The sequence below is a fragment of the Muntiacus reevesi genome, chromosome X (genome assembly GCF_963930625.1).
Source record: "Muntiacus reevesi chromosome X, mMunRee1.1, whole genome shotgun sequence".
In the NCBI taxonomy this organism is placed as follows: Eukaryota; Metazoa; Chordata; class Mammalia; order Artiodactyla; family Cervidae; genus Muntiacus; species Muntiacus reevesi.
Genome location: NC_089271.1, coordinates 27,134,826 through 27,206,914, shown reverse-complemented (window position 1 = coordinate 27,206,914; position 72,089 = coordinate 27,134,826).

The window sequence follows — 72,089 nt, the reverse complement described above, 5'->3', positions numbered from 1 at the left end:
GTGGTGATTTTCATGATAGTTTAATATTGGTGATTTGTGCCTATAAATAAGCAAATTCTTTCTCCCTCAGCACTTCTCTGCTTTTATATTTTCATGATGGAACATAGTATCACTACTCAGGGAAGTTGAAATTCAAATGTCATTCAATATTAATATATGCCACTCAATTCAGAGTCTTACAAATTCAAATTATTTGAAAATAAGAAATTCTTGAACATACCATAGTTTGCTAGTATATTCATGATACTAATACAATCAATTATTATTCACTGCTTATTATCAGAAAGCCAATATAGCTATTCAAAAGTACAAATTCAATAACTGAGATCTTATTTATTTCACTACATATCATATATTGAAATATTAAAAATTCTTACATATGCTGGTGTCTGACTCTTTGCGACCCAGGCCCCTCTGTCCATGGGATTCTCCAGGCAAGAATATGTTGGTATATGCTTTCAAATGAAATGGTACCACAATAACAACCTAGCCTCTTGAGTGTAACAAATAAAATGTTGCTCTTCAACAGTAAAAGGAAAAGCAAATGACGTAGGTAATTTTGAAGTTTGGGGAAATACACCTGTCATCATCACAAGAAATATAGCATATTCGGAAATTTACAGAGATATTCAAGTGTAAGGGGCGGTTAATTTCCTCAACTTTCTATTAATACTGCAAGCATCATGATGATTAACACGTGTCAAAGATCTTCAGAGAGAACTCTGCCAGCTCCCACACTCTTGTGCCATTCTTTATCAAAGGCAATGCCTAATGATCATGCCCAGCTTCCAGCAGCATGAAACTCAAAGTGAAAGTTGCTCAGTCGTATCTGACTCTTTGCGACCCCATGGACTATACAGTCCATGGAATTCCCCAGGCCAGAACACTGGAGTGGGTAGCCTTTCCCTTCTCCAGGGGATCTTTCCAACCCAGGGATCGAACCCAGGTCTCCCACATTGCAAGCGGATTACCAGCTGAGCCACAAGGGAAGCCCAAGAATACTGGAGTGGGTAGCCTATCCCTTCTCCAGCAGCATAGGAACACTCATACCACCTGGCAGAAACTTCATTTCTAATAAGCATAATACAAAAAACATTTAAAAGAACTATCCTGACAAATGTCAAATTCTCATTGGCCTCACAAAAGATTTTTAGAACTATTAAGGAGCTGGGTTCAGGCAGATACTATGTTATTTGCTTCCAAGAGTTTTACAAGCCTGCTAAAGGCTAGAGTTCTACAGTTGGGTAGTTGGAAAAGTCACATTCTAATGTTACTTTCAGAAGAAGTTTATAGAAGCTACTCACTTCTTATAGAAGCATAGACATCTTCATACCCTTCCTAATATTTGGCAGAGTGCTTCTTAGTCAATTTGGGTGTGATTAATGAGTACATAAAGATGTATTGCTTAGTATTTCAAGAATAATTTAGAGTCTGTGTCAGAAGATGTTTGCTAAGACCAGAAAAAAAGTCTCCCAGTGAAAAATTCAGGAGTCATTCATTTAGGCACAGTTTTCTGGCAACTAAATCCTTCATCACATGTTCTAGATCAGTGCATCCCTGGACTCTGTAACTTTTTAAAAAGATCATGCTAATGGATTACTGAGTATTTTCTTTGCACAAAACAAGGAGGTGGGACTTAGATATAAATTTGGGCATGATATGTTTTCTGTCCCCTAGAGAGGATAGGATACTACACAAGTATAAAACACAAAGCGATGGAAGGTAATTTAGACTACTTTCACAGCATGCTGATAGTCCAGATGACGAAACCGAGGGTCACAGGATATTTTTAATGGAATTCATTTAAGAAGCAATATGAACCTAAATTGAGGTGCAAGTGAAATGAAGCAAGCAGAGATTTGAATAGTTTTGCAGATAATGAGTTTGAAATGCAAGAGAATAACCTTCATGGATTCAGTCATGCTTCTGGAGGAAGCATTAAAAAAAAAAGAGGCAAAGGGTGCCCCTAACACTGAAAAATCAAATGTAGCTGAGAACCCATTGTAGAAACCTAAGTGGAAGGAGTCAGAATGATGGCTCCTAAAGTTGCCTACATCCTAATTCTAGGAATCTGTGAAAATTTACCTTCTATGGCATAAAGCGCTTTGCATGTGTGGTTAAGGATCTTGAAATAGCAAGGTTATTCTCAATTAGTCTGGTAGGTTCAGTGTGGTCAGAAGTGCCTTTATAAGAAGGAACCAAGAGGGTCAAAATCAGAAAAAGGAGATGTGATGACAGGAGCAAAGGTTGGAATGATGCAGTTTGAAGATGGAGGAAGGCTCCACAAGGGAAGCTATACAGGAAGTCTTAGATGCTGGAAAATGCAAGGAAATAGACTCTTCATTTAAAGTTTCCAGAATGGACACAGCTCTATTTACACCTTGATTTTAGCCTATAAGATCTAAGTTAGACTTCCTACCTCCAAAGAAAAAGATACTAAATTGGTGGTTTTTGAAGCCATAAAGTTCGTGATAATTTGTTACATCACCAATGGGGGGAAATAATATATTAAGACCCATACTTAGAGGGTGGAAGGAGGAATTAGAGCCATAGCTAGAAAAAAAGAATCTACCTAAAAAAATCAGAAGGCAAGGTAGAGGTGGCAGTATCATAGTAGGCACCACAACCAGGAAGCTGGTTAAGTTGGAATGAGAGTGAGATCAAGGAGAATGAAATCTGAGGAAGCTGATAAATCCAAGGACTTTAACAGGTCATTGGTAATCTTTGAGCAAACAATTAAAGAAGGTACATTCAACATCTGGTAAATTTTTTGTCATTACTTTTTAATAAATTAAATAAATGAGAGAATATCATGGAGTCATCCTAGAAAGCAGCCAGTGATGTCCAAATGAATCTAGGGCTCCTGAAATACAACTACTGGGGAAGAAGAGGGACACAGTATTGGAAGACAGGGCAAATTTCAAGAGGCTTTATGAGGTGAACTGAAGAAAATAAAGTAAAAGAATGAATCTCTTTAAGGGAGTTCTGGATCACTCTTTCCTGCACGAGCTATGAACTGCTGGGAAAGTCCCTAGTTAAAGGGACATTTGGGGACACCTGAGTGTATGCTTAAATTGGCTGTAAGCCAAAGATGCAGAGTCAAAAAAAAGTAGCAGGGATTGGTGGAAGTAGCACTAGACCCCAATGCTGGGCCCTGACGATTTCTCTTGCCAGCTGACTATGACTTTGGTCAAACCCCTGCCATCCCCTGGTGGTATTTCCCCTCCCAGAACAAGACGCAACTGAACAAGACAATCTCAAAAGTCCTTTCAGTGCTCACTTCTTTTAACATTAGTGAGAAGTTTCATCCCATCTCTTCCCCCTAACCATCCCCTGCAGGTCTTCCCCTTCCTAAATTAATAAAAATTTCCCTGGCAACACCTTCTCTTCTAATAAAAGCAGAAAACTTGACCTAAGAGGGAAGGTGGGAAGAAGTATTTAGAGATGAGAATGCTATATGAAAGGAATTGCATTAGCTACAACAGGAATGTGTTAGGAACAAAGAGGGTTGGGTTGTTTTCTTTGCATCACATAATGGTATAAGATAGCGGTTGGCAACTTTTTGCTATGGAGTGCCTGACAGCAAATATTTTAGGATTTGTGGGCCACATAAAGTCTGTGCCACATATTCTTTTCTTTTTTTCTACAACCCTTTAGAAAATGTAAAAAGCATTCTCAGTCCATGGGCTGCACAAAAACGGACAGGCTACAGTTTGCTAGCCCCTAGTCTGAGAGGTCATTATCAATGTGTACACAGAGAATGAACACAAAATAAAGGCAGTTAAGGAAAACATAGCCATGGTCCTGTGACACTGAAGATGAATCTTTCTTGGGGAGTGCTTTGGTGTGCATGATGGGAAGCTGTTGAAAGGAACTCTTCTGGTGCACATTTTGGTATCTTCCAAGCGAATCCTGTATCATCCCAAAATGAATGAAATGCAAGGAGAGAAGGGGAAAACAGGGAAAAGGGCCAATGCAATCACAGAAGAATAAAGCTGGAGACCTAATGCTATCAAAACCTCTGGCTCAGAATATGAACCGTGCTTCAAGCTTACCCTGTGCCTATTGGTTAAATAATAAGCCTATTCGTTTCTGTCATAATTTAAGCCAGTTTGATTTGGATTTTGTTTCTTTTGATCAAAAGCATGTTAAATGATACAATCTGAAAGAGATGCCTCCTTGCATCACTAAACCTCAGCCAATTTCTGCCCCCCACCCTGGGCACATGTCATCTTCAGATGCACAACCCATCAATTACCCTATCCTGAGGCCTCAGAAAGCCAGGGGTATGGTGAGGCTTAGAGATAAAGCAGGGCTGGGGAATATCTTGGCAACACTGCTTGCAAAGGAGAAAAGAGTTTCTTTTTGCCTAGGCAAAATGTCTCCAGTCTAAAAGATCCATATTACAATATACTGCTTTATCACACACGTCGAGATTTCTGTGTACATTGATAATTCTATCTTTGAGAAACCTAAAAATCTTCGCAATTTTAGAGAATGGTATTGGAACTACAAGTTAAGCAGTAGCTGAATAATGGCCCTTCCAATGTGTCCACATCCTAATACCCAGAACCTATGAATGTTACAATGAGCTGCTATTCTGTTTTTAAAAAATCCAAAATGTTAGGGGGAAAAAAATTCACAAACAATATGAATACAATAGAATTTCTCTACTTTTCATAAGTATACCTGCATATGCATTAATCACATCTAAGTTACAGTATAGCTAACCTTTCCAATTTAGATAGTTTTTAACTGGGTTAAAATATCTCAGGTTAGTCCCAAGTTGGTTTTTTACATTTAAAAGAAGACAGGACAGGTGCCTTAGCCATATTTCTTTTTTAATCCTTCACTAAACAATTTTCTCTGCTTGACAGCTTTAAGTGGCATCGTTTGCGCTGGATTATATGTTGCCTATCGTCAGCTCAGCATCATCATGGCGCCTTTGTAGTCTCCACTGTTTGACAAGGGGAAACCTATAGGCAAATTTTCTAGAATCCTTTTCCCTCTATGTCTCAGAGTTGTTTCAGCCAATTAGAGGCACTTCCACTTGATTTGGGGGCTGAAGAGAGCGACAGGCCATTAGTCTCCGCAGTAGTTGCCGCAAAATCCCATGGCAGGTACGCAGCTGCAGTGGCTCCTGGGTGAATTCACCCTGTGAATCACCTGCTTAGGTGCACAGATAATCAGCGATGACTTCCCTCCCATCCAACGTTCTGACTTCATGAACTTCAATAGTAGTCTTCCTGACCTCTCTGTCTTCAATCCTCCCTATGGTTGCACAATCCTCTAATTCCCTGACTTGAATCTCTTCCAACCTGCAAAACCTGGAGTGGTTCCTGCTTTCCTGATGAAACCCTGAATAATACACACATTTACTGCTTCTATTAACCCTGTAAGATCATGTTTCGTTGCTATTTGAATAACAAAGTAGCTGGATCAAGCCATGAGTGGTGTAACCCAGCACTGCATTAATACTGAGGTAAGGGGAACTCAGAGAAAGCAGCAGTCAATTTTAATCCGGGCTCTGCAACCAATTAGCAACATACCATTAGGGACATCACTTCATGACCACAGGCATCAGTTTCCTCAATTGTAGGGAAGGGGCAGGCATGGATTATCTTAAGGATCATTTGAAGTTCAAATACAGCTGCTGCTGCTAGTAAGTCACTTCAGTCGTGTCCGACTCTATGCGACCCCATGGACTGCAGCCCACCAGGCTCCTCCGTCCATGGGATTTTCCAGGCAAGAGTACTGGAGTGGGGTGCCATTGCCTTCTCCATCAAATACAGCAGGTCCCCTGTATTCATGGCTTTGGTATCCCGTGGATGCCAATCCACACACAGCCGGCTGAAACCACAGATGCCAAACCCAAGGATTCAGAGGGCTGACTGTATCTGGACTTCATAACAATATGTACCTGGCTTGAATTTTACTTCAGTTTAATCCTCAGATTGGGGCTTCCCCGATGACTCAAGTGGTATAAAGAGTCTACCTGCAATGCAGGAGACACAGGAGACACGGGTTCAATCCCTGGGTTGGGAAGATCCCCTGGAGAAGGAAGTGGCCACCCATTCCAGTATTCTTGCCTGGAGAATCCCATGGACAGAAGAGTCTGGCGGGCTACAGTTCATGGGGTTGCAAAGAGTCAGACGTGGCTGAGCACACACGTATGTACGCATTATCCTAAGATTGTTGTATTTGTTTTAACCAGTTTGCTTACACAGTCTTAGGAAAATTTCGATACATGTACAGCATATTCTATAGATATTTTTAGTTGTCATAAATATTTATGACAATTTTTTCAGTAAAGGAAGAAAATATTAATCAGCAAGAAGAAATAAATTCATTTTCTCAAAATCATATGTTATGTGTAACACACAAACACACACACAGGAAGCATTTTTAATTACTTGATATATCAAGATTCTCCACTCCCAAAGATCTTTGGATTAAAATATCCTAAGATGCACATGTTTACTTTCTCAGCCAGATCTGTATTTCTTTAAAGGAATAATTAATTATTTTTATAGTATAATATCAGAGCAGTTTTAAGATGAATACATCCAAATCTATTTCCTTTGGAACACTGACGTACAGCTCACAGACAGGCACAGGAATGGTGTGCAGTTTGATTTCACAGCTTTTGCAGAGCTCCTGGAGCTTTGGGGTAAATATCTTGGAGCCAGGTGAATACAACCACAAGTGCTCAGAAGCTAGAGGTTATGCTCATGGCATCAGTCAAACGCTAAGTCAGAAGAAATTTCATCTTATTTCGCTCAGGAACTTAAATGTAAATCTTTTAATTACTTAAAAATTCCATGAGACTTTTGAAAGTTAACTTATTTGACATGCAAAACTTGTAAGAATCAAGTTATAAATCATTACCCCTACATCATATGACAGTGAACCTCAACTCGGGCTCAAAAATTCTCAGGCCTTAACCACGTTTCAGAGTCCAAGATGAAAGTGCATTTGATGTATCTGTGACCATACATTATCATAGAAAATACAACTACCGTAATAAACAAAATAAAATTCTTGTCCTTGACTACTCATTGGTGAAATGATGATGTTCTTGACTACTAATTTGGCTAAATTATTTTAGAGAAATATGCCAAATCTTACTGCTAGTTTTATGACATAGAAAACTTATTTAGCATTAACCAATGTCTTTTTATGCCTATAATTTGGTTATGCTACAAATTACAAACTTACCCCTTTAATTTTGTAACCTTTGTTTGCCAAATAATATTAAGCAAACTTCTTTAAAATGGAGATTTTTAAGGCTCCTGTCCAAAAACAAGTCTTCTGAAAAAGACAATCCCCCTTGTCCTGAAAGTTTTATAAACCCCAAATTATGCCTTCAAAACAAGTAGAAACTTTTCGTTCACAAACCTTTCCCATTTTTGATAAGTCAACCTCCCCTCACAAAACCCGATTTTAAGCTTACTGGCATGACTAAGCCATGCCTCTGGCATCATGATTGATCCTCCTACCATTTGATTTGTAATTTAGGCGTCAGCAGTTGAAATCATGATCAAAAGTGAAAAGGTGCCTAGAGCTTTCAGGCAGTCATGATAATTATGTACATTACTAAACTGCTCAATCATATCTAGACCAACAATCCTGTCACCATTTACAAGTCCAATGATTTTAAAACTCTCCCCAATGAAAGAGAAAATTGCTTGCCAGTAAATAACACGTCCATCATTCAGTTATATGTCAGTTCAACATTACAAAAAGGTCATCTTCTAGAGGAGGCTTAGCAGAAACCTCTCTGGTGAAGATTAATTATTTAGCTACCTGCCTAAATCCTAAGATAAAGTGACTAGTAATGTGCACTTGGGAAAAAAGTCACAACACTGACAAGGATATTTAAAACAGTACCAAAAATGCACCCCAAACCTTTTCCATTTTGTGTATTCTGGTTTAAGACCATGTATCTCCTGTTTCACAGTAAACTAAATGTTTACATATCTTTCTTTATCCTGTGCTTGGTGTGACTGGTACAACTGGTTTAGAGAGGCCTCTAAGCACATTACATCTGTGGATTCTGCTAATAGTCTCCTATTTGTGTTGTTCTAGGAGATTATGACAACAAGTTGTTCTCCTAGCTTGGTGACTTCTAAACATTCTCCTCCAATCCATCATTCTGAAAGGTCTGCCTGATATGTGGGTGACCCACAGCAAATAAACTGATATTGGGAGTTCATGGCTACTGACTCATAGGTTACAGTGTATGAAATCCAGTATTTACGGTCTTGGAAGTGACAGACTGGGAGAATATAAGGTCATAAGACAAACTCAATTTTTTTCTTTCTTACATAATCGTTATTTATAATACAGTTATAGAAATATCACTGAGTATATAAAAAGAATGGTGATTTATTTATCATAATTCCAGATAAGAGTTTTTCTTAACATTTTATTTTGTATTGAGATACAGCTGATGAACAAATGTTGTAGTAGTTTCAAGTGAACAGCGAAGGGACTCAGACATACATATACATGTCTATGTTCTTCTACAAACTCCCCTCCCCTCCAGGCTGCTAACACTGAGCAGAATTCCCTGTGCTATCCAGTAGGTCCTTGCTGGTTATCCATTTTAAATGATAAGAGCTTTTAAATTTCATGAGCTATCTGATCAAATTCCATATATGTGTAATTGAATAAATTATAATTTATTATCTGTATTATCTTAGGTTTAGATAATTAACACTTTACACTTGGCTTTATAATTAGTGTTATTGTTAATAATATAATGACTGAGATTTATTGAGTACTGGGTATGCATCAGATACTGTGCTAAACACTTTACTAGTATTATCAGTAAAACTATGAGAGATGTATTATTATTGTTCTTACTTGACTGGAAGGATTGATGCTGAAGCTGAAATTCCAATACTTTGGCCACCTGATGCGGAGAATTGCCTCCTTGGAAAAGACCCTGATACTGAGAAAGATTAAAGGCGGGAGGAGAAGGGGATGACAGAGGATGAGATGGTTGGATGGCATCACTGACTCAGTGGACGTGAGTCTGAGTAAACTCCAGGAGTTGGTGATGGACAGGGAGGCCTGGTGTGCTGCGGTCCATGGGGTCACAAAGAGTCAGACATGACTGAGTGACTGAACTGAACTACTTGACATATAAGAGAACTATGAACTCTAAAGTGTCTAAATAAATTTTCCAAAGCCTCACAACTACTAGAGGAATAGAGCTTCAAATTTAGATTTTCTTTTGAATTTAGGCTAGGCTAATTTTGGAAAAGATGACATTTGTTCTTAAGCTCACTAGGTTTTTCTTCTTTGTTTTTCATCCTCCTTCAGCCCAACCCTCAACCTCTCAACTTGCATAATAATATTTCTCCATTCAGCACTCACATTCTCTTCTTTCCTTCTTATCAAAAGTTCTCCAAACAGAAAACATCACTCTTCCATCAAGTATCTGCATGTTAGAGGTGGAGATGTGGGTAACTGTTTGGCCTGAAGAGTAAAGATGTAATATTAGAACTCCAGTCATTGGTAATGCTTAAAAGTGAGAACGACTTTCCTGGAGTTCATCAGATATCAAGTATCCCGTGACTTGAGCAGAAGCCAAACCTAATGTCATGTACCATAATACTAATTCTTTGACAAAATTCTTGAGAAAGTCATTTCCAGTATCAGGAAAAAAAATAGAGGAAGAGATAGCAAAAGATGGGGGTCCAAGGAGAGGAAACTATAGCTGTCTGACCTTGGATTCCCATCTACTTCATTGGAAGTTAACTCCACAGAATGAAACTTGAACTCACAGAGATGATACCTTTGAATGTTAGTTGGAAAATTATTATTCTGTTAATTTCAGGAACTTAGTTAAAACTTGATCTTATGGGGGAGAAGTCAGGGGAGTTATTATTTAATGGTTATAGTATTTCTCTTTGGGATGATGAAAAAGCTCTGGTAATAGATAGTGGTGATGGTTACATAGCATTGTGAATGTGATTAATGCTGCTGAATTGTATAATTTAAAATAATGAATTTTTTATTTAAAAAAAAAACTTGATCTTAAAAGACATGAGATTGGGCAAGGCAGGATGGTGGTTGGCAAGCACATCTGTGGTTTACAGATAAAAGAATGGAAGTGAAGTCCTAAGAGAAAATCCTTCCAATGCATCCTGGAGGTTAGACCAAACTTTCAGATATGGGCTATTTGCTGAGATGCAGACTACTGCACGAGCTGAGAGATGCATTCAGTCACTGATGTTGTCCAAGAGGACACAGAATCATGGCTAAAGATAATGGTGCATGAATCATCTTTCAGAGGGCTGAGGGGTAGACAGCAGGACACATGCAAAAGTCTGCTGCCGAGATAAATGATCCAGCACACAAATAAGACAATAGAAATAAAGCAGTTCTAGACTAGGGTCTGGCAACTGAGCCCACAGATCTGAGAAGTAGCTGATTTCAATAACCATTGCCTGGTGGAGGATATCTATCATTTCAAGGATGGAATTGTATAACTTCTTTATTGGCTTTGGGTCACTTTTGTGATCTGAGTGAAACAGCATTTGGTGACAGTTTTACCCATCCCCACTTCCCCTGTGGCTCAGCTGGTAACGGATCTGCCTGCAATGTGGGAGACCTGGGTTCCATCCCTGGGTTGGGAAGATCCCCTGGAGAAGGGAAAGGCAACCCACTCCAGTATTCTGGCCTGGAGAATTCCATGGACTGTATAGTCCATGGGGTCGCAAAGAGTTGGACACGACTGAGCAACTTTCACTTTCACTTACCCATCCCCACAAAGGATATAGGCATCTATAGTAACTAGTTATTTCAGCTGACAACCAGTACCTAAGCTGTGCAATGAAATATCTCAACTAAAGGGAAAAAATAAAGCACAGTAAACTGGAGACAGGGTTTCAAATAGATTGGAAACACCACAGTCAAGGGTGGGAGTTGGGGCCGTGGGTGGGAAGTTAGGACACTAGAGAAACACTTGAAAAAATCACGTCCAGAACAGGCCCACTTAAAGAATAAGAGTTAATGAAAAGATTATACTGGGCTTCCCTGGTGACTCAGATGGTAAAGAATCTGCCTGCAATGCAAGAGACCCAAGTTCAATCCCTGGGTCAGGAATATCCCCTGAGGAAGGGAATGGCTACCACTCCAGTATTCTTGCCTGGAGAGTTCCATGGAAAGAAGAGCCTGGCGTGCTACAGTCATGGGGTGGCAAAGAGTTGGACACAACTGAGTCAGACATGATAAGATTATACAGAGTCAGACAGCAGACACGATGAGGTTATATAATGTTCTCCCTCTCGCATTCCACACCAACAAGTCATCAGGGTTGAATCTAACAACAATAGACAACAAATGAAAGAGTTGCAAGACATAGACTCTTCCTGAAGAGTAATACTTAGGGAAAATTAACAGCAAGAGACAGGAGGGAAAAAAAGGAGAGTAGATGAATTTGGAGCCACTGGCATCTATAGCTACAGTTAATAGCAGCTACTACCCAGATTAACATAACTCGTCATACTAAAAGGCCTATTTATCTTAGTTCCTAGTACCTGATACGGCGTGTCTAGCTTTCATCAAAAATTTACAAGGTCCCCAATTATTTTTATTAGTTGGAGGCTAATTACAATATTGTAGTGGTTTTTGCCATACATTGACATGAATCAGCCATGGATTTACATGTGTTCCCCATCCTGAACCCCCTCCCACCTCCCACCCCATCCCATCCCTCTGGGTCATCCCAGTACACCAGCCCTGAGCACTTGTCTCATGCATCTAACCTGGACTGGCGATCTGTTTCACACTTGATAACACACATGTTTTGATGCTGTTCTCTCAGATCATCCCACCCTCACCTTCTCCCATAGACCCCAAAAGTCTGTTCTATACATCTGTGTCTCTTTTTCTGTCTTGCATATAGGGTTATCATTACCATCTTTCTAAATTCCATATATATGCGTTAGTATACTGCATTGGTGTTTATCTTTCTGGCTTACTTCACTCTGTATAATGGGCTCCAGTTTCATCCATCTCATTAGAACTGATTCAAATGTATTCTTTTTAATGGCTGAGTCATATTCCATGGTGTATATGTACCACAGCTTTCTTATCCATTCGTTTGCTGATGGGCATCTAGGTTGTTTCCATGTCTTGTCTATTATAAACAGTGCTGCGATGAACATTGGGGTGCACGTGTCTCTTTCAGATCTGGTTTCCTTGGTGTGTAGGCCCAGGAGTGGGACTGCTGGGTCATATGGCAGTTCTATGTTCAGTTTTTTAAGGAATCTCCACATTGTTCTCCATAATGGCTGTACTAGTTTGCATTCCCACCAACAGTGTAAGAGGCTTCCCTTTTCTCCACACCCTCTCCAGCATTTATTGCTTGTAGACTTTTGGATAGCAGCCATCCTGACTGGCGTGTAATGGTACTTCATTGTGGTTTTGATTTGCATTTCTCTGATAATGAGTGATGTTGAACATCTATTCATGTGTTTGTTAGCCATCTGTATGTCTTCTTTGGAGAAATGTCTGTTTAGATCTTTGACCCATTTTTTGATTGGGTCATTTATTTTTCTGGAATTGAGCTATAGGAGTTGCTTGTATATTTTTGAGATTAATCCTTTGTCTATTTTTTCATTTGCTATTATTTTCTCCCATTCTGAAGGCTGTCTTTTCACATTGCTTATAGTTTCCTTTGTTGTGCAAAAGCTTTTAAGTTTAATTAGGTCCCATTTGTTTATTTTTGCTTTTATTTCCAATATTCTGGGAGGTGGGTCATAGAGGATCTTGTTGTGGTTTATGTCAGAGAGTGTTTTGCCTGTGTTTTATATTTATTTTATTATTTTATTAATTTATTTATTTTATATATATATATTTATATACAGAAAAAAAAAACATTATTCATGAAAATACCCTATGACTCAGTAAAAACAACCAGAGTAAATGTCATTTGAACCATGACCTATTCCCTCCCTCCTATATGTCACCTTTGTTAGCTGCCACTATTTCTCAATCCTTCCAAGATGAAGAGTCCAAACTGCTTGTTAGTGCAACTGAGAAGTTCCGGGAAACCTTCCTTCACTTATCTGCCTCCCCTTGCTGGACAAAAGTTCTATGCCAAGTGCAAGAGATAAAGAATATTGCCGTCCTGATCAGACTTGCCCCAGCTCATTCCCCACACTGGAAGAGGCCAAACAAGAGGATCAGAAATTACTTCTCTGCCCTGCATTTGGAAAGAAAGTTGGGTTTTTACTTTATTTTGTAAAATTTTATTGTATTAATTTCAGGTAATGCAGACTTCTAAATGTAGAAAAATATGAGTAATATACAGTTGCACTCTTTAATGATAAAGGGGTCAATCTCTCAAGAAGGCATTACAATCCCAAACACATCTGAACCTTAAAAATGAAGCATCGAAATACATAAGTGAAAAACTGACAAGGAGAGGTATTTAGGATGGGGGGACACATCTACACCTGTGGCTGATTCATGTCAATGTATGGCAAAAACTGCCACAATATTCTAAAGTAATTAGCCTCCAATTAAAATAAATAATGGAGAAGGCAATGGCACCCCACTCCAGTACTCTTGCCTGGAGAATCCTATGGACAGAGGAGCCTGGTAGGCTGCAGTCTATGAGGTCGCTAAGAGTCGGACACGACTGAGCGACTTCCCTTTCACTTTCACTTTCATGCATTGGAGAAGGAAATGGCAACCCACTCCAGTGTTCTTGCCTGGAGAATCCCAGGGACTGGAGAGCCTGGTGGGCTGCCGTCTGTGGGGTCGCACAGAGTCAGACACGACTGATGCAACTTAGCAGCAGCAGCAGCAAAATAAATAAATTTTTAAAAACTGACAAAACTAAAAGAAAAAATAAATAAATCCACTATTATATTTGGAGACTTCTATGCCTCTTATGTCAGTAATTACTAGATCAAGGAAGCAAAAAACCAATAAAGATATATATATGACTTGAATCACACAATCGTTTGCTCTCACTGGCATCAGAGAATGTCAAAAACAGCAGAATACGCATTTGTCTCAAGCTCACATGGAACATTACCAAGGAAGACCACATTCTGATGGTAGACCACACCCTAACAAATGTAAAAGAATAGAAACCTGCAACGTATTACCTCAGGCCATAATGGAATTAAACTAGAATTCAACAACAGAAAGATAGCTGGAAAACACCTCCAAATAGTTTGAAATTAGATACCACACTTATAAATAACCCATGATCAAAGAAAAAGTTTAAAGAAAAACTCTACAATATTTTGAACGAAATAAAGATGAAATTATAACTAAAACTTGTGGGATGATTCAATGAAAGCAGTGCTTAGAGAGAAATTAAGAGCATTGAGATGCATGAAAATAAAGATCTAAAATCAGTTAAAATGAACTTGGCTTTTTTAATGAAATATACAATGAAGAAAAATGCCATTGTCAAGTTCATTGATATTTATTGGACATCTTTCATATGCCAGGTGCTGGGAATATAAGGAACGAACCAGAATGGAAAATCCCTGCTGTAATCTAGCTGACATTCTAATGGGGACAGTGCAAAGCTAAACAAGTACATAAGTAAAGAAAACACATTCAGGGTAATGTAAAGAATTATCCTAACAGGGTAATGTGACAAATGCTGGGGGGAAAGGAAACACTTCGCTGCTTGTCTGGGATAACTGTATCTGAGGATATGACATTCAACAGAGACTTTCACGACAGTGTCATGACACTCTCTCTATATATATATAATATTAGCCTTAAGCCTTTCTTTTAAACTGCTGAGTTGTTTTTCAACCTTTGGGAATATGTTTGTCTTTCATTTTTTTCACATTCCATGTTATGAATATACACACACACACACATATACTTATTGAGGTTTATATATATTTAACTATATTTGATTATAGGCAAATTCTAAAAGCAGTCAGTTCTGTAATTATCTAAGCAAATCAAGATATGTATGCAATTAAAGAATGGATAAGAGCTCGACAAAAAAGAGAAAATATTAGTATCAGAAAGAGATATTTTAACAACTTGAAAATTGACATTTTTCTTACAATAAACAATAAACAGACATGTTGCAGATCTTTTCTATTCAAGAGAACGAAATGGTAAGGATCCAAAAATATGTGGTTAAGTTTTCCCAAAACTAATCTTTTGCAAAACCCAGAGGGTTGACACTTCAAAATTATTTATCAGAGAATGATGCCATGGCAAATAAATATAATTGACTTAAAAAGCAAGGTTAATCTGGGTGTTTTATGATTTCTGAAATTCAATTGGGTGCTTGTTTAAACAATCTGTACATCACAGGTTGTTTCATTTTATGTGGACAAAACTAGTAAAAACTAAATAGCTGAGCACACAAGATTTTCTTTATTTATGATTTTTTCTACAAAAGCTATACCATTGCTGAACTATGTAATTCAAATATGCCACTTAGATAACAATTACTGTTTTCCCAGGCATCCTATAGAAGGGGTAATGCACAAGGACTTTTCTGTAACCCAAGGTTGTCACTTCTCTTTATACCACACAGAATTCTCCTAAACAGTTTCTGTAAAGAGAACCACACTCTCTCTGATGGCCAAACCTAGCAGGTCACACAATCAGCTGAACAACTTTAAGTAAATTATTTTGCCTCACATGAGGGAGTTATAGCAGATGACCTCTGACATTCTGGGATTCAAAGTTATTTTGTTCAACACTGTTATTTAGAGAATACTTAGTATGCTTCTGATCCTCTTTCAGCTGTGGTCATCTTAAACCTTGTGTATCTCAGACCCTGCTTTCACAGTGAGATGTCTGATATCCACTGCATTTGATTCACAGCTGGGTCTGAATATATTCTTAATCAGTGTATTTATCTAAAGCTTAATCTATTTGTTTCTAATTTTTGAATCCAGTTCAATTTATTTTTTCATTCACCTCCTCAAGGAACCACGCCTTGTCTTTGCTTCTCTAGTCTGTCATTTATATGATCAGGTAGGTCTACCTGGACTGCTAATTTCTAGCCTGCAACTTCCCAAAGCCCCCTACATCCCAACTTTAACAATCATTAGATTGACACGAGTGGCAGCAAGCTGCACAAAATGAACAGAATTTTGACCATCATTATCACATACTTTGTATTTCCTTCCCAGGATAATTAATGCTTTACAACTTGTCAAAGGTGCATATTATTAATTACAATAGGCCACAACTTTTCTATGAGTTCCATTATAATATTACCAGCTTTATTATTCATCAGTACATTCCATATTCTGGTCTTATTTTATATGCACCTTGAGATTAAAATGTATTTGCATAAGACTTACTGAATTAAATTGACAGAAGGTTATCAGCCTTTTAAGTTGAAATAATTCAACCAGGTTAAACCTCTGCTATAGTTTAAAATTACAATGTCTAAGTGTGGAACACATGGTTGGCTATTATTTAAGCTCCAAATCTAAATAAAACAAGTCTATTTGAGCTTGAGGAAATTGTCATTTGTGCTTTATTATCTATACTTATGATGAAGGCTGGTGATTAATTTCATAGTCTGAACATTTCCAACTTATGAGATTTAACCAACTGATAGAAAAAAGGGTAGTCTCTTTTTTTTCCAAATGGCCATCTGTACCTATCAGAAATTTCATATCTAATTTCATTAGATGCAGGTGGCAGAAATAATTAACACAGCTCTTCATTACATAATAGATCTAATAGGACAGTGGGCATGAGGAATATGGGTTTGTGAAATAAATTTCAATCAATCTGATGTTAACTGGTTTCTTTTTCCTAAAATAGTTTGAACTCCATGCTTCTGTTTTTCCTTCTGGCCTACATACTCACCTTGAGATATCTAATATTGCATATTGACCTCCACAGACATGTTACACAGAGTATAGGACTTGAAGTTTGTTGCAGTGGAGAATCAATATTGCAAAGAAGACCTCGAGGCTGGTTCCCCCAGCCTCTGCCTTGTCACCATTCTCTACTTTTCTCTCACATTCATTCACTGCTTTCATTACTTTTGATAATAGTTGTATATATGTCCCAATCAAATGGTCATCAATTCATCTCTACCGTCGTCTTACTTCACATCTCAGCTCTACTCAATATATTTGATTTCTTCTTATTTAATCACTCTGGGCTTCCATGCAATCACTCACCCCCTATCTAACTTTTTGCATCTCAGTCCCTTTGTCAGCTCCTAAAATGCTGAAACAACCCAGGTCCCCATCCCACGATCTCTATTTTTATGACCTCTATTTTTTATATCTACTTATACTCAGCTTGAGTGATCTCATCTAGGCAAACGATTTTAAATACCATTCACATGCCATTGACTCCTTCCACTTGACCTACCCACTGATCAGCCAGCAGACTCCTTGAAAAATCCATCTCAATTTTAAATGAGCATCTTAAATTCACCATGTCTAAAACTGTAATCTCTCTATCCCCTAATTGGCCCCATCTCTGTAAAGCCTCACAATGAAACCAGTTGTCCCCCAAATTTAGAAGGCATTCAGCCATGGTTCCATTGTAGTTGCTGTTGTTCAATCACTAAGTCATGTCTGACTCTTTGCAATCCCATGGACTATAGCATGCCAAGCTCCCCTGTCCTTTACTATCTCCTGAAATTTGCTCAAATTCATGTCTATCAAGTTGGTGATGGCTATCTAACCATCTCCTCCTTTGGCAGCAGTGGATGAAATGTGTGTGTGTGTGTGTATACACCTTATACATTCCTCATGCCCCACATCTAGTCCATCATCGAGTCCTGTTTGATTTCATTTCCAAACTGTCATCCAAACCAACCTAACTCTTTCTCTTTCATTTACCAGCCTAGACCTAGCAATGGTCCTCTCTTGCTAGAAAGACTTCAATAGCCTCTTATGCCACGGCTAAAGTAATCTTTTAAAAATATGAATCAGATCTTATCATTCTCCCATTTACTAGACTCCAGTGGCTTCACATCACACTGAAAATAAAATGCGAATTCCAAATCATGACCTACGCTAATTCTCCAACATTTCCTTTCACTTCACCCCCTCATTTTTGCTCTATAGCCTTTGAAAACTGTTTGACTCATTGTATAAACCTTGGTTACCACCTGTCAGCCACAATGACCTTTGTCTATTTCTTATATACATGTCCTGCTCACTCCTGCTGCATGTCTCTGGTATTCACTATTCCTTCAGCCTGCAATAAGCTTGTCCAAGATTCGTATGTAACAGGCTCTTTATTTGTTATCAAGTCTCAACTCAAACAGTATCTCCTCAAAGAGACTTCTGACTATCTGAAGTAGCTAGTTTTGTCAACCACTATCACACTACCACGTTTATTTTATTCACAGCATGAAGTATTATAAAATTACTTTATTTAAGTCCGCTAAATTGGACTCTCCATAAGAAAAGCAACTAACATTTCACCCCCAGTGCCTTCAACAGTAGCCAACACATACCAGACAACTCAAGCATTACATGTGAATTTGGTATAAGGTGAAAAAAATTACCAGATATTCTACTTTTTGAAGAAAAACAACTTTGTCATATATTTCAATAACCTCTGGCATGTTCTGCAAGACACACAACCCAAACAATCTCTATAAAAGCAAATAGCTAGGAGACTTTCCTTAAGAAAAGTTTGTACAACCTGATAGAAAATATATTGATTCTTTTCATTTGCATGCCTCAAAATATTTTCTTCAAAACAAATACTTCTTTTGAATTGTTACCTCTATGATGACTTAGCAAGCTTTTCAAGAGCAAAACACTACCAAGTAAAATCATTCTACCCATTGATTCCTTAATGCTGAGAAAAAGCAACAATAATGAAGAGACTAACATCCTTCTCCATCCACAAAGAGTCATTGCACAAGAGGGCTTCCTTGGTGGCTCAGATGGTAAACAATCTGCCTGCAATGCAAGAGACCTGGGTTCAATCCCCGGGTCGGGAAGATCCCATGGCGAAGGGAATAGCTACCGACTCCAGTGTTCTTGCCTGGAGAATTCCATGGACAGAGGAGCCTGGAGGGCTACAGTTCATGAGGTAGCAAAGTGTCAGACATGATTGAACAACTAACACCTTCACTTCACTTTCACTATTAATATAACCTCTTTTTGGTTACAAAGTGGGACAGAAATTTAAAACACTTCATATTTATATGCTTCTAATGAATATCAAACTTTCTGAGAAACTGTTTTACTTTTTCTTAATAAAAGTACATAGCTTACTTAATATCCATTCCAATTTTAGTATATTATTAAATGTGTAACTATATAATCACATAAATAATATTTAAACTATCTTTATTAAAATAATAGAATATGCATTTATATTCATATACAGAGGAAAACAGATTCTTATTAACACTATATATATTAATGCAAGCTCACTTTTGTTTTTTGTGTTTGTAATTCCCAGCAATATAGGCATCTAAATTAAATACAATCATGAATTTGAATATAAGTTTTAATAATTTGTCATTGAACAGTAACTTAGAGATGGTATGGCAACATCATGTGGCAACATGAACTAAACATTCTCTTTTTTAAATAATCTCAAATAGCATCTAGATATTTTCCTTAAATCAGAACAACTACTTATAACACCATTCTTCCTAGTCTTGAACTTTGTCTCAAGATTTCTTCACAACAGAAACATGTTTAAGCCATGTTCCACTAACATTTTCCATCCTCTTCTTCACGATCCCTACCTCATTCTACTGTGAGGAAAAATTATTTGATTTTATGACCAAATTGTGTAATGGAAAGTCTAGTACTAGGCACAAGAGAAAGGAGTGGTTGGAAGACATGTGTCTACTCTATCATCATCAGTTACTCGATACTCTGTCTCAGAAACTCTCCCTACCCTGTTCTCTGAGCTGCCTCTTCCTTGGGACTGCCCTCCTTCCTTTCACCTAATGGTGAGTTTTCCTCTGAAATTGTCAAGCATCACTAGATTTGTAGGAGAGACAATCTGAGGGTACTTTCTGGAAAAACTTCCAATTACGTCTAAGGAAGTGTCGATATGATTCTGGTTTTTATCATTTATTAAACTTATATTATAAACCATAAATCAAATTCACAATGATAAGAGAATGAATGGCATGCATCTATAAAGTTTAAGTATTCTTCCTCAATTATACAAAGCCTGACTTCTTCCAGTTAGGATGTTATGACATCTGCATAATTTTCCCAGTTTCAGAGAAGTCTATTTTTTAAGTCATGAAGGAACAGATTTGGAGAAACATAAACAACATAAAACTAAAACCAATAACGTAATCAAAAATTAAAATAACCACACAGATAAAATTCATTATATGCAAGTTTCTATGTGAGGCATCAATTCAGCCAAGCATATGTTCTTGTCTAATTCAGAATATGTCAACAAGGTAATCACTCAAGTGGTGATCATAGGAAAGAAAATGTGATAAATACGATTCTGTACCTGCCAGATGTGATTCAGAACACAAACATTAAACTGGAACAGAGTGCAGTATCACATGCGGGTAAAGCACAAGGGCTACAAGGTCATTAATAGTTTACTAATCCCATATTAAGTCAACAGAATGGATGCAGATTTAGGAGCAATCTACAGAAGTTGAGAAGGGTTTCCATATGAACCCAAAGCCTGAACCTTACCACTAAAGAGTAGCTAAGTTAAACTTGAAAAAAGTTCCTCTTAAAAATACTATATACTGAAAGAAAGGATGGACTCTCAAAAAATTAAAAAACAAGCAAGCCAAAGAGCCAAAGAAGCAAAATGGTTGTTGTATCAACCCCATGCATGCTATGGAATGAGACCCTCTTCAATTAGCTTCTGGAGACTGTCTCATCTCAGACAATTAGAGCTAGTTGCACAAAAATTGTCTCATTCAGAACATGCGTTGAGAGGGCTTACAAGATCCCAATGGAGCTTCCAAACTTGTTTTGTTTTCCTAATTGAAAACTTAGAAGGTAATAACCTCCTCTCAATTCAGAGAAAGCTGGAAACCCTAGGATACAAAGCAGTTTCCAAAGAAATTTAAAATAAAATCGTGTATCATTAAAAATTGAACAAAACAAACCAAGCATGTCTCCCAAAGAAGCAAAAACACGCCTTTGAAACAAACAGTAAGTCACCACTGTTCATTGCAGAGCAGCATGTCAGTTTCAGAGTCGCAGAATGAATGTGCAAGTTGCCAAATTGAACTAATTCATGTTCTGAATTAAAATAAAACACCCTCAATGTCGTAGGCCACTTCTGTGGCCCAGCATTTCTAGGGTTTGCTTTGATCTGTCGTGGGACACATGGAGGCATCGAACAGCTGCTTTGGCCTCGCTCTGCTCCTGGCAGCCACCTTTCCACACAGGATTCCTTTCTTGCATCTAGTCCTCCTTGATGGAATGACCTACATATCCGCACATGTGGCCACAACTCCAAGGATAAGAAGGAGGAAAAAGCTGCACCCTTTTCATTACAAGGAAGTAACTGAAAAGCTGCTCTTTCGAGCAAAAGAAATACCACCTTGAGATCCACTTCCCTAGGTAGCCTCAATGCTTCTGGCTTCAGCTATTACAATTCCGGGAGGGAAGCATATGTGATAACCATGAATAGCCAGGTCATCCTAACAGCGAAAGAAAAAAAAAACATAAGTCTTCTTTTCTGGAGAAGTGTGAACTCTGATTTCATAGGTTAAATTCATTCAGATGCTCATGTAACAACTGGTCACAGAATGCCATGAGCAAGGACCTGGGTAAGGGCTTGTAAAAGTTATGAAGTTGAATGATATAGATATCATCCTTCAAGGAACTTCCCATATTGGAGAAAAGTTACAGCATGCACATACACCAGCATGGGAAAATAGACTGCTGTGATGAGATTCCATCTATGTGCTTAAATCCAGCAATCAGATACAAATATGTATTGAGCACTAATTTTGCAATGACTCTTTAAGCACAGTAATTCTAAAAGACATATACATAAACATGTATAAGATATTCTTGCACTCAATGAGCTTATACTATTTAGTTGGGTAAATAAAACACAGATGTTGAAAAGCATGGCAATCACATATCCTGATCATTTTTGAATCCTCAGCACCTGGCACATAGTGGTTCTTTGATAAATTATGTGTTTTGTGAATGAATAGGTAACTGTGTGTATATTTGCACATATACATGTGTGCAAGTCAGTATATGTGTATATGCATGTAGGTATGCCTATGTCAGATGTTATACTGTATTTTAAAAGAAGCCTGACACCTTTAAAAATGCCCCTCCTTTGCATTCATTTGAGGTATTTCAGTGAAAATGGGCAATGGAAGACTCACTGATACAATTCTCCACTTGAAACACACATGATAGAATAACGTTGAAAGAACTGTAAAGAGAGAATAGTGACTTTAGAAAGATGCTCTCTACTTGAGAGATCTACTACAAGAGAGGGGTTTAGCTCCAAAATGGGGTTTTTGTGTCAAATGTGGAGTGAGCCAGTCTGAAGCCCAAACACAAAAGGTACATCCTATTGAAAACTTGTGTATTTGTCCGGTAAGAATACAGATTAGAAATACAAAATAAGCTATTAATTCTCAACAGAATTTTAAACCTAATAAAAAACAACTGGAATCACCTTCCACCTCTCCTTTTCTCCACTGTATAATCAGCCATTGGTTTTTATTAATTCTGTATCAGCAATCAAACCCATCTTTTCCTTCCTATTCCTAATGTTATCACCTCAATTCATGACTTTCTCACCTGGACTATTGGCCCCATTTTCCCACTTTCTGGTCTCAGAGCTCTTTCTGGTCAGGCCAATCCTGTTATACACCTATTTAAATTTCTTTGGTAGTTCCCAATTTCCTATAAGAAAATATTCACATTTCTTGTCATGCCATTCAAAAACATTTGTGGTATGGCTTTATCTTTCTCCACCTCTCCTGAAATGCTCTCTCCTTCCTTCACCCATACTGTGCCCAAATGTACATGTATTCCAACCATAGTAAACTCTTTCACGTAAAAACTACTCTAGTGTACTTCTGTGACAGAGAAAATAATGGTCCCCAAAGTTTGCCACGTCCTAATTCTTGGAACCTGTGAATGCGTTAGCTTATATGTCAAAAGGGACTTTGCAGATGTGATTAAGGAACTTGATGTGAAGACTCTTTTTTTTTTTTTACTAACCAAATAGGCCCTAAATGTAATCACAAAGAGACAAAGAAGAGAGTCAGAACTAGAGGAGATATGACAACAGAAGTAGAGGTCAGAGAGAGAGTTTAGAAGATGCTATGCCATGGGACTTGAGATCTAGAAGGAGCCACAAGTCAAGGAATGCTGAGAGCATCCAGAAGCTTGAGAAGGCAAGGAGGGAGCGTGTACCCTGGAGCTTCCAGCAGGAATGCAGCCTTGCTGGTCACCCTGATTGATTTTAGGATTTCTGCCCTCCAGGATTGTAAGATAATAGATTTGTTTTGTTTCAAGCCACTAAGTTTGTGGTAATTTTTACAACATACGGAACTAATGCACTATACTTGTATGTCTCATATCACTTATTTTTTACAAGATCTTTAACAATAGAGATGGAAAAGGGTTCTTGTTTTTTAATCCCTTGAAGAATTTAAATTGTTTATAGTATGCTTTGTTTGAAAACTATTTGCTAAGTATAAAAGAGTAACTATAACTGAGTAGTGAATATGAAAGGACAATGCCTATAGCACTACCAAAGTTATGTTACATGGATTTTATAATGTGAAAAAGCATTCAGCTACAAAAATAAGCACTCCATATACTTCCAAAACCATAATCATCAAAGTTATGGGGAAATTGTATCACAATTTTCAGAATACAATTCATGAATGTGGAAAACAAAGTGACCAAGCCTAACAAAGATAAAACATTCTTTTACTATAACTTCCTATAATTTTGTTTTCTAAATAAGGAATCCAAAAGTCAAATTCTACAGTTATCTAAACATTTTAACTTTGTTCATACCCAGGCACACCTGATGTCACTCAATGTTATTTAGCACACAGTAGGAACTCAATGAATGTTTGTTAACAACTGTATGAAGAACCTATTTCTCTGTCCTTTGGGAAGATGAAGGGGCTTCAGCATTAGGTCAGAAATGCATAAAATCCTAAAAGAAACTAATAAGCAAATATAGCTGTGCATGTTATATATAAATATTCATAACTGAAAACAGAGATTCTTTTCAAAGTTTTTTAGTATGTTAGTACTTGTGTATGTGTTTGGAAATATATTTATAAAAGCCAAAGTTCTTTGGAAATTTTTAAAAATACAAAACATTGCCAACCAAGAAAGTCCTTTCAAATTGAACCCCATTCTTTCGGGATATGCAGGGAAGAGCCATTGTTTTTTCAAGTTAACTTTGCCTCATGACTAGTGCCTTATTTTAGCTTGACCATTCTTTGACCCCTCTACCTCCTATTCCAGGTCCAGTCCCCTAGACCAGCAGGAAAATCTAAGTAGCTTATTGTACATTCATCCTTCCATGTTCTTCACTTTCATACTTCTACCAGCAGCTATTATTTAGTGAATAAATGAAAAAAATCTTTATTGACTTGTCTTCTTTTTGATACTTGAATCATTATAATAACAAGACCTTAATGACAGCAACATATTTTTTAATAATTAAAAAAATACTTTATAATATGAATGTTTTTGTCTACATACTTTGAACAGTGCTAATGGACAGCTACAAACTGACATGATGATTGCATTATTAAAAATAAAATTTTTGGTCTCCTTAAAAAATCTCAGTGAAAATTTCTATGTAAAAAATCTCCCCCAAAGAACAGAAATCTATACATTTTTTAGAATGTAAGGCAATCAATTGAAGACAATAAATGTTTGGGAAATATTATGGTCAATTAAAATAATTTCTGAGCAATAATTCACTAAAAGTTTTCTTCCCATGTTTATTTTCTGTATTTTTTTTTTCTGTGATTTATTACTGAATTTTCACCAACTCTGAAAAACCACCAGATGGCATCGGAGAGTCCAATTACTTTATAGGACACCTTTGTAGGAAAAACTGGAAGAATCTTCAAGCTGAAGTTGTCCTTTTTTTTTCCTAATATGAAAATATATTGAGGAAAAACATATTAATTTATTAGAATATTAAGCCCTTTCTTATCATTGATAAAATTTTATCATTTATGACATATTTTTCTCATATCCGGTATACAAAGTAACTGGAACAGGCTTTTAGAAATAAAAGTAAAATGCCAATGATAGAACATAACTGAAATCAAGGCAGCAATACAAATTGGAAAATAGTTTAAGGACAGACTGAAGCGACTTAGCAGCAGCAGTAAAATATAATTGAGTATTGAATAGTGTTTAGGATACCTGCAAGAGCCTTACACATACTTTTTCAAGAAATCTTTATATACAACCCTCAGAGATTTTAAGTTTTACCAAAGTTATTCACTATCATTGCCTTAAGGCAACATTTTCCATGCAAGGCAGCACTCTAGATGTCTTAAGAGACTACAGTTCTACAAAAGGAAATTTGCCGTAAATAAGCAAAAATAAGCTAAAACATAGCTTAGTATTTTGAACTGCCAAACCTAATTTCACTTAGACACATCACCACCTGCAAGGAAAAGTACCTTATTTTTTACTTGAGCTTTCTAACTATATAGAATGTGCTTTTTAATAAGACAAACAAAAATCATAATTTTTCCCTAACTGAAAGTCTGTTTTAAACTGATAATACACTCTGCTCTGCAGCCTTAGGGAAAGTGTGTAGGATCAAGTTAAATGCAGCCTCCTCCCATGGGCCTCAAAACACTCTGACTACAAACTCTGCCCATCTAAATTTGTTTGATCAATGTGCAAAAATGTAAAATATGTTACAGAAAAAATATGTTACAAAAAAATATGTTACCGTTTTATGTACTGAGTATTCCTTCAAACTGTTCAGTAAGTGCTTGTGAAAGGAACAAAATAACAAACTTCTATTTCCACTGATGATGTTGCAGTTCAGAACTTTTACACCATGAAAAAGGAAGCTGAGGTCCTGTAAGGTTCAAGGACTTGTCCTCCATCAATCAAGGCTTACTAGCGGTTGGATTGAAATTCAAGTTTAGGTTGCAACTCTATAGGCTTCATAATATTCACCAGACCAACCTAAACCACTTTTATAAAAATAACTCAAAGTATGTGTTTTCTTAGTGATCACTGCTGTAGACAAAGCTGGCATGTCAAGATTAGTTGTTTGTAGAAATGCTCTATAATAGTTAGTCAACATGAGGATTAACCATGGAAAATTTTAATACACTTGTAAGCTATTTTCCTGTCTGTATGAAATAAGGGAATGAAAATTAAAACAGTATTACCCTACATTCAGGAAATTAGTCTATGCAAACATATTTGATATCTAGGTCAAAAACTTTTTGATTAGAGAAAAGTTGATCCTTTCTATAGTACAATAATTCTTATTATCATAAAGATTTTGGTCTTATTATCATGACCAAGAGCTTTATACTTGTTTTACTTAAATAGAAAAAAATAATAAGAGTAATAATTTCTAAGGGTTAAACAAACTTAAAAATAAACAGCCCTTATATATTTTCTATAATATTCACATATTTTTTTAATCTGACACCTTTCAGATCACAAGATAAGATCATCCTGCATTATCCAAAAAGAACCTAAATCTAATGACAAGTGTTCTTACAAAAGAAAGACAGGGAGACTAGAGACATAGAAGAGGCAGCCATGTAAAGATGGAGGCAGAGACTGGAATGATGCAGATAAAAAAGGAGCCACCAGAAGATGGAAGAGGCACAGAAGGATTCTCCTATAGAGTCTTCCCAGGGAATGTGGCCTTGTTAAGACCTTGAGTTTGGACTCCTGGCCTCCAGAGCTGGGAAAATAGACTTCTGTTGTTTTAAGCCCCGCAGTTTATGGTAATTTGTTATAGCGGCTACGGGAAACTAATACAACTCCAGTTCAATCAACCCATCAGCTTATTGGTTCCAGTGACTGCCACAGCTCATAGGCTCCAGACTGAACTTACTTCATCTCCTATCCCTGAAAGAAACAGTCCTTGCCCCTCTCTCTGTAATTGATGACACTGTCAACATAACCTCTCCTCAAGTGATTTCACAATTCAACTCCAAACGTTCACTTGATCCCATTTATTCTTCTTCAGAAACATGTTTTCAGTTCCTGTGACTGTTTCTCAGATCCTCAGTAAAGTGGAATATCATTTTTATTAAGGCCCTAACTGTTCACTCTGGAATCCCAATACAACCTTTCCTACAGGGACCACTGTCTGTCCCCAAACAGGTCTGACCATGTCACTCTCACATGTGGCTCTTTAGAGCTTGACCCTCTGTGTTTCCTCCACTGTAACGGCAGCTTTACTGATGGACCATATAGCACTATTCCATGTACATCAAGGAGTTACAGCCTTATGGTGTATAGAAGATACCACAATAAATAGGATCAGCAAATCAGAGACCCAACCTCAAAGATCAAATTTTCTACTAAAGGGATCTGCAAAGTAATTAGCCAACTTAGCTAATTGGTTTTAGCTCAGCCAAAACTTTTTGTTTCTAGACAATAAATCCAAAATCCCTTATAGAACACATGAAACCCTTCACACTCTATGGCCCATCTACTTTCTGGGCTTCATCTTGTCACAAGGATCTATCAACAGTTCCCTTTACTTAAGTTAAGCGATCCTTCCAAATTTCTGTTCTTTGGAAACCTTTAATAAGATTGATGGCCCTGCAATCTTCCTATTGCAGAATTATTTTCTCCACCTCTTTTTTTTTTTCAAATGTTCCACATCTAGTTATCAAGCTCAATGGGTTCTAACTTTAATGTTACTTTCTCTTCTGTCTTCTCTGTTCTCCCTGCTGTTATGTTGAGTCAGGAAAGCATTTTTGTGTCAAACATTTTTGGTCAAAAAGAAAGCAGACTTTTAGGATTCCACAAAGGAAAAGGGGTTATTTCTGAAAGTGTATTTGTGGGATGCATGTGAATCTTAAAAGTTATCAAGATCCAAAGCTTCACTAGAGTCTGTTTCTTCTTTCTTCTTCCCAGCCGTCCTTTCTCTTTCTTTCTCCTGTTTTCTTTTTCCTTCTCCTCCCTTTCTCCCCAACTCCTCTTTATCGCAGACCACAGATCACATTTTCCCTTCAGCAAAAAGTTTCAACTTCTCTTTCTTATCACCCCCAATCCCAACTAAATCCTGAAAGACCATTCTCTCTCTAATCTCCAGTCCAAATCCAATAAAAGTGTTTGATTGACTCAGAAAATCATCAATTGTGGTAGAGAGAATAATGCACTCACCTTCCCAAAGATGTCCATATCCTAATCCCTGGAACATGTAACTATGTTATCTCACATGGCAAATGGGGCTTTGCAGATTTGATTAAACTAAGCATCTTGAGATGAAGAGTTTATCTAGGCCAGTCCAATGTAATCGCAAGGGCCCTTCTAAGGGAAAGAGGGAGGCAAGAGAGCCAGAGTCAGAGAAGAAGATGTCATGTCTGAAGCAGAGGTTGGAGTGATGGGGGACCATGAGCCAAGAAATGCAAGAAGTCATTAGAAGCTGTAAACAATACTGAAATAGATTTTCCCCTAGAATCTGCACAAAGAACTCAGTCTTACCAATCTATTTCAGACATTCGACCTCCAGAACTGTAAGATGATAGACTTGTGTGGCCATAAGCCACTCAATTTTTAGTAATTTGTTAAAGCAGCAACTGGATACTAACACAACAGTGTCCCTAATTCCCAGGTCACCTCATGGGATCACCCTCAAGCCAACAGTAGACTGTCCATTGATCAGGGGTTGATCCTCTGGTCCAGCAGTAGTTACCCCTGTGCTGTCTCTAGAATTAACATCAGTTTCATAACATGATTTAAAATACCTAGCATTGACTGACTCCTTACTGTTGCTCCCTAAATAGAAAAATATATCTTTTATTATCCCCATGATACACTGCCATACTGCTATATTTATTCATTTGCAATATTCCCCTCCCAACTGAAATCCTACCCAACTTGCAAGATTCATCCCTATTGACTTGTATCTTCCCCATGTAAATTCACCACAAACCAGGCATAAGTCTCCACGATGACGTTAATCTGCGCCAACACTATGTGAAACTGTACTGACAATTAAAACTGAACAAATAAGTTTATGGTGAAATTCTTAGGTATATCACATGATTATTAAACACAGATACTGGATAAATTTTATTTATGTGGCATGTGTAGGGTCCATTTGTTTGTTAGATTTATTCTAATTAAAGACATTTCAAATGAATATCAAAATTATTCTAGATCTAACTTCAAATTTTATTTTTAAAAATGAGATAAATAGAAGAGCAGGATTTTTTCCCAATAAAAAGTAAAGTGCACTTTTTTTTTCACTTCAAAAAGGAAAGAAACAAAGCCTCAGAAGTTTGGTCTTACAAATTATACCAAAGGAAAAATGAGAAATGTTTCATCCTTTTTGACATGTTTGACAAACTGGGAATAAACACTTGGTAACATAATAAAAGGCAGATGCTGGGGGGGCCTAGGTTGTCTCTTAATCATGTGAAATTAAGCTCACTGACATCCAGGAATGCCCAAGAGAGCTGATGCACATAAATCACATTGGTATGAGATGGAAGCACCCCACTAGACTTTCCTACTCTTCTTCAGTTAAATCTCACTTTCTTTACACAGTAGCATAATTTCTTTAACCTGAAGAAATGATGATCCAAAAATAACAAACACAAAGGTTAGAACCTAAACTGTGTCACTGGTTATTTAACTACCCTTATCTTTTATAAACTATTTGGGATTTGAGTTATGAGTCTGAGAAACCCTCAAGAGATTTGTTTTCCTCTTGCTGCCAGAAAGATCTGCATCTAAATCATTTTACATAAACAAGTGGCCATTGTCAATTTCTAGAATGAAGAGAAGATCAACCCCCTGTGGTAATAGCTGGCAGCTTTAGGTAGCTTTAACGTATCTTAAATATTTTCTAGAATAATATGTAATTATTGGTTTATATATTATAGTCACTTCCATTTCTCCATCTGGTCTAATAATTGTGAATACCTTTTTGTGTATACTAAAGCCACTGGCTTACATTTCATTAATCAGTAATCATGAACTACACCCTTCTTCATGGTGGTCTATATTGAACAATACCATTAAAATCTAAGCATCTGCACGATGGCAATATTTATTTAAAGCGGCACTAAGTATAATAAAATTTCAGTATGATAATATTTAAAGAATCATTTTCCTGTCCTTCTAACAGATTTTGAACTACCTATCAATCATGTAAAGACTCATGATTTGCAAAGGTTTATTGTCTTCATATAAACCCTCTATCTTAGATATTGCTTATTCTGAGTTTTATCTTTTTGCTTCGGTGGTCTCATGTTATACATTGTACTACTTTTTATTTAAAAAAGAACATTTTTTTTCTTAAATGTCTTTATTTTACCTTTATTTTTCTAATACTGATATAACCTAGCCTCAAAATTAAAGCCATAGATTCATTCATTCATTCATATAATCATTACTTCATTAAGACATTTCCTAGAACCCTGACTCTGAAACATTCACCATATTTGGCACTGTAGAGGTTATAAGCATATATAAATCATGGTTCTTGCATTTGTCAGCTTATATTCTAGGGATAGATATGAGAGCAGGGAGAAACAGACAAAAAGTCTAGACCTCTTTCTCTTTTCTAAGCTCTACATCCAGGTTCCTCTAGCTTCATTTTTCTCCAGTGTCCCAACTGAGGCCAAATCACAATTCACACTTTAGTTCCCAAAACTTGACATACTTTGTATGCATACATTATGCCCCTGAATTGTATTCCAAACTCTCCTAGTTACACAAAGTAAAAATAGATATTTAAGAACAGCCATTATTAACAGAGGCCATACTATCTTCTTGGAATGACCTTGTAAAGACATATAATTTCACAGACTTCGACCTCTCGAGCAAAACAGTAATATTTTTATAGTTAAAAAGAAGTTCTACCAAGACACAATGAAATATTCAAAATAGATTTGCAAATACACTAATAAAGAAAATGGAGGGAGAGAGGAGAGAGAGAGAGAGAGAAACAAATAAACCAATGAGAATATTAAGTTAACCTTTCTAAACTGGTTGAAATACAAAGACCCTCCAAGCAAGCATCTGATTTCCATGTGGTTTCTGTACACAATTCTACAAATGACAGCTACTCAAATGTTTACTTACTGAATTGCTAACAACACTTCACACGCTTGAAAGGATGGGTAATATTGATAGCTTTTGCCTCTTTCTTCAAGTGCTGTATATAAAAACTAAACCCAAGGCAAAAAATTGTTCCAAGAGAAAAATCTAATGTGTAAAAAAGGCTCTTTGCTTTCATAGAGGTCAAAGGCCTTGTATCTAAATATATGCAAAACTTTAGAACATTATCTGAGAGACCAGACCCAATCCTTGACTGTATCAAATGTGTACATGAAGTGATAATTAAAACAAAACAAAACATTACAAAGTAAAAAATTTAGTGCTTCAATCAAGAATGTTAGAATAATATAACTGATTTTTATATTTAATTTGTTCCTTAAATTACTAGCAATGGGGGTGCAAGCAAATGTGATAAAAATAATACATCTCCAGCTTGGGTATGAAGAGCTCCTATTGCTTTCAAATTAGTTCTGTTAATGAGAAGCAAATACTTACTTCTAAATTTTTATGGAATGATCATATGTGTTTACCTAAAGTAAACACCATACACAATTAACATCCCATAAAAACTCAACATCACTGTGGGTATCATAATCATACTTAATATATTCTTGGTTATTAAAATATCTAGTTCTGCTTTTCTAATGGTCACAATGAATTAAAAATAATATTCTAGCAAAAGACACGTGAAAAGCACTGGCTTTGGAGTCATGATTATGGAACTTGCAAAGGTTGACAAACCTGAAAATAGAAAAGAGAATTAAATGATAAGAAAAAAGAGCAAGGATAAGGAGCCTTTCTTTGTTGGTTAATGTGTGAGATCAAACATCAAAAACTGATTTTTATTTCCTGGCCTTGGTACTTCTGGCTTTACAGGTTGGGCTGGGTGTGAAGATCGAGCCATTAATCTTTGAAGAAGATGCCAAGCACACTCCTCTTCTACTTGATCTATGGAGATCAGTAATGCTGCTCTTCAGAAAGCTACATATCTGCTTCCTTCAATAAAGGTGCCATGGAAACAGGCATCAGTTGAAATGTGTGCAAGCTATGAAAGTATATGGGTAAAGCAACAGTATCTAAATTATACTTAATATAAAAAAACCAAACAAATAAACTTCCAAACAGTGAGATCTTAACACAGATACTGGGGGGAGCCAACTTAATTCATATTATACATAAAAGTAAAGAGATCAAACATGCCACTAAATCTCAGTACCTGTCCTGTCATTTTGACATTACCATACAGAAAACACATTCAGTTTCAGAGGTATTAAAAAGCTAAGTGACAACGATATTCATAAACAGAAGAGAACAAAGTCTGAGAACGTTTGCCAAACTTAGGACAGCATTTTATTACCACCCTCTTAAAGTAATTAGATCATTAACATAAAAATTGAACTTGAGACAGGTCACTGAATTCTCTCAGGTCTCTGGAGCTGCGAGAGATATGAATTTTCCAGCTGCCCCACATTTCTAGTTCTGCTCCCTTGTTTCTCAAACATACAAAGTTAAGCTTCAATTTAATAAATTTTCCCAAAATTAGAATATAGAATGGACCTGTCACCACTATTTGATGATGGAAAAAAAATCACACTTGCATTTTGACAAAGAAAAGAGATAAGACATACACAAAAACATTTTACATAATAAAATATGATAACCAGAAAAATGAAGTTATTAAGACTCAAACACTATTTCCATTTTAGAGAGTTGCATTTTGTTACAATACTTATACAGATGAGTGTTCTTCTATGTGACCAATACCTCAACGATCTATGTTAAGTGTTTTTAATGTAAATTGCTATTATATAAAATATCACTGTCATAGAAATTGTCAGCTTTCATCACAGTTTACTTCCCCCTTCTACCAACTCTAACTTCCATGGGTACTCTCAACTTTCCTCGCACTTGGCAGACAAAGAAATCAACATATCTGCTATTTGCCAGTAATCCATTCAAATTGCAAATGCTACTATATTATAATACTGCCCTAGGGCTTTCTCTCATTCAAAAATATCCACCAAGAGGAACAGACAAAATAATGTGTAAACAAAGAAACACTAATTTTTTTCATACTGCCTACAACAGCTATACAACAACCAACAGTTCTAGAGCTAATGGGCTCGGCCAAATTCCTTTAACTCTCAAGCCTGTGGTGTCATCCGCCTGCATATGCAGGAAATACTCCCCAGACTTCCTCCCAAGGTGGGACTCATAACAGCAGACTGCTCCCTATTTCCCTGGGATGTGGCCCTTTTCACTGTCGAATCAAATATGAGTTTGAAGCCTCTTAACCTAAGGGACCAAGAATGGTTGCCATGGCCCCATCTCATTCCTTTCATTCCTTCTCCTTTCTGAATTCCAAAGATAGGCTTGTTTGTACAGTCCTTGATATCACAACACTCTGTAGCCTCTTACACACTTTCTCTTCTTTTTCCCACTGTCTCTCTAGAACTAACAGATAACACCTTCTATTGTTAGCAACTAAATACAATACATTCCATCTTTCATTGTACTGAAAAGTTAGAGCTTCAAAAATTCTGGAAAAAAAAAAAAATTCTGTTGCCCCATATAAAATGTGAATGTGGCAAGATTATTATCAGTGATTTGTTAGATGTAATATAACTTCACACAGATAATAGCTATTTATTCAATTGTCTCATACATTTTCCTAACTCCAAGAATCACAGTCAACTGAAAACCAAGATGTACATTAACATCAAAGTTTTCCTTAAGTCTCAAGATTTTTCTATTTAGCAGCAGCTTTCATATTACTATTCTACTTTATCTCTGATATTTCCTCCTTACATGTTTGGATGCTTCCCCATGACATTTTCTTTAATAACTTTGGGTTTTTTAAAAAAAGAAAAACTGCAAAATAAATCAGCAAAGAATCTGCCCTAACTATAGCTGACATCGAAATGGTGACAGTAAAAGTTAACATGAAAAAAATTTCACAATGATTCCATGCAAAAATTTAAATGACACTCTTTATAAAGAAAATTGAAAATCATACTATAAGATGAAATCAACCACAAACTCAATTCATTTCAATTCATAGTAGTTACCAAAATAAACCATATCTTTTTCAACCTCCTCCCACTTTTCTAATTCCCTGTAAGTTATGCTCCACTCATTTAAAGATAAATCTACAGTATTTCCACAATATGGATCCTGGATAATTTTCAACCTCTTGACAAATGGTACATGTATAAATGTAACATCATCACTTTAAGCCACAATGAGAGAAAAGGAAGGAACACTACATACCAGAACCCCTTTTGGTGACTACCTTCAAACTCTGAGTAAAAGTAGCATATAAGAGAATCAAGTGAGGAATCGGAGCTTTCATCTTCCAGCTCTTAAAGGCTGTACCCTAAAGCAAAGATAAAGAAGAAAAACACACAGTTTAAAAATATATAGCAATATTATATGATTTCTGTTAGGCTTTAATCATGTACAATCAGGGTAATGAATTTCACAAATGGAAAGAATGTGAGCAGGATTTGTATTCTATTTTCCCATATGTTGTGGGGTTCCTAAGTTAAATCAGAACCAGTAATACCAAAATTATGTTTCCATAGGCCCATTACAATATGTTAAAATCTTACACTCGACTAAGGTTTAGAATTTCTCTTTATTTAGAGAATTGAATAGTATTTAAATAAGTGGAAACAATCCCTTCAAAAATATTATTTCATTAACAATTGATTTTCAACCAATAAATTACCTAACATTGACATTTTAAATGTTTCATGCTGCAGTAGAACATGGTTTTATTCAGTATCATTCTTTCCATTTGAGAAGAAATCAGTATCATTCTTTCCATTTGAGAAGAAATCATAAATTCTATGCCTCTAAAGATTTCATTATAATTTTTAAATTCTCTTTAAAAAAAAAAAAACTTCATAAGATACTTCAAGAGAACTCTAAGACTTCATCTCTGTTCAAAAAAATATACTGTATATGAAAACTACCAGAAAATACATCATTTCTTCCTATCACAAGGCTCTCAGAGGGATACCAGAAGGAACACTAGCTTAGTGTTAGATTTCAAGAGGGGGGAACACTTCATGTGAAATTAACTGAAATGAACATTGTCTTCCTCAGAAAATCATCTCCCTTTTATTTTTGTATGAGACTGAGATAGTAGAGCTGCAAGACTGAATTTCAAAAAGGAGCAAGTTAGAACACAGTTCAACTATATTGTCAATCCATGACAGCCTAAGTTTTTTTGCAAGACAGTTGAGAACTGATCATCAGCCTTCAATCACTGTGACTTTATTAAGATGAGAAAGCTGAAATGGTGATTTGACAGTCACTTTTTTTTCTTTTGCGCTCCTAAAACCTCAGAAACCTCTGAGCATTTTGAAATGATTAATTCATTCACATTAATAAAAGTCTGTTAAGACACATTTTAATTCACAAAACAAAATCAAAACCCATTCACTTGCCGTAAAATGTCACCATTATCATTTTAGTCAGAGTCAGGGAATTTTTCAAATAAGCACTGAGAATAAGCTATTTTAACTCCAGCTCCTATAAATGATGATAGCCCATTTCAGTTTTCTAACCAAGGACCTGGAGTTCATATAAAGACATAAATGAAACGTAGTCCAAAAAGCCAAATCATAAGACACATCTGAGGAAGTGCCACATTAAAGTGCAAACCTGACTCAGGCATGCATTCCTAAAATCAGAATCCCATTTCCTAGCCACTGCACTAACAGGAGCAGCAGGAAATCTTCAAGTTGATATCCTCAGCCTTCAGGTTAGCAGTGAGAATCAGTTCCTCTCTCAGTGTGAGTTTAATCAGCGCTGCCCAAGAAACTCCAGGAGCCAACTAGACACCATAAGACCTTCTAACTTAACTACGCTATTCCTTCACTCTTGTTCAAAATACTATTTCTTCACTCATTTCATTTCTAAAAGGCAAACCGGCTAGTTTATGATTCTATTTCTTTAAATTGGTTTGGAAAGCATCAATTTGGAAACATCAAGATCCTTAATTGAATCTTTCAAAATAGTTGTGAATTAGGGAAAACAAAAATGAATTATGGAGCATTTCACACGTTCAACATCTTGGTCAATCTACAATCATCATTACAAACTTCTTTAAGGCAATTTATTGCATTTCTATTGAAAGACAGATTAAATGAATCTAGTCATAGACATTCAAGCATTGCTATACTCATTGCAGAATTAAAATTTCGACCCAGAAATTCCAATGCAAACTCTATATAAACATTCACTGAGGTTCTCAAGTATTTTCTTATTGTCACATCGTAGCTCATGCTATCAGTGACCTAATTTCAAGAAGCTTCAGTTTCTAGATGAATGGACCTGAGATTGTTTACCTGTTTTCCTGTTAAGACTACTACTCAACTAGGCAAAACTGTAGACAAAGAAGGCAGGACAGTGGTTGCTAGAGGCTGGGAAAAGGGGAAATTTTGGAAAGGTCTGCTAATGGGTATAGGGGTTCTTTAGGAGAGATGATGAAATTGTTCTGAAATAGACACTGGTGATGGTTATACACTGGGGTGAATATTTTCTAAACACTACTGATTATATACTTTAAAATGCTGAAGTTTATGCTACGTGAATTTTATCATAATTAAACTTACTCTGAAAACAAAACAAAAAGAATACCATTCACTACTGGGATACTCATAAATCACTACTAAATCTTATGCAAAATGAGCATATCACAGTGATTATAAGCAATCAGTCTGTCTGGGTTCTTAACCCAGTTTTGCTACCTATCAGCTTTGTAATTTGGGGCAAATAACATCTTCAAGAAAGGTCCATCTAGTGAAAGCTATGGTTTTTCCAGTAGTCATGTATGGATGTGAGAGTTGGACTATAAAGAAAGCTGAGTGCCGAAGAATTGATGGTTTTGAACTGTGGTGTTGGAGAAGACTCTTGAGAGTCCCTCAGACAGCAAGGAGATCCAACCAGTCCATCCTAAAGGAAATCAGTCCTGAATACTCATTGGAAGGATGGATGCTGATGCTGAAGCTCCAATATTTTGGCCACCTGATGAGAACTGACTCATTTGAAAAGACCCTGATACTGGGAAAGATTGAATGTGGCAGGAGAAGGGGACGACAGAGGATGAGATGGTTGGATAGTAGCACTGTCTCAATGGACATGAGTTTGAGTGAACTCCACGAGTTGGTGACAGACAGGGAGGCCTGGCGTGCTGCGGCCCATGGGGTTGCAAACAGTCGGACATGACTGAGCAACTGAACTGAACTTCTTCAAATAGTTTCTCCATTTCTAAAACAGGATTATTATAGTACATATAACATAATACCTGGAACAGCACTGGCATATAGAACAATCTGAATAGATGAAAGCTATTCTTGTTACTGTTTTTATTGCAGCTAACTGTTGTCACCATTATTGTTATCATTACCATTATTTTATTACCACCATTGAAGACTTAACTCACATCCCTCTCACCTATGAAACTATCTACATCTGTCAGCTTTCTTTACATGCTACCCCACACTATTGGCTTATATCTTTAACTATATGTTTTCTGTTCTACCCAAGTGCCTCCGGGGTGAGGGTGTGTTTTATTCATCTTTTTAATCCAATGATAAATACATGTTAACTAAAATAAAATGAATAAGAAAGACTGAATGTGGTTGCTATGATATGCAGTTGAATGTCAGCATTCAAACTCATCATTTCATAAACACTTATTAAGCATATGCTAGTTCCAAGATTCTATGCAATGGTGCAGTGGGGACACAGAGATAACGCAACGCACTCTAATGAAAGCTCACAGGCCAATAAAGGAGACAAATACTTGCCTACTTAATTAGACTGGCCCTACTGCCAGATGGGGAGTATAATGCGCTAAGGGAGTAGAGAGAGGAAATCTATTAATTCTGCTCCAGGTTGGACGTGGTGAAGTCATAGGGAAAAGGCAAGCGAGGTCATAAAGGGGAGATTTTATAAGGGAAAGGGAATCCTGGGTCTAGGACAAGGGATGAGTGCAATTGTCCAGTCTGGTAGGCAGAAAAGCCTATCCGTAAACATGCTCACAGGCTTCCCTGACAGCTCAGGCAGTAAAGAATCGGCCTGCAATGCAGGAGACTGGGGTTCAATCCCTGGGTAGGAAAGATCCCCTGGAGAAAGAAATGGCAGCCTCTTCCAGTATTCCTGCCTGGAGCATTCCATGGGCAGAGGAGCCTGGTGGGCTACAGTCCATGGGGTCGCAAAGAGTCGGACACAACTGAGTGACTAAGCATGCACACACACGGAAACGCTCACATCTGAATTCCTGGATGCTGTCAGGATGTTACCTTGCACAGTGCACAGACACGACAGCTGTGATTAACTGAAAGATTTTGAGGTGGAAGACTATCATCTGGGTAAGCCCAATGTAATCACAGCATCTTTATAAAAGGGCAGTAGAAGAATTAGATTCAGAGAGAGGGAACATGAGGATGAAAGCAAAGGTCAGAGACTGGAGTGATGCACTTTGAAGGTGGAGGCACAGGACACGTACCCAGGAATTTTCATCGCCCCTAGAAGGTAGAAAAGGTCAGGAAACAGATTCTCTCCTGGATCGTCCAGGAGATATGCAGGCATGCCATCACCTCGATTTTAGTCAAGTGAGTCCAATGCATTTTGGACTCTGACCACCAGAACTGCAACATTAAAACCTGGGGTTGTTTAAAGTTGCGAAATGTGTAGTAACTGGTTACACCAGCAGTTGGAAACTATTACAAGCAAGGATATGAGATGGCAAGCTTTAGGAATAAATTGTAAATAGACTACAAGCTGGGGGCTATAAGGGACAGAGGTTAAAAATGTTCATGTAGGGTTCTTAATAGCAAACTATGCTAGATAAAAACTTGGGACTTTTCCACCACGCCCCCTACAATGTTTTCCATTCATATCCTAACTTCACCATTCAGTAACATTTCATGCAGCTTTATCTTTTTTTTTTAAATCATGAAAACAAGTCTCCTTTTTGTCATCTCAAAAGCATACTCATAAATGTGGGTCATATACACAAACATACTTCAGAATACACAAGATGACTCACCCAAGATTCTGACCTGCCTCCTTTCACACACTCCTAAGATTCTTTGCGGGGCTTCCCCACTTGCTCAGTGGTAAAGAACCCGCATGCCAACGTCAAAGACCAAGAAAGCAGGTTCGATTCTGGCTCAGAAAGATCCCCTGGAGAAGGAAATGGCAACCCATTCCAGTATTCTTGCCTGAAGAATCTCATGAACAGAGGAGCCTGGTAGGCTATAGTCCATGGGTTGCAAAAGAGTAGGATACGACTTAGCGACTAAACAATAAAAGATTCTTTGCAGTATGTACAATGAAGAGTCATTGGATGCTTATAGGTAAATAATCTGAACTGTTTTAGAAACCATAGTTCGAAGGCAGAGGAAACTGGTAAACAGGCAGTATTTCAGAAAGATAAACAAGGTTAGCCTTAATGCAGTAGGGGTGAATAATGGGAGAACAGAATAGATATGAGAATAAATAGAGCTTAGCGATTATTAAAGGAAGTGATGCTAAAAAGAAGCTTCAAAAGTGGACCTGAGGCAATACAGTTTGAGGAACAAGGTCTATTATGATACGATTTATCAATATAAAAGAAACAGAGAAGACATTTTGGGCAATCAGACTGGAGAAATACGTTAAATTATATTTGGGGCATGTAGATTTCGAATTCCCTGTGGAATCTCCTATTAGAAACATCTTGTATGCAATTAAACATATTAGCCAGAAGCCCAGTAGAGTGATGAAAGATAACAATGTTGCAAGTATAGCTGATGTTAAAGACAAGGATTAGGATAAACTGGAAGAAAATATAGACCAAATACAGATGATGAAGAAAGTTTCTACTTTCAACAGTGAAACTACAAATATTGATGATACAGGCAAAAGAAATCAAAAGGGAGAAGAAGTGAGAAAAAGTAGTAAAGGGAATGTGAATCAGAAGTCTGTAGGTCAATGAAGCAAAGAAGAGCATTTAAGGACACAATCAGCAGAGCTTATGTATTGTAAGGATCAAAAACAGGCAAGTGCTTGAAAATTAAGATACCGCTGGTGACATCAGCCAGTCTTGTAATTAGACAAATGGGGGTAAAAATCAGAAAATTTAAGGAGCAAAATCAGCTTCATTTGCTTGTTTCTTAATGGTAGGATACAGAATTCATCCCTAGTTGAGAGTAAAGAGGTTGAAGGATAACTATAGTTGAGAATAGGGAAGACTAGGACCTATATGTAAACCAAAACAAAGAGAAGCAGAGCCAGAGGAAGGAAGTGAATCTAGAAGGGAGGATACATTAGTCTGGAGAAGCTGGGAAAACTCCTCTTATAGGCAGAAGAGAAATAAAATACACTGGAATACAAAAGTAAGTTTAGAAGAGAAAGAGAGGGAAGTTTTACTCATTTGTCTTATTCAAGACATCATAAAGCAAATGAGTTGGTTTTAAAATGGGGATGAACTGGATTAAGAACTTGGGTTAGGCAAGCTACTTCTCTACAAGTCTCCTTTTTCTCATCTCAAAAGCATACACATAAATATGGGTCATATCTATTTTCATTTTATTTCATTTTAGACCTAGTTCTCCCCCAATATACTGATGTAGTAAATACCTACCTTCCAGGTTTTATAACCTGTAAATAAAATAATTGTTTTTTTTATAGTGTTTAACGTTGACATTTAATTGTAGAAATTTTTAAACACTAGCACTTTTTCTCTCTTTTCTCTCCATTCCTGGCTGCTATATAATAATTATTTACATTCCAAAGATGACCCATTATATTTTACTTAGTTCTTGAAGTTTATTATTAAACTCAAGATTATACTCTTTTTTCCCACTCAACTCAAAATTTTTTTTAAGTATCTATATCTGCATGGCAGAGATAATGTATTCTACCAAATGTAAAATTTAAATAAAGGAATAGATTTTAAAGTTCTGGAAAGAGTCCCTATGGAGAGGATCAACAGACACTCTTATAGACTAACTAAAAGTTAATTACAGTTATAAAAGTTAGAAGCTCTAAACAGTCAGCAAAAAACGAGACCAGGAGCTGACTGTGGCCCAGATCATGAACTCCTTATTGCCAAATTCAGACTTAAACTGAAGAAAGTAGGGAAAACCAGTAGAACATTCAGCTATGACCTAAATCAAATCCCTAATGATTATACAGTGAAAGTGACAAATAGATTCTAGGAATTAGATCTGATAGACAGAGTGCCTGAAGAACTATGGACAGAGGTTCATGACATTGTAAGGAGGCAGGGATCAAGACCATCCCCAAGAAAAAGAAAGGCAAAAAGGCAAAATGGTTGTCTGAGGAGGCCTTAATAATTGCTGAGAAAAGAAGAGAAGTTAAAGGAAAAGGAGAAAAGGAAAGATATACCCATTTGAATGCAGAGATCCAAAGAATAGGAGAGATAAGAAAACCTTCCTTGCGATCAATGCAAAGAAATAGAGGAAAACAACACAATGGGAAAGACCTCTTCAAGAAAGATCTCTTCAAGAAAATTAGAGATACCAAGGGAAAATTTCATGCAAATATGGGCTCAATAAAGGACAGAAATGGTATGAACCTAAGAGAAGCAGAAGATATTAAGAAGAGGTGGCACGAATACACAGAGGAACTGTACAAAAAAGATCTTCACGACCCAGATAACCACAATGGTATGATCACTCACCTAGAGCAAGACATCCTGGAATGTGAAGTCAAGTGGGCCTTAGGAAGCATCACTATGAACAAAGCCAGTGGAGGTGATGGAATTCCAGTTGAGCTATTTCAAATCCTAAAAGATGATGCTGGGAAAGTGCTGCACTCAATATGCCAGCAAATTTGGAAAACTCAGCAGTGGCCACAGGACTGGAAAGGGTCAGTTTTCATTCCCATCCCAAAGAAAGGCAACACCAAAAAATGTTCAAACTACTGCACAACTGCACTTATCTCACACACTAGCAAAATAATGCTCAAAATCCTCCAAGCCAGGCTTCAACAATACATGAACAATGAACTTCCAGAGGTTCAAGCTGGATTGAGAAAAGGCAGAGGAGCCAGGGATCAAATTACCAACATCTGCTGGATCACAGAAAAAGCAAAAAAATTCCAGAAAAGCATCTACTTCTGCTTTACTAATTACATCAAAGCCTTTGACTGTGTAGATCACAACAAACTGTGGAAAATACTTAAAGAGATTGAAATACCAGACCACCTGACCTGCCTCCTGAGAAACCTGTATGCAAGTCAAGAAGCAAGTTAGAACTGGCCATGGAACAACAGACTGGTTTCAAATAGGGAAAGGAGTACGTCAAGGCTGTATATTGTCAACCTGCTTATTTAACTTATATGCAGAGTACATGTTGCAAAATGCTGGCCTGCATGAAGCACAAGCTAGAATCAAGATTGCTGGGAGAAATATCAATAACCTCAGATATGCAGATGACACCACCCTTATGGCAGAAAGTGAAGAAGAACTAAAGAGCCTCTTGATGAAAGTGAAAGAGGAGACCGATAAAAGCTGTCTTAAAATTCAACATTCAAAAAACGAAGCTCATGGGCATTCAGTCCCATCACTACATGGCAAATAGATGGAGAAATATTGGAAACAATGAGAGACTTTATTTTCTTGGGCTCCAAAATCACTGCAGATGCTGACTGCAGCCATGAAATTAAAAGACGCTTACTCCTTGGAAGCAAAGTTATGACCAACCTAGATAGCATATTAAAAAGCAGATACAGTAGTTTGCCAACAAAGGCCCGTCTAGTCAAGGCTATGGTTTTTCCAGTGGTCATGTATGGATGTGAGAGTTGGACTGTGAAGAAAGCTGAGTGCCGAAAAATTGATGCTTTTGAACTATGGTGTTGGAGAAGACTCTTGAGAGTCCCTTGGACTGCAAGGAGATCCAACCAGTCCATCCTGAAAGAGATAAGTCCTGGGTGTTCATTGGAAGGACTGATGCTGAAGCTGAAACTCCAGTACTTTGGCCACCTCACGCGAAGAGTTGACTCATTGGAAAAGATCCTGATGCTGGGAGAGATTGGGGGCAGTAAGAGAAGGGGATGACAGAGGATGAGATGGCTGGATGGCATTACTGACTCAATGGGCATGAGTTTGAGTAAACTCTGGGAGTTTGTGATGGACAGGGAAGCCTGGCGTGCTGCAATTCATAGGGTCACAAAGAGTCGGACACGACTGAGAGACTGAGATGAACTGAACTGAACTTGAGCAATTTTTTTACAAATTGGCCCAGATACATTTCTGGTGTTTTGCTGTTGTTCTTGCTGCTGCTGTTTGTTTAAAACAATCCTAACTAGATCATTCATCCCTCTAGAGTCTGGCTAACAAGGGAATATTAAGGTTCCAGATCTTATAACCGTTCTTCAATGGTCGTGGTGGTGATGGTTTAGTTCACTAAGTCATGTCCAACTCTTGTAATCCCATAGACTGTAGCCCACCAGGCTCCTCTGTCCATGGGATTCTCCAGGCAAGAATACTGGAGTGGGTTGCCATGTCCTTCCCCAGGGGATCTTCCCAACCCAGGAAGCTAACCCAGGTCTCTTAAACAGAATGAAATTGAAAGTGTAAGTTAGTCACACAGTCGTATCTGACTCTTTGTGATCCCACGGACTGCAGTCCACCAGGTTCCTCTGTCCTTGGAATTCTCCAGGCAAGAGTACTGATGTGGGTTGCTATTTCCTTCTCCAACCACTCTTCAATACTGATCATCAAAAATTAACTCATAATCTAAGAGGCCAAGGTAAGAGTAAAGTCTTCACTCATATAATTCTTGACAGATTCTCCTGCAGATCATGAAGAATGGTCAGTTGTCAAATATTGGTCCCAAACGCATGCATTCCTTATTTAAAAATTATCCTGAGAATTACACACCAGTGTATGTTGCCATAGAGTAACTCAGCTTAAACACTATGGAACATCCTGCAAACTAACAGACTGGATTTGAGGCTGCAGTTGATGTGAACTAACCAGCACACCAACTGGGTGGCTCCACTTGGCTGAAAACTTCATAGAAGGATCTTGTAAGCAAAGGGCTTGTTCAATCCTCACAACGTCTGGACCACATGCTCCAGGGGGTGGGAGGCCAGTGGTGCTTAAGGAACTAAGGGTCATTAGCAGATCTGCGATATAAAGAGTTGACTAAACTTCTATATAATCTACTAAGAAAATGGGGCCAATAATAGTGAAAAAGAGAGTATAAAATATACACTGACAGAAGACACTTAGAAAACCTTGAATTTTAGTAAATTTGAAAATACTACTGAACAGGTGGCTTTCTGGGAATGTAAATTTCCATAATTTACTAAACAAAAGAAAATCATGAATCAAACAAAAATCATTTAAAAATTCTAGATACCATTAAAGTATAAACTCCCAAAATTTCTGTCTACAAAAAATAACACAGATCAGTACTTTTAAGCTTTCAAGGAAAACAGTGTTACAAGTAACAGAAGGTCATAGCTATGGTTTTAAAAATATAGAAAAGCTTACATATTTGACAAAATAAAATACTAGAATATAAGAAATTTAACAAACTTTATAAGACTAGAATAACACTGGCAAGGGTAGTCAGTGTTACCACTTAGCTTTTATTTAGAAGTCTGAGGCAGTGAAATGAAGCAGAAAGTAAGAACAATAGCTATAAATGTTAGAAAGAGAGAAATGCAGAAGTTTCATATTTATAGGTTATGATTATAAAAACATTTCTAAAAGGCTTCCACTATAAATGAAGAAAACTAATGTCCACCAAGATGAAAATATTGACCAGTTTGTCAATTAAAAAAAAGTTAAATTAAAAAAAAGTTAAATTTTTCCAAATGGAATTTTTATTTTGCTTTTTGAAAAATTAAGTCTACAATTTGAATGGAAGAATAAAAAAGAGAGAAATTTAGAAAAAAAGATGAATTAAGTAGACCTTGCCTTGCAAGATACCAAAAGGCATTTTAATTCTAGACTAGTTGAAGCATACAGTATAGCCACAAAGATTGATAAACCTTATCAATGAAAAGTATATACAACACTGCTCCAGGTATCAGAATACATAGGAACAAAGCATGATAAAGAAAGCATATACCATTGAATAGAGAAATGAAATCTGTCTGCAGTAGTAAAAATTCTGGGATGGCCCTCCAAGATTCCTACCTCCTGTTGCTCTTACCCTGTAGAATCCCCCCACTTTGAGGTAAGGCCTATAAATGTGATGGAATAACACTCATATAATTAGGCTATACTATATGGCAAAAGTGAAAATATTTTGCAATTGTAAAAAAATAATCAGTCAATTTTAAGTTAATCAAAGAGAGATTACCCTCGGTGGGCCTGCCCCAATCAGGTGACTCTTTAAAAAAGAGTCTAGAGGTCACAGATGAAATATGTTAGAAATATGAAGCAACAGAGATGTTTTCTTACCGGTCTTGAAGAAGAAACTGCCAGGCAGTCAAGAGAACCATATGTACATAGAGGCTACAGCCTCTAGGAGCTAACACCCTCAGTCCTACAACCACAAAGAGCTGAAATCCACCAACAGCCACATGAACTTGGAAGAGGACCTCAAATCTCAGATGCATTCAACCCAGGTGATACCTTGATTTCAGTCATAAGAGACCCTCAGCAGAGAACCCAGCTATTTTGTGCCTAGACTTTTGACACACAGAAGTTGTGTGATAATTCACCTGTGTTGTTTTAAACTGCTATATTTGTGGTAATCTGTTATAGTATAACAAGTAACTAACACATCAACTTAGTCATAAATCCAGATGGAGATTTATACAAAGAAAAACTTAATAAAGTATTATGCTTCTGATTACTAATAAGAATTATTAAAATAAATTGTAGGGAGTACCTATAAGATGAAATATTATGCAACTTTCACAAATAATTCCTGAAGTGAATCACTTGGAAAGACAGTCACAATAAAATGTTGAGAAGAAAAACAACACAATGTTGCATAGATAGCATGATTCTTATTATGAATAATATGAATATAGATAATAGAAAGATGACTGGAAAAAAACTACATCACAGCATACAGTACTTATTGTATCAACCATAAGCAGTTATACTGAGTTTGGCTTTCCTCCATATTGCTAAATGTTTGCCCAGTTTTTTAAAAAAAATATGTAAACATGTACTGCTTTTCATAAAAACATGTTTGTATCATTTTTAAACTTTCTTAGAAAAAGTATTAAGGTTTTAAGTGTACATCAATAAATAAATGGATAAAGAAAATGTGAGGTACACACATTCACACAGAAAAAGTATTATTCAACCTTTAAAAAGAAGGAAATCTTTTAGTTTTTTACAACATGAATGAATCTTCGAGGGCATTATGCTAAGGGAGAGAAGCTAGGCACAGAAAGACAAATATGATCTGATCTCATGTATATTTGGAATCTGAAAAGGTCACACTCACAGAAGCAGAGAGTAGAATTGTAGTTTCTAGAGGCTGGGGGCAGGGATGGGTAGATAAAGTCATGGGGTATAAAGTTTCACATACCTAGTATGAATAAGTTCTGGAGATTTAATGTACAATATGGTGACTACAGTTAGCAATGCTGTATTTTATACTTCAAAGTCTCTGAGAGTAAATCCTTAGTGTTCTGACCACACAAAAAATAAGGATAGCTATATGAGGTGATACATATGCTAATGAGCTTAAATGTGGTAATCACTTCACAATATATACATCTATCAAAACCTCAAGTTGTACACCTTAAATATATACAATTTTTGCTTGTCAATTATACCTCAATTAAGCAGGAAGAATAATTGTGAAGAAGAAAAGGTTTCACAAAATCAAATTAGCTCATTTTTCAAGAATCTGGATGATTTACTACTATTATAATTCTACAAGTCGAAAACATAACATTTCTCAATCCAAGAGCCATTGAGATAAATCACATTGTGCTAAATATTATGCCACTACAACAAGTTCCAGTATCATCAGTCATAAGGTCAACTTTAACGAGTTACTCATAAAAACAGTAGGGTAGCAATCACAGTCTAATTAAAATAGATTCTGGACAGACACATAAACACCCCCCATATACACACATTTCCTGGTCTGTTTATAATACCCATTAAATTTCTCAGGGAATATGATAGGCACTAAATGTTGACTGGATAACTCAAAGAATGAAATTTATACTAGAGGCAAATGATTCCCATAGAAGCATCCACAAGATAGTACTTTAAGGAAAGATTTTAAACTCTGGAATGAGCAGCAGAGACAATTGGATATGCTTCTAATAGAATGTTGAGCCTCTGAGGATTATCTGATCCTATATGTGCACTTTTGTGTATGAATATGCTATTTTATAACTAACTCTATAAAGATAAAGTAAACTTCTAGAAAGCTAACAGCAATACAAGTCATTCTTGTCCCTAGAAATAGAACACATTTATGTCTAGTGTCATATCTTTGGCCACCTGATGCACAGAACTGACTCATTTGAAAAGACCCTGATGCTGGGGAAGACTGAAGGCAGGAGGAGAAGGGGACAACAGAGGAGGAGATGGTTGGATGGCATCACCGACTCAATGGACATGAGTTTGAGCAAGCTCCAGGAGTTGGTGATGAATAGGGAAGCCTGGCGTGCTGCAGTCCATGGGGTTGTAAAGACTCAGACACAACTGAGCTACTGAATTGAACTATGTTTAGTGGGATGCAGCCAATTACTGTCCTATGTATAGACCAGTTGTGGTGAACCCACTCCAAAATTCCTTTATTGCATATAAATTTATGGTTCTTTGACACCACCTCTGAATCATTTATCACATCTCTTCCACTTCTTTCATTAATTAGTGAAATAAATAAATCTTTGACATGTGTTCATTTTATAGTTTTATGAGTCATGATTTCTGAAAGTATGCTCTATAACTACATTCATTTACCATAATGAATGCTTTGAGATAAGAAAATTAATTTTTCAACTTTCAAGAAGAAATTACAATAAGCTACTGCCAGTTAAGATTTTGTATTCCAGTCAGTGCTTGGTATCATGGTGTTTTAATCAGAAACCACATGAACAACAATATAAAGATACCTTCAAGATAGTTAAATAAGAGATGAGTGGAATTATAAAAATGCATAGAAAAAGCCTACTTCAATAACATTATTATCAACAAGAAATAAATGTACTTTAAGATACCAGGCCTTCCTCTCAGCTTTGGACAGGCAGGGGAACTGCCATTCTTAAGGCCAACGTGGTGAGGATGCAAGCTTCCTAGGAAAAGTCCTCAATACCAAGGTCACTGGAAAATTTATGCCATCATCCCTTGCAAAGTCTAGAGTTGCTTAGCATAACAAGCTATAGCTTAGAAAATCCCTGGCACTAGTGATGCTTGTCTGTAAAGAGAAACCCGAAGAAATATACAGTGAAGGAGGCCAAGTGAATACACCCAGGAGTAAAGCTGCCTGGTTTCAAGCTCAACTCAATTTCTTACCAGCTGGGCGGAGTTGGACGAATTAATAATATCTAATATCTCTATGCCTCTATCCTCTCATCTGTCAAGTGGGCAAGGGAACAGTCTCCACATCAGAGGAAAATCAATTATGCTAACGTATGATTAACATTAAACACTAGTGTTTCATTAGGTGTATATCACCCTTTATTGTTATGAGCCACTGAACATTTACAGGGCTGTGCTGATAACTACAATCTTAACTGAATTACCTACAAGTAATAAGTCCAAACTGAAATTACTGGGAACTCTTGAAGAAATGGAAATATTCCATACACTGCCAGAAAATTCTGTAAAATCCAGTACAATTCATACTTACTTGGTGACAGGAGAAAATCCAGTAAATGGATGAACCTGACTAGCTAAAATGGAAAGTGCGCTGCGCACAGGAATAGAGAGCGTAAATAAAAACACGACACAGTTTCCATCTGCCACTGTTCTAATTCACCTTTCTTCCACCTTTCCTATTCACCATGCCCTCCACTGTAATCCAGCTGCAAAAGTTCATATTGAAGAAATTTGGGGGGCTCCAAATTTAGCAGATTGGATGAGGCAAGTGACAAAGCCAGAGAGGAAAAGCAAATATATTCCATCATCACTCTTCTGGGCTGCAAATATGATCCTAGGTGAGCAGATTTGCTCTCCTCTCTGAGCTCCTCCTGCCAATACAGTAAATGGATAGTTGGGTAAACTTGACACTCATCACATTTATCTATGTTTAAAATTCAACATGTTGAAGAAACTTACTGTAGCTCTCAAGAAAAAGTAGCTGTATGTTCATTAGAACTGCAGTATTTGATGTTTGTTATATGTGGCCAAAAAAAAAAAAATATTTAAAAGCTTTCTTTTCCCAGTGAAACTCAATATACCCACAACCATTACTTGTGAAGAGAGAAGGATAGTGGGGAAAATGCTAAGGAAGGCAGCACTTCTCAACCTTAGCTATATTTTGTGATCTTTCAAAGAGACAAGATTTGGGCAACTTTCAAAGAGACAAATGACCAGAAGAGTATTGCCAAAACCACTGGCCCATGATCCCCACTCTGAAAAGCATAAGTCTAAGCAATAGTATTCTTTAGAGTTCCCTATGGCAGGCTTCCTCAACCCCACTGCTATTAATATTTTGGGCCAGATAGTTCTTTGTGTCAGGGGGAGGCTGTCCTGTTCACTATAAGATGCTTTGTGACGTCTATGGCTTCTATTCACTAGATGCCAGGATACCTTCCCCAAGTTGTTGGAAGCAAAAATGTCTCTAGAGATTGCCAAATGATCTGTGGTATGGCTGGTCATATCGTAAGTTTACTCACTGGTCAGAATATTAGGATCTATCAGGCAGAAAAAAAAGATCAGTTCTGAGACCACAGAACACAGCAAAACTGGTTATCTTTTATAAAGGTAGTGAGTAGTCATCCCTAGGTGTTCAGTGTGAACTTGACCACCAAATCTGCCAGGAAAAGAAATGTGTGCTATGTATCAGTAGGTCAAAATAATCTTTTTATAAAGGAAACACAACACAATGATAAAGCTCTATACTTATTTTCAAGTAACTGTTAAAATTAAAAGACAATGAATTCATTTCTGTAAGACAGAATAATTGATAGTCCTGAAAAATGTCCATGGATTAATCCCTGCAATGGATGAATATATTACCTTTCATGGTAAAAGGGACTTTACAAATGTGATTCACCTAAGGATCTAAGGATACGGGGAAATTATCCTAGATTCCAAGGTGGGTCCAATGTCACCACAAATGCTCTTGTGAGAGAGTGACAAGAGAATTAAAGGTAGGGAGAAGGTCACATGATAATGGAAGCAGACACTGGAGTGATGGGACCATGAGCCAAGTTATATTTAGCAAGCACCAGGAGCTGGAAGACTAAGGGAACGGATTCTACCCCAGAGTCCCCGAAAAACCAGCCCTGCTCACACTCTGATTGCAGCCCCATAAAACTTATTTCATGCCCCTAATCTTCAGAACTGAAAGAGAACAAATTTGTGTTGTTCTGAGCAACAAATTTTATAAGACATTGTTATAGCAGTAACAGGAAGCAAATATAATGAAATAGCCAGAAACTTTTTTTTTTAAAAAAAGCCAGAAACTTAAAAGAAATATTCTAGTTTATCACCAGCACTTGCAGATATTTGCGATAATTATTTATATATTCATATCTGATCTTGCATATTCTGGTTTTTGTATTTATTAATAACAACTTACTTTAAAAAAAAAAAAACACTTAATGCCAGGCACATATCTAGGTCTTTCACAGAAATCATTTTGTTAATCCTTACAGATTTTCACTTAGGCAGATGCTGCTGTTGTCTATAGGTTACCATTCACAAGGTCAGACAGCTACACGGTGTTTACAAGTCTTCCACTGACGATACTTTAAACAGTCAACAAAGTTCTGAGATCTCTGATGCAACTATATCCACAAACAAAAACACATTGGATCCATATCCAATGATTCACCTGCAGGCAGTGCTACCATTTTTGTGGCCAGTGTTCACAGAGGCCATGCACAGAGTGAGATCTTTGCCATGTGCTTTTTCTGTGGTTTTCCACGAGGTATTTGCTACAGTCACTAAACTCAAAAGTTCTCACTATCTGAGAGTCCTGTTTCTTTACAGCAGAAGCTGCACTGTCTCCTCAAAGAGAATATAAATTGTGTTATGACCATCTAATCTGTTGGTTTCTTAATGTCGCTGAAACTAGCATATAGTTTTCCTTGCTTAGGGTTCTTCTAATAATTGAATTCCAAAATTGACTGCTCTTCTTCCAACTACATATAGAAACTTAACACACAAATTCTTATCACCTCCACAAGTTCGGGAGATCAGAGATAAACCAGCATTTGGTATCTACTACTTTCCAGAACCTGCTTGGCAGTTTCGCATGACATCTTGCTCTCCGGCATTGGAATGGGTCTCTCAACTCCTTGACCCACATATGCCATGAACTATCCTACATGTAGGCGTGTTGGAGACATACCAGGAAATAAGACAGTTCAAGACCCTTCATTCTCATCAGGAAAAACACAAGCAGACAAGAAAGTAGCACACTTTCTTTAATGATAAATTTTGTGAGGCTAATAAAATAGTAGTACAGGAAAAAGAGTGATGTGGTATAGGAATTTCCCTTTTAATTTCTCCAAGGTCTTGCCTTTAATTTGGAACTGAAATTGTGAGAGGGAGGCAGGATATGCAGGGAAAACATCACAGGAAGAGGAAGAGCATATACAAAGGATATGAGACGGGAACAAGCTCAGCATAACTGTACAAAAAAAAAGAAGGTCAATATGGCTAGAAGAGATCAGACAAAGGGGAGAACGGGACTAGGTAGATCATGAAGAATAGGCTGGGACCAGTTCATGTAGGGACCTGTATTTTATTTGTAGTAAAAAAGAATAACTCCGCGTTTAAATGAGGGGACTGTTGTGGGTCATCCCAAAAGATGATTAAGTACTAAACCTAGGTACCTGCATATGAGACCTTATTTGGGAATTGGTTCTTTGCAGATGTAACCAAGTTAAGATGAGGCCATACCGGATTACGGTAGACCCTAAACCCTTAGAAGGACGGACGCACACTTGCAGGAGGAAACCATATGACAATAGAGGCAGAGATTGGAGTGATGTGTCTATAGGCCAAGAAAAGCCAGGGACTCTCAAAAACTGTCAAGAACCAAAGAAGAAGCAAGGAAGGATCATCTGCTAGAGACTTCAGAGAGAGCATAGCCCTGCCAACACCTTGGTTTTGAACCTCTAGCCTCCAGAACTGTGAGAAAACAAATTTTTATTGTTTTAAACCACCTGGTTTGTGGTAATTTGTCACTGCAGCACTAGGGAACTAATACAGGTACTGGTAAGAGAATCGGAGAAGGCAATGGCACCCCACTCCAGTACTGTTGCCTGGAAAATCCCATGGATGGAGGAGCCTGGTAGGCTGCAGTCCATGGGGTCACGAAGAGTTGGACACGACTGAGTGACTTCACTTTCACTTTTCACTTTCATGCATTGGAGAAGGAAATGGCAACCCACTCCAGTGTTCTTGCCTGGAGAATCCCAGGGACGGGGGAGCCTGGTGGGCTGCCATCTATGGGGTCGCATGGAGTCGGACACGACTGAAGCGACCTAGCAGCAGCAGTAAGAGAACATGAATTATTTAAAAGCTGGCCTTGAGATCATGTAAGGAAAGGACTATGGTGGACCAAGAATAGGGAAAAAAGATAATAATTAGGCTGGAGGCTAATGAAGTGGTTCATACAAGAAATGATACTGGATTATAGTTTTACCAAAGGTAAGGATAGAAAATAATCAGACAACAAATAATAACTTCTAGAGAGGGTGTGGAGAAAAGGGAACCTCCCTACACTATTGGTGGGAATGTAAATTGGTACAATCACTATGAAAAGAGTATGGAGATTCCTTAAAAGATGAAAAATAGAGCTACCATATGATGTAGCAATCCCACTCCCAGGCATATATCTAGAAAAGACAAGAACTGTAATTTGAAAAGATACATGCACCCCACTGTTTATAGCACCACTATTTACAATACCCGAGACATGGAAACAACCCAAGTGTCCCTCAACAGTTGAATGAATAAAGAAGATGTGATAAATATATATATACACACACACAAACACACAGACACATACATAACATACACAGTGGAAGATTACTGAGCCATAAAAAAGAATGAAACAATAACGTTTGCAACAACATGGATGGACCTAGACATTATCATACTAAGTGAAGTATGCCAGAGAAAGACAAATATCATGTGATATCACTTATACATGGAGTATTTTAAAAAGATACAAAGGAACTATATATATACATACAAAATAGAAACAGACCCACAGATAAACCTATGGCTACCAAAGAGAAAAGGACAAACTAGGAATTTAGAATTGACAGATACATACAACTATATATAAAACAGATAAACAGCAAGGACCTAACATATATCATGGAGAACTACAATTGATATCTTATGATAAACTATAATGGGACAGAATTTGAAAAATATATATATAGAGAGAGAGAGAGAGAAAGCTAAATTGCAATGTTATACACATGAAACTAACACAACAATACACATCAACTATTCTTTACTTTAAAAAAGAGAAGATCTTCAGACAGGGTAAAATTTGAAGATAATAGAATTGGATTTACAAACATATTAGGTGTGGTCAGTGACTAAAAATGGAATCAAAAATCACTCCCAGGTTTAGTCAGAGGTGTACTGGGCTACCATTGAGATGAGGAAGGCTAGGGGAGTAGCAACTTGGGGAAGTGGTTAGGAAGATGCGATCCTTTTTGGATACTTTGAGATGCTTATAAAACATCCAAGTTAATTTGATATATTAGCATGGTAGGCCTATAACAATCCCTGACTTTTATTATTCATGACTTTGTATAATCATGTCCCTTTGACTGTGGGATGAACCTAGTGACCTGCTAACAAGGCCAACATGATAGGATGTCACTTCTGAGATTAGAGGATAAAAGCCTGACTTCCATCTTGCTGGCACTCTCTTACTACTCAGTTTTATAAAGCCGACTTCCATACTATGAGCTGCCCCATAGAGAAGCCCGTGTGGGAAGAAAGTGAGGGTGGCCTCTGGCCAACAACCAGAGGAAAGCTGGGTCCAACAACTTTTAAGGAACTTGAATCCTGCCAACAACCATAGCATGAACTTGGAAACAAATCATGCACTAATCAAACCTCGCCAACATCTTGACTTCAGCCTTGTGAGAGACCCCGAGCCAGAAGACCCAGCTAAGCCATACCCAGAATCCTAACCCACAGAATCCATGAGACTGTGTTTTAAGACACTAAGTTTCTGGTAAATTTATATGAGTAGTAGATAACTAATGCAGATGTGAAGAACATGGAAGAAGTCTGAGCTGCAGACATAGATTCAGGAGTCATCAATATATGGATTTTATTTTTAAAAACTAGATATGATCAGTTATGGGCTTACCTGGTTGCTCAGATGGTAAAGAATCAGCCTACAATGCAGGAGACCTGGGTTTGACTCCTGGGTCAGGAAGATCCCATGGAGAAAGAAATGGCAACCCACTCCAGTATTCTTGCCTGGAGAATTCCATGGACAGAGGAGCCTGGCGGGCTACAGTCCATCGGGTGGCAAAGAGTCAGACATGACTAAGTGGCTAACACTTTTCACTTTCATGGTCAGTTGTGCAAGGAAGATAGGGAAGAAGATCATGACTGAGGCCTTGAACTACAACTTAGTGAGGCCAAACACAAAAACAGGAATCAGCAAAGCAAAATAGTAATTAATGAGGTAAGAGGAAAATTGGGAAAAACCAGTCAGCAAGGCAGTATGCTTACTTCGGGAATGCTCAACAATGTGGGTGAAGTCAGGAAGCAGGTTCAATTCAGTTCAGTCGCTCAGTCATGTCAGACTCTTTGCGACCCCATGAACTGCAGCATGCCAGGCCTCCCTGTCACCAACTCCTGGAGTTTACCCAAACTCATGTCCATTGAGTCGAGGATGACATCTAACCATCTCATCCTCTGTTGTCCCCTTCTCTTCCTGCCTCAATCTTTCCCAACATCAGGGTCTTTTCAAATGAGTCAGCTCTTCACGTCAGGTGGCCAAAATACTGGAGTTTCAGCTTTAACATCAGTCCTTCCAATGAACACCCAGGACCGATTTCCCTTAGGATGGACTGGTTGGATCTCCTTGCAATCCAACGGACTCTCAAGAGTCTTCTCCAACACCACAGTTCAAAAACATCAATTCCTCAGTGCTCAGCTTTCTTTATAGTCCAACTGTCACATCCATACATGAGAACTGGAAAAACCATAACCTTTACTAGACGGACCTTCGTTGACAAAGTAATGTCTCTGCTTTTAAATATGCTGTTTAGGATGGTCATAACTTTCCTTCCAAGGAGTAAGTGTCTTTTTATTTCATGGCTGCAGTCACCATCTGCAGTGATTTTGGAGCCCAGAAAAATAAAGTCAGCCACTGTTTCCACTGTTTCCCCATCTATTTGCCATGAAGTGATGGGACTGGATGCCATGATCTTAATTTTCTGAATGGAAGCAGGCAGATAGTTGGATTTCACTGGGTTTGGAATTGTTTTCAAGTGAGTTTCATAGAAAAATTCAGAGGCAAGAGTTTTAAGAGCTTAACAGGGTGTAATACTGTTGGACCATGAAACTGCACCAATAACTTGTCATATATAAGACGTCCACGCCAGGACCATATTTTTTCTAATAGTTTTGACTTGCCAACATAATGTCATGCTAATTGAAAGCTAGCTTGGTTCAAGTAGTCCCATAGAACAGTTTCATGATAATGATTAAGAAGCAGACACACATAATTTGACAGACTGAAAAGATCCAGTTCCCTTTAGCTGACTCTTTTAAATCCCTGGGTAATATATCCAATGTTTGTACTTAAGAAAAATGCTTTCAGGCATGATGGAGTCTAAATACTCTCACATTGCCTGCCTGGAAGCTAGTCTACTCCTCTCTCCCTGTTAACTTTGATGCAAACTATGGACTTGACTTTGCAATTTAACAGGATTTACAACTTGTTCTTGAAAAAAATAGGTACAATTTTCAACTCCAGTAGATATTATTGCAATCATGCCACCAGAAAACCTTATTTTGAGAAACCTATGGACTTCAAGGAAAATGTATGAAAAAAATAGTTTCTCATCAATAGCATGCAGAGACTCATGTCATCAATTATTTCCTAGACCAAAAAAGTACCTAAAATGTTGTATGGGGCAACATGAAGAAAAACCACACTGACATTATCATCCCAAATAGCAAGATCACACCTTCCCTGTTGAGGGAATTTCTCAATAGACTACACCATCCATTTTCCATCTACCAGTAATGAAAAGCTTTGAGCCAGAGGGGGTAGAAAGCCCTCTTAATCCATTTTTGTCAGTACCACTCAAACCACTGTTTTTTCACCTAGTATTTATCATTTATCTTGTCTAACAGTTCTACTTAAAAGCTCAAGTATGTTATTAGCAATATTCAACCTTTAGAATGCTTAATAATATTATCTATTGAGCTACTTTAATTTGATTATTTTTAACTATATATATATATATATATATATAGCTATTGCTTTTTAAATTTTATTTATTTAATAGAAAAGCCTTTAAAAACATCAAGTTTGAAAAGGAATGTTTAAAGGTGCCTTTGGAAGGCATTTCCCAAGATCATTCTATCAACATAGGCCCTGCCTCTGCTCCTAAAAGTTCCTCCATTAAAAGATGACAGGTTTGGGAGAATTCCAAACCTTCTGTACTATGATATACATGCTTTGTTACATTCCATTCTTGTTTTTCAGGCCACTTCACTAAAATTTAATGCATGGTGACTGACACTCCCACTGAAATTTGTCTGCAACTAATATATTCTAGCAGCTACTATCATGCATTCCTTCTCTTCTATTTGCTCACTTCGACTTTCTCCCCTAAAGACATTACTTGCTAGAAATATGCTGGGTTGACTATTTTCCTGCCAAAAGCTGCAGATTCTAATTAAATAACTCAGAGAAAAGCAGTCATAATAAAAAGCTAAATTACAAGGCCTTGGGAATGGAATTGTTTCCAGGTGGGGAAGGACAGTGGGGATGGCATAAACTACAAGGCCTTGGGAATGGAATTGTTTCCAGGTGGGGAAGGACAGTGGGGATGGCATAAACTTCCACCGGACTCAGAGGAGACAGAGTGGCATAAAGAAAAGCCTGTTGCCCTTTGTGTCCTAATCCTGGGCTTGAATCCCAGCTATGTTACTTCAGGGAAAATGAGTTCATATCCTGCAACTGATTTTCTTTATAAGAACAGGAAACATAATAACAACCTTGCGTGTCTCAAAACACTCGGTAAGGTAAAATATTACCCTTACTTCTTCTGTCTCTGTCATGCATTCCATGTGTAGCGTACTAACACTGGAAATGAACTAAAAATACTTTGTATAAGCAGCATTTCTCTGAATATTGCAATTGGTTTCACTTAAATCAACTTAGGCATGAGGTGGTATCCTCATTTATCCTCCTACTCGATGAGGTCAAACAATTTATAATTAGATGATTTCCAAAAATAAGCAGATACACAGGACTGCTTTAACACACCAATTCAATGCATCATTCAGAAGTCTTTAGCCTTCAAAGAGCAATAGCACTGCTTCCTACATAAACACTGGCAGTTGGAGGTTTTTAAAAAGTAGGGCCGCATGTCTACATCACTATTCAAGGAAGCATCATATTTCTTAGAGCTAGAAAGCACTGCCTGAATTTCCTTGTGTATATTCATACATATAAGCAAGAGTGCATTTAAAACCCATTATAAATGCTGGAAGGGAAAGATCAACCTTCACTTGTGCTCAGTAACAATGCTTTGTCTGAAGAAACAACATGTTCTTCCAAAAGTCTAATCAAAACTCTATTATTTCAATTAAACTAATTGATTCACCACCAGAGGTTGATGAAGGTTGAGCTTCAGGACCGTTTAAATTATACAGGCCTCTTTTCAAACCCTGTGCTTAATTCTGCAGTTGTAATCTTGCATCATTTCTTCTTACAGAGTGGGGCCAAATTTGTATAAATTTCAGAGCCCGTCAAAACTAGACTCTCCCTGACTCACCATATATATAAACTACTCACTATCAAGCTTTTTGTCAAGTTGACTAAACATTTCACTTCTCTAAAGACCCCAAACTTTGAAAATAAAAATGAAATCACAAGCTCTTATTCACCATTTGGTGAAGACATTACTTCTACATGGATTACCAGATGGAAATTTACAGCACCAACTTTTGGAAAGTAATGACATATGGAATAATAGGAGGAGCAGTAACGTGGCAGTTAAGAGACCTAGATTCAAGTCCGCAGTGTGCCGTTCCACCCGCTAACATTAAGAGCTTTGCGAAGTCACTTAACCCCTCTAGGCTTTAGTGTTCTTACCTTTGTGATAAAAAGATTTAGATGAGATCAACACTACAATTTTTCTTGGAAAGATAAAGAACATTACAGCATACTAACACATATATATGGAATTTAGAAAGATGGTAATGATAACCCTATATGCGAAACAGAAAAAGAGACACAGAAGTACAGAACAGACTTTTGAACTCTGTGGGAGAAGGTGAGGGTGGGATGTTTCGAAAGAACAGCATGTATATTATCTATGGTGAAACAGATCACCAGCTCAGGTGGGATGCATGAGACAAGTGCTCGGGCCTGGTGCACTGGGAGGACCCAGAGGAATCGGGTGGAGAGGGAGGTGGGAGGGGGGATCGGGATGGGGAATACGTGTAACTCTATGGCTGATTCATATCAATGTATGACAAAACCCACTGAAAAAATAAAAAATAAAAAATTTTTTTAAAAAAAGGAAAATTTAAAATTATACATTCTAGCAATATTCTTCCAAGTCATATCATTTTAGACTCCATCTCACATTGCCAAAAACAGATGCAATAGCAATAGCACACTTGTTCTTCCTAAGGTTGACACATACTCAGGACACAGAAGTGTCCCCTAGAGTGACAACTTTGGTCAGACTACTTCATCAACTTGAAACACAAGAAGACTATGCTTCATCAAATGGTCAGACACAATCTAGATGTACTATTTTAAGTATGGGGCTAAAGAAGAAAATTTCACATGAAAATTATTGTCAGTGTTTCCTTATTTGTCCACATCATAGTGATAGTCAATATATCCAAGTATCATTAAATAGTACTTACTTCTTGGATAGCTATTTCTAATACGGCTCATCCATTTCAACCCTTCTACATGTACATGTCATTTCCTCCACTGAGAGTTGGAGTTTATATGTCCACTCCTCTCAAGTCTGGGCTGCCTTTTGGGCTCAAATAATAAGCAGAATTTATCAGAAGTGACATTCTATGTTTCATGTAATGCAGCACTAAATAACTAGAATATTTCTTATACTAAACTAAACCTCTTTTTTTCTAAATCTGCCTATATAATATAAACATAGGTGGTAAGCAACTTAGATGCTTAAACCATCATGCCTTTCACATCAGTTTTAAAGGAATGGGTCTCTGTGGTATTTCACTTCACACTCAGTGATCTCATTTCACATTGCAGCTTTTTTTTTTTTTTTTTTTTGGTACTGGCTATGGCACTCTTCTGATTCTTTATTTCTTCATTTTTAAATATTTCTTAGGGTTAACCTCTCAGTTTCAGGTTTCCAATCAAGAAATGAATAAGTAACCTCTGTGCTCCAAGAAATAGCTGTTATAGTTAGATTGCCATATAAAACAGAGAACTAATTCAATACATTACAAAAAATTTTATCTTACAAGCAATGCTATACTGATTAGGAATTTCAATGAACTAATAATTTGACATATAGCTATAGTCATGCTATGCCTGCGTGCATGCATACTAAGTCGCTTCAGTCGTGTCTGACTTTTTGCGACCCTATGGACTGTAGCCCACCAGGCTCCTCTGTCCATGGGCTATCCCAGGAAAGAAAACTGGAGTGGGTTTCCATGCCTTCCTCCAGAGGATCTCCCCAACCCAGGGATCAAACCCACGTCTCTTAGGTCTCCTGCAATGGCAGATGGGCTCTTTACCATTAGCGCCACCTGGGAAGCCCCTAATCATGACAAAAAAAGAAAAAAAAATGGTATTAATACTCAAGAATCAAGGAAATAAAGAAACCAAAGAACCAAAGATCACAGGTTTTTCATACAATTTCTAACAAACACAATTTTACCCTATGCACTAATGTTAAATTAGAACAAAGAAAGCTTCCTTCACATAGCTTTTGGAATTTTTCATAGGTTTTATGACTGGTAAGTGCCAACAGCAGCACATAGTACCAATTTTGAGTGTCATAACTGTGCTTGGAAAGAGAGCCAGTTCTAAAATAACTACTATCCAAGTAGCAGATGTGTTTGTAGATCAACATATTGACTTTTGTATAACACAAAATAAAGATCAAAGTGCACAAAATCAATGTAGTCAAGATGATGGAAATTAGAATTTTCTAGAACTACACCTATAGTTAGAACTCCAACTAAACTGAGTCATATTTTCATGAACATAAAATCAGAGATGATAAACAAAAACCTCCACATGTTTAATATTCATAAACTACTTAGGACACTTGAAAAATTAGAGCCTGCTACGTCTTTTAAAATACAAAAAATAAAAGTGCAGCAAGAGATTTATTCAATAACATTATGATCCTCTATGTAATAGATATATCCAAGGTATGCATATTTGCATAATAGTAACAACTGAGCAATTATCTTCAGTTAACTCAAGGTTAGTTATAGGAATCTAAATCCTCAGACTTCCAGAAGAGCAAGAGTCTGCTTATTATTCATGATTATTTTTTTAATATTTTGGCATTCTATTTTATACAACTTCTGAGTTGAAAAGAATTTCATAGGTCACTGCATAAAATCCATGTTTAGCTCCCAAATATGTGTATGCACTCACACACATATCACATATTTAGGCAAGATCCAAATAAACATAAATTTATATATACATATAAATTTATATATACACATATATACATACACACACACACACACACACACACACACACCCCAAGGCTCTGAGTGCTCTCATTATACCTTCTCCTCAGGTAATTTAATTGAGAAGACACTGAAAAGTACACACAATTATTCAATTATTCATGTAATATTTCATATCAGCCAACTCAGATGTCACTTCAAAACAGTGGCAAGTTAGACCATGGATAATGGTGGATTATAATGGTAGAGAAAGGCCGTGCCACTGATCATACAGCCAATGTCAATGACATTTCATACTTAAGTCAAGAATAAGCCATTTAATCCTATTTACCCTGTGATAAACTGATTAGAAATGAAGTTTCAGTGACTACAAAACTAATTTTTAATTGATTCAATTTCTAGTTTTCTAGAAATCACCAGTATTTGGGTTGCATAGCCATGCAGGTCCAGATTCTTAGACTTAGTGTCTCTCCAAACATCTTTTCTAAGTTTTTGTTAGAAGGATTGAGTTTCTTTAGAAACTGTAGCTTTCTGGAGCTTCTGTTTGTGAAAAAGGAGAATGCATTTTCCCTTTGCCCCATCATAGATCAAGTTTGGGAAAGAATCACAAAGGGTCATAGATCATTAAGATTTCTCATGAAGATGGATCTCCAGACATGTATTTTTCTACTGGCTACAAACACAGTACATTTTGACGGTGATAGCTTCCCTTCCACAGAAACCTTCTCAAGTCGGAGTTTTACCTACATACCAACTTGTGATTTTTCTTAACAGTTTTAAACACATTTATTTCCATTTTCCTCAAGCAGGCCAATGAGGAAGATTGGAGAAAAGAAAAATTTATGAACTTACCCTTATGTTTTTCAATTATATTTTATGGAATCCTGAATCTCAAAAAGAACTCTTAGCTATTCTTCCATAGCTTTCCATATTGAAAGCTATGGAAATATGGAAAGTTTTCAATATAGAAAGCTTCCATTCTTTCAATATGAAGACAGAGCTTATGTGATGTTAGCAAAGTTTTACCGTTTTAAGTCAAAGAATGTTAATTTTCAAACATTCAAATACCATTCTCATCTTAATTTTTTGAATATACGTATTCTCCGAAGAACAAATACCAGAAAGTGGTACGAATTAAGTACTATAACCATTAGCTGCTTTTTCCATTTTCACTTATATAACTTGAATTATTGCAACAAGTTAAATTGTCTTCATGAAGATCACAAAATCCTATCTGGTCAATCTTACTTAATTTATATATTTACAACTGTAAAAAAAAAATTGGAAAGCTATGACAGCCCACATGCCAAATCTGGCCCACTGCCTTTTTTGTAAGGCCCACAAGCTAAAAATGGATTTCACATTTTTAAATACTTGAGGGAAAAGGAAGAATATTTTGTGACAAGTGGAAATTATATGAAATTCAAATTTCAGTGTCCATAAATAAAGTTGTACTGCAACACAGCCATGCTAAGGATCACTATTTATGAATTAAAACACCTGTTTAGTCCTTTGACACTGTATTTGCATTTTAGATGAACAATTTTCAGAGAAAATGCAAATCATGAAAATAGGATTTTCAACAGCTACATAACCGAGACAGTGAGGGGGATTTCCCCCACATATTCAGGTGTCTGAATGTATAAGTGACTTTTAGAAATGGCAAATATTTAAGGAAAAATCTTTATTTATGCAATATTAAGTAAATTACCAATCATATTTAGGTGTTCCTGAAGTAGCTGTATTTGACAACTGAGAAGCATGTGGCCATCTTAAGAGCTAATATATGAATTCTTTTAACTCACCTGTCTCTATGATAGTAATTTAAGGAGTAAGAAGGTAATGCGTCTGATTTTTCAGTTTGACTTCTCATAAAATTACTTAGGACATGGTACTGAGAACTCATTTTTGAGTAGATACTATTAATGTAATTGAGAAGTGCACAGTTTTGTGCCTCAAGAGGGTAGATCTTCACAAAATACATTTCTTTATGAATGTCAAGCTGCAGCTCAGAAAACAAAATTGTTATCGATTACAACACAACCTCCAGTTTATAGAAGAGCTCAGAGGACACAGCAGCTCAAAACAACACGAAACCACTGTCTTGGCCCTCACCCTGTGCTCCCCTTTACCCCACAGTGAGATATTTTATTTCCTTCAGTAACTTCACATTTCAAAAACAGTCTCTCCAGCTCTGAGAAAACATATTCATTTGTCAAAGAAACTTGCCCCTTTCTTAATCATCAGAGCAAAAGTTCAAATTTTAAAACAGGAGTTGGCTTTTTCTTTCTTGAGGTAATACAGTGTCCAGTGGTTACTGAACTATGGGTTAAGCCTATCTGGATTTGAATCCACCAGCAAACACTGTGATCTGCTTCAGTCTATGAAGCCTCTTGACAAATCTGTATGCAGATCAGGAAGCAACAGTTAGAACTGGACATGGAACAACAGACTGGTTCCAAACAGGGAAAGGAGTACGTCAAGGCTGTATAATGTCACCATGCTTATTTAACTTACATGCAGAGTACATCATGAGAAATGCTGGGCTGGATGAAGCACAAGCTGGAACCAAGATTGCTGAGAGAAATATCAATAACCTCAGATATGCAGATGATATCATCCTTAAGGCAGAAAGTGAAGAACTAAAGAGCCTCTTGATGAAAGTGAAAGAGGAGACTGAAAAAGCTGGCTTAAAGCTCAACATTCAGAAAACTAAGATCATGCATCCAGTCCCATCACTTCATGGCAAATATATGGGGAAACAGGGGAAACAGTGGCAGAATTTATTTTCTTGGGCTCCAAAATCACTGCAGGTGGTGACTGCAGCCATGAAATTAAAAGATGCTTATTCCTTGAAAGAAAAGCTATGACCAATCTAGACAGCATATTAAAAAGCAGAGACATTACTTTGCCAACAAAATTCTGTCTAGTCCAAGCTATGGTTTTTCCAGTAGTCATGTATGGATTTGAGAATTGGACTATAAAGAAAGTTGAGCACCAAAGAAGTGATGCTTTTGAACTGTGGTGTTGGAGAAGACTCTTGAGAGTCTCTTGGACTACAGGGAGATCCAACCAGTCAATTCTAAAGGAAATCAGTCCTGAATATTCATTGGAAGGACTAATGATAAAGCTGAAACTCCAATACTTTGGCCATCTGATGCAAAGAGTTGATTATTTTGAAAAGTCTCTAATGCTGGGAAAGATTGAAAGTGGGAGGAGAAGGGGATGACAGAGGACAATATGGTTGGATGGCATCACCAACTCAATGGACATGAGTTTGAGTAAACTCCAGGAGTTGGTGATGGACAGGGAGGCCTGGCGTGCTGCAGTCCATGGGATCGCAAAGAGTCAGACACGACTGAGCAACTGAACTGAACTGAAACGAACTGAACAAAGTTTCAATGTCCTCATCTGTAAATGGAGTTAACAGTAGAATCTACCTCATAGGGTTGTTGCAGATTGTGTGAGTTAACACAAGTATATAGAAGAGTTTCTGGTACTTGGTATATATTCAGCATGCGTTGGCTACTATTGCGCTCAGTCGCTCAGCCGTATCTGAGGCTTTGTAACCCCATGGACTATAGGCCACCAGCCTCCTCTGTCTGTGGGATCCATTTTCTTTCAATGAGGCTTTCTTTCATTTACTTCTTAAAACACGATCAATCTAACAACTGCAAAGCTCTGTTTGGTGATGTCCTAACCCAATATCATACTTTCCTTACCACAAAGAGAAAACATACTTCAGATGATGGTAGAGACAGTAGGTATATTTGGAGCTCAAGATGGGAGATGAGGTGGACTAGGGTAAGGAGGAAATGTTTTCTTCTTTGTCTCTTCTAAAAGAAAAACTTTGTCATCTATGTCATTTTATTTATTTCAGCTTTATTGAACTACAGGCATACATCATTCTAATGTGCTTCACAAATACTGTGCTTCTTACAAATTGAAGCTTCGTGGCAACACTGTGTGGAACAAGCCTACCTGCCCATCCCATCTTCCAGAAGGATTTCCTGGCTTTCTACCTGCGTGTCACATTCTGGTAACTCTCATGGTTTTTAAAGCTCTCCACTAAAAAAATATAACTTGCTGAAGGTTCAGATAACAGCATTTATAACAATGAAGTATTTTTAAATTAAGGTGCATCCATTATTTAGATACAATAGTTACTGTTGTTCAGTCACTAAGTCAAGTCCAACACTTTGAGATCCCACGCACTGCAGCATGCCAGGCTTCCCTGTCCTTCACCATCTTCCAGAGTCTGCTCAAACTCATGTCCATTGAGTTGGGGATGCTATTTAACCATCTCATCCTCTGTTGCCCAGTTCTCCTCTTGCCTTCAATCTTTCCCAGCATCAGGGTCTTTTCCAGTAACTCGGCTCTTCACATCAGGTGGCCAAAGTATTGGAGCTTCAGCTTCAGCATCAGTCCTTCCAATGCATATTCAGGGTTGATTTCCTTTAGGATGGACTGGTTGGATCTCCTCACTGCCCAAGTTGAACACTTAATACACTATGTGTGTGCTAAGTCTCTTCCGTCGTGTCTGGGGCTTTGCAATCCTATGAACCATAGCCCATCTGGCTCCTCTGTCCATGGGATTCTCCAGGCAAGAGCACTGGAATGGGGTGCCATTTCCTACTCCAGGCAATCTTCCTGACCAAGGGATCGAGCCTACGTCTCTAACATCTCCTTCACTGGCAGGTGGGTTCTTTACCACTAGCGCCACCTGGAGAGCCTATAAACATAACTGTTGCATGCAATGAGAAACTTGAGTGACTCTCTCTACTGCACTACTTGCTTCATTGCAGTGGTCTGCAACTGAATGTGCAACATCTCTGAGGTATGCCTGTATGTGTTATGTTAAAACTTCTGATAGGTAAAGAATAACTGAAAATTAGTATGCCTTACTTTAAATCATTCCTTGCCTTTACCACTTTAGTATTTAAAGTATCACAAAATGAATTATTCATTATGCTACTTTCATTCATTTAGTTCATTAAATATTCTACTGAAATAAACCAACCTTATCTTCAAAAATAATTACCCTTTTAGAGTCACCTACAAATGAAAAGGATACCCCAGTGTTCTGTTCTAAATGGTAAGATCCTAGTAAGAGCAGAGAATTTTACAGAAGGGCAAACTAACCTTACCAAGTAGAGAGACAAGATATCAAATGCTACCTTAGAGTGGACCAATTTATACAAGGATTTCCATAATATAATTAATATATGACTGAAGGATCAGCGGTTTGCTCTGTCAAGTTTCTTTCCAGAGTCTATTAAATTTTTAGGGAAAAAACTAGAATTAAATTTGACTTTGGAAATCACATTAGGCTGAAATTTTCAGCACATTAAAAGTAGCCTGATGGACATGAGGTAACTGTAGGTACATCAATGCAACATATTAAAGAACACATCTTTCCCAGACTTTTTAAAATCATTTTAGCATAATACCATAAGATGCTTGAGTATGTCTGACAATCTGACCCCAATAAAAAATTAATCAGTCTTATTGGCATCTTGGTTCTAGTCTATACCAGGTGAAAAGAGATCAACAATTTTATTTTACATTGGTTTAGAGAAGTTGTGATTTAGCGGCAGTCTCATTGCAGAGTTTCAGAAAAACAAAACGTGACAGGCAGCTCTTGTATTTTAATTATATTAACTTGTACTTTTGCTATTAATTAGACCTTTTTCAAACTAAGTGTAGGGCACTCTTACCAAGAATAGGGAAAAAGGGGGTGGAATGTGCTTTTGCCTACCCTCTAGTGAGAATACAAATTGGTATAAATTATCTGATAACAATGATTTAACAATATGGCAGAGCTGCATCTTACTTGGGGGTTAGACTTCAAAGTTGGTGTGGATGGTGAAAATCAGAACTGCTCAAAATTATCCTTGAGAAACCATTTCAATTAGTTTTAAAAATAGAGTATGCAGACTTGATAAGTAGAAATCAGCCAGGTTTTCCTCTAGTGTTGAACAGATTGCTGTTTCTTTTGGTGGAGTACTAGATAAAGTGGTTGGCATGTGTTTAGGATCCATGTTGCACAGAAAAAGAAAATCTAACTTTAATCAGTAGAATGAAACTCAGCTAAGCATAATCTTGCACTAAGAGGGGGCATGCCAACAAGGAGAACTGAGATGACACAGGATTAGAAAATCCTCACTCATGCTGTTTCCTGCCAAGACTAAGGTCACTGACTTAGAGGGAAGTGCAGTCCACCTACTGAACTAGACTTTACTTTTCTCACTCTTTTTATCTCTTGCTCACTCTTTCTCCACTATTGCTTTCTTGATCTCTCTTGTCTCTGATAATTTCTGATGAGGCATAGCTGAATCAGTATATGCTGAAGGCATGAAAGATATGGTTCCAAACTATGTATTAAAAGCCTTAAAGATGGACATATGATCATACAAAATAACTTCAATTCTAAAATGTCCTGAGACATGAAACCAATAAAAAATTCAACAAAGTTTCATGCACAAGGACCATCTTCAGAGTACTAAGTGTAAGATCAAATATTAGAAAACCTTTAAATGTCCATCAATGTAGAAAAGGCTAAATGCCTTATGGGATATTTGTAGCATGACAATCATTGCTTTTCTCTGGCCAATGCTTTTTCACTCACTTCTTATAACAGACTCTCATGGTTCATCCCTGGACTGATGCAATCTGGGCTACTTATAGCCCTGACTACATTCTGGTCCAGGAATAAGCAAATGACTCAAATGTCCTACAGAGCTCTTCTCTGGAATTCTGCTAATTAGATTTAGAAGGGAAGTCTTTTCTTTTCTGAATAGGAAGACATGAGAATTCTAGAATGGAGTTATTCATGTTCATGTTCCCTGATAAACAGGGAAAACTTGACTAAGAATTCAAAAGTGACATGAAGAGTTAAGTCCAAAAAGAGTGACTATTGATTTTGTTGAAGTCCCTCATTTTTGTAATACGTAAGGCCTTTTTCATAGTATCTTTCTTCTGTTTGGTTACATGAATCAAGCTGTTGAGAGTTTTTTTTTTTTAATCACAGATGGATATTGAATTTTGCCAAATGCTTTTTTGAGATGACTTTATGATTTTTATACTTCATTTTATTAATGTGGTGTACCACATTAATTGATTTGTGGATGTTGAACCATCGTTACAACCCTGAAACAGAGTCTATTTGATCATGATATGTGATTCTTGGTGTAATCCTGAATTCAGTTTGTTATTGTTTTCTTGAGGATTTTGCTGTCTATGCTCATCAGGGATAATGGCCTGTAATTTTCTCTTTTTTGGTAGTATCATTGTCTAGTTTTGGTTTCAAGGTAATACTGGCTTTGCAGAATAAGTTTACAAACAATCCTCCCTCTTCGATATTTTGAAAAATATGAGAATAAGTATAAAATCTTCTTTGAATATATTTTAGGATTCACCAGTGAAGACTGGGCTTTTGTTTGATGGGAGATATTTTTAATTACAAGCATATATACAGGTCCAGTTCCAGACCACCACAATAAAGCAAACATTGAAACAAACAGACACCAACGTTTCAGTTTCCCCGTGCATACAAAAGTAATGTTTACACCATAATGTAGTATATTAAAGATGCAATAGCATGATGTCTGAAAAACTGTTCATACCTAAGTAAAAATAAATTATTGCTAAGAAATGCTAGCTATCATCTGAGCCTTCCTCAAGTCACAATCTTTCTGCAATAGTAACATCAAAGATCATCAAAATGAATATAAAATGAAAGAGTATAAAATGAAAGTTTTCAAGAACTACCAAAATGTGAAAAGCGTGCATACATTTGTGTTCAGTTCCTTTCAGTTCAGTTCAGTTCAGATGCTCACTCGTGTCCGACTCTTTGCGACCCCATGAATTGCAGCACGCCAGGCCTCCCTGTCCATCACCAACTCCCAGAGTTTACTCAAACTCATGCCCATCGAGTCGGTGATGCCACCCAGCCATCTCATCCTCTGTCGTCCCCTTCTCCTCCTGCCCCCAATCTCTCCCAGCATCAGGGTCTTTTCCAATGAGTCAACTCTTCGCATGAGGTGGCCAAAGTACTGGAGTTTCAGCTTCAGCATCAGTCCTTCCAATGAACACCCAGCACTTATCTCCTTTAGGATGGACTGGCTGGATCTCCTTGCAGTCCAAGGGACTCTCAAGAGTCTTCTCAAACACCATAGTTCAAAAGCATCAATTTTTCGGCACTCAGCTTCCTTCACAGTCCACTCTCACATCTATACATGACCACTGGAAAAACCATAGCCTTGACCAGATGGACCTTTGTTGGCAAAGTAACGTCTCTGCTTTTTAATATGCTATCTAGGTTGGTCATAGCTTTCCTTCCAAGGAGTAAGCATCTTTTAATTTCATGGCTGAAATCACCATCTGCAGTGATTTTGGAGCCCAGAAAAATAAAGTCTGACACTGTTTCCACTGTCTCTCCATCTATTTCCAATGAAGTGATGGGACCAGATGCCATGATCTTAGTTTTCTGAATGTTGAGCTTTAAGCCAACTTTTTCAGTCTCCTCTTTCACTTTTATCAAGAGGCTCTTTAGTTCATCTTCACTTTCTGCCACAAGGGTGGTATCATCTGCATATCTGAAGCTATTGATATTTCTCCAGGCAATCTTGATTCCAGTTTGTGCTTCTTCCAGCCCAGCATTTCTCATGATGTACTCTGCATGTAAGTTAAATAAGCAGGGTGATAATATACAGCCTTGACATACTCCTTTCCCTATTTGGATCCAGTCTGTTGTTCCATGTCCAGTTCTAACTGTTGCTCCCTGGCCTGCATACAGGTTTCTCAAGAGGCAGGTCTGGCGGTCTGGTATTCCCATCTCTTTCAGAATTTTCCACAGTTCATTGTGATCCACACAGGTGAAGGCTTTCCCGTAGTCAATAAAGCAGAAGTAGATGTTTTTCTGGGATTCTTTTGCTTTTTTGATGATCCAGCAGATGTTGGCAATTTGATATCTGGTTCCTCTGCCTTTTCCAAAACCAGCTTGAACATCTGGAATTTCACGGTTCATATATTGTTGAAGCCTGGCTTGGAGAATTTTGAGCATTACTTTACTAGCATGTGAGATGAGTGCAATTGTGTGGTAGTTTGAGCATTCTTTGGGATTGCCTTTCTTAGCGATTGGAATGAAAACTGACCTTTTCCCATCCTGTGGCCACTGCTGAGTTTTCCAAATTTGCTGGCATATAGAGTGCAGCACTTTCACAGCATCATCTTTCAGGATTTGAAATAGCTCAACTGGAATTCCATCACATCCAATAGCTTTGTTCGTAGTGATGCTTTCTAAGGCCCACTTGACTTCACATTCCAGGATGTCTGACTCTAGGTGAGTGATCACACCATTGTGGTTATCTGGGTCGTGAAGATCTTTTTTGTACAGTTCTTCTGTGTATTCTTGCCACCTCTTCTTAATATCTTCTGCTTCTGTTAGGTCCATACAATTTCTGTCCTTTATTGAATCCATCTTTGTGTGAAATGTTCCCTTGGTATCTCTAATTTTCTTGAAGATATCTCTAGCCTTTCCCATTGTGTCGTTTTCCTCTATTTCTTTGCATTGATCATTGAGGAAGGCTTTCATATCTCTCCTGGCTATTCTTTGGAACTCTGCATTTAAATGGGAGTATCTTTCCTTTTCTCCTTTGCTTTTCACAGCTATTTGTAAGGCCTTCTCAGACAACCATTTTGCCTTTTTGCGTTTCTTTTCCATGGGGATGGTCTTGATCCTTGTCTCCTGTACAATGTCGTGAACCTCCGTCCATAGTTCATCAGGCTCTCTGTCTATCAGATCTAGTCCCTTAAATCTATTTCTCACTTCCACTGTATAATAATAAGGGATTTGATTTAGGTCATATTGAATGGTCTAGTGGTTTTCCCTACTTTCTTCAGTTTAAGTCTGAATTTGGCAATAAGAAGTTCATGATCTGAGCCACAGTCAGCTCCTGGTCTTGTTTTTGCTGACTGCATAGAGCTTCTCCGTCTTTGGCTGCAAAGAATATAATCAATCTGATTTCGGTGTTGTCCATCTGATGATGTCCATGTGTAGAGTCTTCTCTTGTGTTGTTGGAAGAGGGTGTTTGCTATAACCAGTGCATTCTCTTGGCAAAACTCTGTTAGCCTTTGCCCTGCTTCATTCTGTACTTCGAGGCCAAATTTGTCTGTTACTCCAGGTGTTTCTTGACTTCCTACTTTTGCACTCCAGTCCCCTATAAGGAGGACATCTTTTTTGGGTGTTAGTTCTAAGAGGTCTTGTAGGTCTTCATAGAACCGTTCAACTTCAGCTTCTTCAGTGTTAATGGTTGGGGCATAGGCTTGAATTACCATGATATTGAATGGTTTGCCTTGGAAACGAGCAGAAAGCATTCTGTCATTTTTGAAATTGCATCCAAGTACTACATTTTGGACTCTTTTGCTGACCATGATGGCTACTCCATTTCTTCTAAGGGATTCCTGCTCACAGTAATAGATATAATGGTCATCTGAGTTAAATTCACCCATCCCAGTCCATTTTAGTTCATTGATTCCTAGAATGTCAACATTCACTCTTGCCATCTCCTGTTTGACCACTTCCAATTTGCCTTGATTCACGGACCTAACATTCCAGGTTCCTATACAATATTGCTCTTTACAGCATGGGACCTTGCTTCTATCACCAGTCACATCCACAACTGGGTTGTTTTTGCTTTGGCTCCATCCCTTCATTCTTTCTGGAGTTATTTCTCCACTGATCTCCAGTAGCATATTGGGTACCTACCAACCTGGGAAGTTCCTCTTTCAGTATCCTATCAATTTGCCTTTTCCTACCGTTCATGGAGTTCTCAAGGCAAGAATTCTGAAGTGGT